The sequence below is a fragment of the Rhinolophus hipposideros genome (genome assembly GCF_964194185.1).
Source record: "Rhinolophus hipposideros genome assembly, chromosome: 22".
NCBI lineage: Eukaryota > Metazoa > Chordata > Mammalia > Chiroptera > Rhinolophidae > Rhinolophus > Rhinolophus hipposideros.
The window spans coordinates 5,032,954-5,100,287 of NC_138068.1; the positions used below are offsets into that span (position 1 = coordinate 5,032,954).

The window sequence follows — 67,334 nt, forward strand, 5'->3', positions numbered from 1 at the left end:
TTACACAAATGGGCAACTTTTGCAAATGTGTAGCTGTTGGAGAACTGGGGAGAACATAACATTTTAAAAAGATGTTTTATTAAAAAAAAATATTTGCCACTAAACCAGAAACATGGCTCCCCCGCGCTTGTCACACTGGAAGATCTCCTCACCACTTCCATCCTCCTGATTTTAACTTAATTGAGGTCAAGCTGTTACCACCATCACTGATACCAGCATAACACCCACTGTTTCCTCTTCCTACCTTGAGAGGAAACAGTACAGAATCCTGGGCACTGACGAAAAACATTGAACAAAAAGATGCCAAAAGCTAAAACAAATGTGATTTTATGCTCCTATTAAATTTTTTTCAGAAGTAATGATGCTATTGAATTCATCAGTGAAACTCACCCCATAACTGCTGTTTTTCAAAAAGAAAAAAAAAAGGAAGGAAACACATTTAGCTAAGAGCAGCAGTTTTCATTATTTTAAACCCAATGGTTTTGTACTTGGTCATCAAAGGTCGTTGGTTTGAACTTATTTCAAAGATAGATAGAGATAGATAGATAGATAGATCTCAACATGTACATCTATATCATTTGTCTGTGCACCTACCTACATATATAATATTCTGAATCCTACAGGGACACATTCATTACCTATTAGAGACGACGTCACTTAAGAAGCACTAAATGAGTTCAAACATCTCAGGCATTATTAGAACAGTGTCTGGATTGTATTAGTCACTTACTACACATGCGTCATCACTATTATTGTGTAAGAGATAATTTGCCCGCTGGAGCAAACACTTATTGGTGCCTGCCTGCAGCAACCCTCCTTCTTCTGTGACTTCCCTGGCTTTGCTAGGGTCTTCTGTTGGGACACAGTTCTCCATGGTTCTCTCATGGTCCTTCACGTCTTCTGAGCGGGGGCATTGGTGGCATTTTCTTCTGAACCATCATTTCAAGGATGTCTGCAGCAAGCACCGCGGGAAGACAGAGACCATGTCTCCCTCCAGAGCAGAGGGCAGGTTTGTAATCAAGATGCCATCTTCCTCTGAGGCAAAGCTTGGTCAGCTTTGCACACAGCCCGTTGAAAAAGGTGGGGGTTTCCTACGCTCAGGGCTCTCTGGCTTTGACACAAACCCACTGTGTGCCCACATGTGCCCACCTTTGTATTGCCCATGGGATTTGGGGGCCGTGAGGAAATGTAAATATGAAGCATAAGCTCTGTGATGCTGGAAGAAAGTCCTTTGTCTCTCTGCACAAGAGTTGACGCAGCAGTCCTGACTGAGACCCTTAGAACGATATTGGGACATTAGGAGGTCCTTGCAAGGTTGGCCTTCGCTTGTTGTAGAGGAGCTCAGATCTGGGAGGGTCCCTACCACCGCCAGAGTTGGTAAGAATGGCTCAATGTGCCTAAACTATTTGTACAAACCACGACACTCGTGCTAAACGCCTGCTTTCCTTCTGAGAGTCTGGAATTTTGGTACACGCCCCAAAGGCTGCCCCAGTAAAAACCCTGGGTGTGGAGGCTGTGAGGCGCTCCCCTGGTTGGCAAGATTCCACACGCATTTCACAGTTTGTTATGGGGGGAAAGAAAGGGTGCTCTGTGGCCACTGGGCCAGGACTCGGCAGCCTGAGCCTGGTTCTGTCTGCACTCGCCCCACTGCCTTTCCCTCCGCTCTATCCTCCCCCTGGAGGGTCAGAGCCACGAGAACGACCATGTGCTGAGTCCTGTGAATCCTTCTGAGGGATCATTGGACTGGGGGTGGTCTTGGGGACCTCAGACATAGTCTCTGACCCCAGGGTCTCGTGTCTTCAGTCAACGTCCACAAAACCGTGGCAGGCTAACTTGAATTTGGAGTCGGGGAAAATCTCAGACTCTTCACAGTGCTTGGCGAAGCCATCTCTCAGGACACATAGGAGTGCGTGCGTGTGTGTGTGCGTGTGTGTGTGTGTGTGTGTGTGTGTGTGAATTCCAGGTCTACATGCACTTGGGTATCGCATGCCCCACACACCGCGGAGCTTTGAGCGTCACGTACCTGAGCTGAGCTAATCCAAGTAGAACCATCTCTTTCTTCTCCTCTGACCACAAACCAAGAAGAATTCAACGTGGGGGCATTCCTTGCAGTCACGAGAGTCAACCTAGAGAAAATCGGACTAAGACACTGGGCCTCAGGGATACTGTTGGAGCACCCCACACCAGCAGGCCTCGGTCAGTCTGCCCCTGGACTATTTTAAGATACTTGAGTCGATACATTTCCTTTATTGCTTAAGACAGATTAGATACGGTTTTTGATCATGTGTAACAGAAGGAATCCTAACTGATACGGATGACAGCTGTTCAGAGAATGTGGAAATCTCCATTGTAGCATAGAGAACCAAGTCTCACCAAGTCGGCTTCTTCTTCGGGAACCCTGAGACTAACAGTAAAAACAATCAGCCTTCCAGCAGCCAACAATTTAAAAGCACCTACTAAGTGCAGAGCAGCAGACAGGAACTGGAACCGGTACCACTTCAGGGGACTTCCAGCCTGGAGATGCTGTTTCCAGGCAAAGGTGTTTAGTGGCTAAGATACACATAGGATCATAGCCCTTCACTTTAAATGAAGTAGGGATGATGTAACCATAGCAACATGAGCTAAAGACCCAGCTGCCAGGAAAAGAGGAAGAGGTGGTTTGAAGAAGAGAGGAGCCCTGAGCCACTTCTAGATTTGTGCTCAGAGATGGGCATCCTGTCCACAGCACACTTCCTGGCTGTACCACGATGAGTGAGTGATGGCTTTGCTTTTCCCATACTAGCCTTGAGACCAAGAACATGGCCTCCACTGCATCTGCCCGCACACTTTGGGGAGCATTTGAATAACAAAAGTAAACATTGGAAGCTTTGCTTTGGTTCCAGAACTGGGATAACACAGATCAAAGACTTGCCAAAGAAAGGATTGTTGCAAAGGATGTGTGAATTCATGATTATATTTACATAATATTATAAATGATAACAGATTTGAGACTGTTGAGGTATAAACATTTGCTGATTGAGCATACTAAATTTATCAACACAGAATCCGTAATGTACAAAATAAATTAATAAGGAACTTAACAGAACATGTTATGTTGCAAATACAACATGCATCTTTAACTCGGTTAAAATAAAATAGCAAATACATATACGATACAACAGAAATGAATCATTTGAAAATAATTCTTTTCCCCCTCTCCTACTTTATTTTCTCCCTAGCACCCAATATGTTGTATATGCATTTCTCTATCACTTTATCGTGTGTCTTCCCACTAGATTGTAAGCTCCCTGAGGGCAAGATTTCTGTTTACTGCTATATGCCCAGCATCTAGAAGTTAACATATAGTAGGCGCGCAATACATAAATAAGTGTTGAATGAATGAATGTAAAATAGGACACATTTAACCAATGTCAAACCTGGTTTCTACAGTGTCACTTTATACATGATAAATACTTATTTAAGCAAGGTCCTTACTTAATACCTGACTCTCTTCCCTGAAGCTCTGTGGGAGAAGCCAATGTCCTGGGGTTGCCGGAGCACATGGTAATACTGGCTTTGGGCACCATGGCTATTTCCGTCCATCGGGGTATCCCAGGCTGGCCTTTCCAGTAGGACAGAGGTGCATAGGAGGGAAAGAGGGACGGAGGGAGGGTCATTCCAACGTTCCTCTGAATTGCCGTGTGTGGTGCTCCAGCCTCTGCGCCTCGGCCTGGAGGTGCCCCAGCGCAGTGGGGCTTGGGTACTTGAGCACAGCATGTTTGGTGGCCAGAGCTACGTTCTTGAGCAGGCTGCAAAGGTGGCTGCTGCGGCAAAGGACCTCATTGCGTGTGTCCCTGTCCTGGGTCTCCTTGCACAGCGTGTCCACCAGCTTCTGCCCCACCATGATAATCAGCTTGCTCTGGGCGATGAAGCTCTCCGGGGGCTGGCTGTGGCTAAGGCTGCTGTTAAAGACACTGATGGCTTTGAAGAGCGCCCCAAAGTAGAGCCGGCAGTGTTCCGAAAGGTGGATTTTCTTCTCAGGATCCTGGTGACTCCACGGGGGGTACGGAGGGGGGCTGGGATTCTAGGGAAGGGGAAGAAAACAGTAGATAAGAGGTGGAGCCCATCAACAGGCTGTGCTTGTCTCCCTCTTCCTGGTTTTGCTCAATTTGCTAGACTTTTTAGAAGAAAAAGGGCAGTTTTGTTTGGGAAGCCCCATAGTGCAACATTGGCCTAACAAATTCATGTTAATGTTTTAAAAGCATTTTAACCTTTAAAGCATATGTAACGTTTTAACTGTTACATAAAAAATATTGTCTATATATTGATATAATCTTATGTATATAATCTTATATATTTTATATACACATATAGTCTTATTTAATTCTCTCAACAAACCATTAGGAACCCATTCTAAGAAACACATTGACAACTGACACATTTACAACTTTCAAAACGCAGGAACACTTCATGGTGAGATGAAAACATGTGCTCGAAGCACAGATTTTAAAAACCCCTTTTCTTATAATTCCAGTATCAGAGGTCAACCCGAACTCCAAAAATTTCCAGAAGAAATCCAAATATGCTGACCTACCTGCCTTAATAGTGAAATATTTCTCTTGCTTGCCAATCCACTGTTTCATCTAGAATTTTGCTTTCCTGAATTCCATTTTTTGGAATACGGAACCAGTGTCACCCCAAAGCCTCTCTACTATTGAAAGATACTCAGCGTCTGACTTAGTGGCGACCACTCTAGGTAACAACTGAAAGCCCGATTGTTAGGTTACAGGTGAGGGGACCAAAGCTCCGCTGAAGAGAAGAGGCTGCGTAGGGTCGTTTGATGAGTAAAATAAAGATGTGGGGCTCTTTGCCAAGTCAGCCGGGGATGCAATTCTTATTCTTTCCATTAAATTGCACATTCTCTCAATCTATACATGATCGCAAAACGCACAGCCCAGAAGCGCTCAGACAGGGTTAGGATCTGACTGTGTCCCCCCAGAATCCATATGTTGAAACTCTACCATGTGACTGTATTAGGAGATGGGGTCTTTGGGAGGTGCCTAGGATTACATGAGGTCATGCCGATGGGGCCCCCATGGATGGGATTAGTGCCCTTACAGGAATCGTGTGAGAGCTTGCTTCCCATCTCTGCTCTCCGCCGTGTGAGAACACGGTGAGAAGCCAGCCTGCGACCTGGAAGAGAGCTGTCACCAGAGTCGGACCATACTGGCACCTGATCCTGGACTCCCAGCCTCCAGAACTGCGAGGATAAGTTTCTGACGTTTATGAGCCACCCCGTCTATGGTACTTTGCTATAGCAGCCCCAAAGGGACTAAAACGGACAGATAAAGTGAAGAAAAGATCATGGTGTTGCTTGAGATGGACTCTCTGGGGGCAGGAGGTATGAGAAGGATGAGCACAAGCAGGAAATGGGAAGCAAGAAGCTAGACATCGGAATGTCGGCATCTTAGCTTGAAAGAGTCAACTGTAGGCAAATAAAAAATGTGCGGGGATTCTCATCCTGGCATGTGGGACACGTGCGGAGATCTGTTTGGTTATCTCTCACATTGACTAGGAAGCAATGCAGGCAGTCAGAGGGCAGGGCCCAGGGTGCTGAATGTCCGTCCCACACACTAGAGCACTGTCCCCCAACATTCAGTGGTGTCCACCCCACCGAGACACACGGACAGTTGGAAGCAGCGGTTTTCCAAGTGTGGTGGGAACCGCTGGGAGTGGGGCCCAGCTCTCTGGGTGTTAGCAAGCCCTGTAGCGGACTGTGATACACTCTCCAGTTTGAGAAGCACGGGTTGAATACTTCATGTTGGACAAAATAACCTGACTTTCAGGAAATCTGGTAGGCCCAGATGTTGGTGTTTGAGATTTGGGGAACTGAGTATCAAGGGGTCGGAGATCCCAGCCTAGTTTGGCTCTGAGAAGACAAACGATCTTGTCCGCATGATTGGACATCTCTGTCCCGCCCTCTGCCACCCCAGTCCCCGGCCAGGGAGCTGAGTCGGTTCACTGCTTTCCAGGCTTCAGTTACTCAAAGCAAACTGTCACCAGTTCCACCCTTTCTGCCTTCCTCTTAACACCAACTTGTTTTATCTTTGTCTTTAAATAGATCCACTCCTTCACTTCTGTCAATGTAAAGGAAACTTAAAATTGGTAAATGGAAAACTACTGTCATTTGCCACCAAGAGAGGGTCACCAATAAAAATAAGGACAATGGTAACATCTTTGATTAAAAGGAAAGAAATAAAGAAAGAACATCAAGTGTCAAAAAGTGTTGAAGATACACAAGCCCCAAACCAAAAATGGCCTTTGGGTTGTAATCGGGAGCATTTAAAGTGAATGTCAAAGGGAACGTGAGGGAGTCCGTGCTGTTTGCTGCTGTGCCAGCACCACCCACGACTGCTTTGCAGGGCACCTAGGATTATTTCCCAAATGGTCCTACGATCACTGTCTACATCCTGGGGCTCACTGGACTTGTTCATCTCCAGGGTTCCTTCTACCATAAAAAGGAAAAACTATTACGAAACCCAAATCTGCTCCCGAGCAGGTCATGGCTATAATGTGGGCTTATTCGTAGCAGGAGACATCTCTAGGGACAAAGCATATGAAGCAGAAGTATTTGAGAGGGAGCAGGCTTTATTTGTGTTTCTAAGTCTTTGTTTTCATCCAATCCTTGTTCCAAGATGGGGTTTTCTTTCTCTCCTAGGTGAGTCAACTTCTGAAGAATACAATCCCTTTGAATTACCTCCCTGGGTGGTTTTCTACTGCTTTATAGATGTTTAAGCTCACTTTCAAACTTGAGCATTCCTCTTTATATTTTTGTTCTGCCTACTGATTGATGCCTTTTTTCAACGAAGGACACTTTGGCAGCCCAAGGACTGAATTTTGTCTACCAACATGGTCTCGTACAATGACACACAGTTTTGTGTGTGTGCGTTTTTAAAAATTATATATCATTTCATTGGGAAATGAAAAATACCTAAATTTCTAGCTTCTCTAGAATGTGTTAAAGTTCTTATACCCTCAGGCTTTTTAGCAGGATATCAAGACTGGGGCTGAAAGCGCCAAGTTACCTCCTGACACAGCCCCTAGATGCCCCGTGGGTCCTCGTGAGACAAGAACAAAAGGTTCTTTTTCTCTAGTGTCTGAACTCATGCAGCAAAATATTTCTAAGAGTAACTAGAATCTGGAGGATGCTATGACCACGTACAATTTGGAAGAGTGTTCATACTTCCTCTTCTGTTTCTAAGAAACACGTTGACAGTGACCAAATTTATACCTTTCAAAAGTGCAAGAAACCTTGACAGTGAGGTTAAGACATGTACTCAAAGAACGGATTTCAAAAGGCTTTTAAAATCCTGTCCAATCTTAGCATCAGAGGTAAACCGAAAACTCCCAAATTTCCGGAAGACATCTTATCTGCCTTAATATTAAAATATTTACCATACTTCTTACAAAGACTTCATCTAGAATTGTACTTTTTGAAAAATGAACCATTGTCTCAAAAAGCCTATACAGCTATTGAAAGATTTTCAGCATCTAACTTATGGGCCAACCACTCAAGATAAACACTGAAGCCCCTTTATATTATACCTCTCGGAACTCTGAACTCACCTGCTCACAGACATTTGTCCAATTTTTCTTTAAGACTTCAGGGGAGTGTTCACTTTCCGTTTGTTTAATAAAAGGAGCACTCCTTTGGCATGATTCAATTTCCCTTTGGGGAAGCTGGATGCATTTTGCAAGCTTACATTCTGCATTTACAGTTAATTGCATGGTCTCTTCCTTGTCACAATTCTGCTTGAAAAGGAGCTTCCCGTTGGCAATGACAATGGAAGCAAACCTCTTGATGTCTTCTGGAACCATCCGTGCCACCATGACAAATCTCTCAAGGTCATCAGGGCTGTCTTGGACTTTGTCTGTCACAAGGACATCCAGGGACCAACTGCAGCGGTCCAGGCTTTCCTTTGTTTCAAGTAGGATCTGGTAGGAGTTGGAGATTGTCTGTAGCTGATCCCTAATCCGGGCCTGAAGGTTACTGTTGGTGAGGTTACAGGCGGTGCCACAGACTCCACGGGCAAAATCCAGAAATTCTCTCAGAGATTCTTCTATGTGGTCGGTGGCCCTGTGAATCGCACCGAGGTTGGCCTCCAGCTGGTCTCTGGACCTCCAATTCCTATTGACAAAGAGCATCAGGCCTGAGATGGCACCGGCCACCTTGTGCTGCAGAGCTGTGACTGCCCCTCTGGCCAAGTCCAGGTCCAAGGACAGCTCCTTTGTGGCCTCCTCCGAACAGGAGCTGGACGAAGACTCAGTGGATGTGACGGAGCATGAGGAGACGACGCTGACTCTGCTGTCAGAACTGTGAACGGACAGTGTGTCCGGCTCCGGGGAGGCCGACGTCACTTGTGTGGAGAACCAGGAGGGATTACAGTCTGCGGAATGCTCGGAAGCTCCATCGGCTTTCCCCGGCTTTGTCACCGCCTGACGGGCCGCTGGCACGGCTTTAGGGATGTCATAAATGTTGGGTGTGGCATTCTGCTTTTCCACTCGGGGAATCAGAAAGCTTGAAGGAACCTTGTAGTCGACACCTTCGTCTCCAGGGGTCGGGAAGCTATAAGAAGGGATTTCTGGAAGGCTGAGTTTTTTCTGCATGGGCACATTTTCCTGCAGATGTGGAGTTGGGGACCTTGCTGTGCTCTTCGGAGGACTGTGGAAACTGGACATATACCCGGGGGGGTGATGGGGCACTGAGGCTTCCAGAAAGCTGGTGAGACAGGCATTTCTTACATCCGCTTTTTCTGCAGACACTGGAGTGTCATAAATCCATTCTGATTTCTGAGGGTTTGGTAGTGTGTTGTAGCAGGCTCTTCGTAAGGCGACTGTTGACATCATGGGAACACTCTGCCTCTGGGAAGAACCACACAAAGTCACCCAGTTTAGTCAAAAAGAGGTGTGAGCAACTCGTTTGACAAATGTGTATTATACCGAGGACTTACTCAGTGCTGGGCGTGTGCTTCTTGGCCCCTCTTTGGTAAGGCCTTCCCTGATGACCTTGGGCATACATATACTTATTGTATACATGTGACAGAGTCCAAGGCTAAACACAGACTACACAGATTTCAACTTAAGGCATTTCTCCTATGTGCAGACAGAAACCTACTCTAACACAGCATGTCTCTGAGGTCTGTACTAATAAGAAGCGTTCATCTAAGGTCTTGCTCTGTGCCAAGCACTGCACTGTGCCCTCTGCAGAGACTACGTGAAAACTTGCAGTAAATGTGTAATAGAAACAGAGACACGGTGAAGTGAGAGAAATTCTGCAAACCACGCAGCTCGTCCTGCTCCTGAACTCCACTTCAGTGAGGGGACTCCCATGAAATAAGGTCTGCTACCAGGAGCTGGCAGTCCTCACTGTGACCAAGCTATTAAATGTCCTCGAGGATGTTCAGGGTTTGTCATAGCCTCGAATTTCAGCATCTGCTTATACTTACACTTGGTTGGCTGCCGGAGGCACCGTGTCCTGCCTTTCGGGGGCTGGTGGGTATGTCATATAACTGCTGCTTCACTGGCTCCTGGAGAAAGACCACAAAGAAGGACAATGTGGACATTTCCTTCCTGATGGCGACCCATCACAAACTCTCCCCCACCAGTGATTTTCCCAAGTGAAACCACAAATCACTGAAGGATTGGGGGCTTTCGATCATGATGTTCTCTGGTGGAAGTTTATGGGCTGCTGTGGGTAGATTTTCAACAGTGGACTTTGTACATTAAAAAGATGTCTTTCAACAGAACTTGGGACAAACTGTGGAGAGAATGTGCTACAGTTGCCTGAGTTAAACATGGTAGTTCTCTGCCTTCCGTAAGTTAGTCTTGTGATTGAATTACAGAAGAATAAATGAGACGGGGACTTCATACGTCCTCTGCCTTTGTTTGTTTTTCTCAGTAGAATTTTTCCTGGGCTTATTACTTGTGTATTCATCCTGCAAATACTTACTGAGTACCTACTAAACACTAAGCCAAATGACATGTATATACGCCCAGTAATGAGCAAAAGACAAGGTGCCTGAACAGATAATATACGTTTTTTGTGCCTTAATCAGAAAATAAATGGATTGGGATGTGAAAGATAGGTTCCATGTTGCGAAGCGAAATGAGAGAACACCAAGACAGGTTTTGCAAAGAGAGGAAAAGATGGAATGTGGAGAGGGGGTTTCTTTGGAGAGAGTGGGCTGTGAGTTTTCTACTGACCCCTTCTCAGGTGGGGAACATGGCTGTGCTTTTCACTAATCCTCAAGCAAAGTGGGAAGGGCTCCAATGGGAGTGTCCACGGCTTGAGCTGTGCCACCTGAGCTTGGGGTCACAGTGCAGTTAGTTTCTCAAGCTAACGCTGGCTTGAGAAAAGTTAAGGGTGAGAATCTGATGGCAAAGCTGGCTGGGAAGGGCCTGTTCTCAGGGCCAGGATGACTGTGAGGTAAGTGCCGCCTTGGTCACAACATGTAAGGGGGCACATAAAAAGGAAGTAATCAAGGTAAAAAATGTTGTCATGCAGTGTTTTCAAAAGTCACAATTCATGTGAAACAAAATCATGATGAACCATATGTCAGCATTTGAAATAAAAATGGGATCCACAGTGCCAGGAGGAGGTGGAGGTAGGAGAGGTGAGTCCTGCAACTATGTCTTCACGTAAAACTCTGGGGCCCAAATGAGGCCTTACTTGCTTCACGTAGTCCCAGCCCAGGCTGTGCCCCTGGAATCTATCCCAGCAAAAGGAGTGTGTGCGTTTTCCATGGACCAGACATGGATCACAGGCGAGGTGGAGCAAGAGCCGGGCTGGAATGGGGAGAGAACCTCAGGAGGATGAGGCCGGAGATGGCTGGCCCGCCTGGGGAGCTAACGGAGAAGCCTTCAGCCACCCGCCAGAGATGGAACTTGCAGGAATACGTCAGAAGACAAAGGATCAGCTTACAATACTCGCTACTTGCACAGAGTACCACTGTAACATGTCCCAACAGAACCCAGCAAGCAGGGTATTTCTCCCTGTGGCTGCCCTCTGTCTCCGTGCCTGCCTCCTTCAGCCCGGCAGGAACCTGAGACCAGCCGGGCGGGGAGAGGAGTAGAAACCCAGCCTGGGGAGCTAGCACAGCATGCAGCCAATCCCTGTGCCCGCTGCAGGAGCCTGGGCCGGCCAACAAGCCAGGAAAGCAGGAGCTTTCGCTTTAGATGAAGTAGGAAGTCGGATTCTGGCCTGGCCTCGACATTTAAATTTCTCCACTGAGACTGAGGAGGTGAAAGTGACTTCTTATTACTCGTGAGTGACCAGTAAGTCACAGAGCTGGCCGGAAGTTTCATTTAGACTCTAGCCGTGGCTCTCGGCCCTGGCTGCACTGCAGAATCACCTGGGAGCTGTAGTCTTTCTTCCTGCTGGCTGGCCCAGTACAGACCTCAAACAAGAGTCTGTGGGGGTGGGACCGGGCAGCAGGCGTGGTCAGAACTCCTGACGGTTCCCTGTGCATGGATGGGGCTCAGGAAAAGGCGGCACAGAGCAGTTTCAATGTAAGAACTGAGTGAAGTTGTTTTCTGGTTACATGAAGCATGTCTTACACATTTGATGCACCTATCACTCACGAATAAGTTAAAAAAGACCAAATAGTTCACCTCTCAGGGATAACCAATGACTGACTATCCTGTGAAGCACAGCTTTCAAAATATTATTTTTTAAAAATTCACATATATGAGTATATGAATATACAGAGGGGGCCAAAAAAATGTCTGCACATTGTAAGAAAGGAAAAAACTGTATTAAAATTGTAATACTTAATATATACCGATAACAAAAGATGACTACAAGTCACGTTTGACTTCTGCAGTGACAAGAGGTGCTCAAAGGGGTTCCCATCAGCGTCCAGACACTTCTGATTGTGATGAACTACTGCTTGACCCATGTTGACCAAAGTGTCCACTTGTGTACATTTTTGGCACCCCCGTGTGTGTGTGTGTGTGTATAGATATAAAATATCTATTACAAAAGAAAAGCAAAAGTTTAAAAGAATATTCAGCACTCAAATAGTCCTAATGTTCTCCTGAGCAGGTCTGGGCTCCCTGGGCACAAAGCTGGGAGCTAGGAGCGGACAGACACTCGCTCCCCAAGTCCTCTGTGGGTGAAGCTGAAATGGACCGTCCGTCCGCGTGACGCTGAGAACCCCACAGTCTGGGTGGAGAGACTGGGGAGCAGGCCTGGACAAGGCTCACCTTAATGGCTGGGGGCCCGCGGCTGTGGACCGGCACGTCGTACAGCTGGGAGGACGGCGCTGGCAAGGAGGCCTGAGCAGGTCTGGGAATCATGAACAGGGCCTTGGGGAGACAAAACCGAGAGAGAGGAGGCGTCACCGCTGAGTTCACGGACCATGTCCAACGTCGCCCCTCAGACAGAAAGTCAGCTGCGACCCTCTTGAGGCGCTCCCCCACCTGCCCTCACCGGCAGCCTTGCTCCGAGCCTGGGAACAGCAGGATGCTGGTGGGGAGCATCTGTGGTGGAGGGTGGTCACCCTCACTGTGCCGGTATCAGCCTCATCTGGGAAGCAGGTTAAAATGCAGACTCCTGCACTCCACGTCAGTTAGAGCAATGGGAGGGCCTGGGAACGGGCAATGTTACAGGGCAGTGGATGCTGTCTGCCAGGGGCTTACCGTCTACAGGGGAAAAAGGACGTGGGGACATCCAAGGCCCAGGTTGGGAAGTGGGACAGGGCTCGAGGAAAGGGAAAGGCCAAGTCCAGAGCCTCCAGCTGAGGGAGACTGTATTTCCCATCAGGCACCAGAAGCCATCACTGAAAGGTTGGATTTACTATGTGGAGATGAGGGCAGAGAGCAGCGTATGAGAACAAGATCACTTTGTTCAGGACGTGACCCAGCTCTGTGCCTGGCAGGAGGTAAGTGCTAGCCTCTATTTATTTGTTTGTTTTTGGTCAAAGAATGTGTACTGCTTGAAACAGCAGGCAGCAGATGAGTGGGGCCCACGGTGCACCAGTCTAATAACAGGAGCAGATAAAGCAGCTGCAAAGCAAACAGGACAAACCCTTCTCCCCAGGTCACATTCAGCTGTCAAGTGTCCAAACAACCTCCCTCTCAGTGACGACGGTTTTCTTACTCATGGAGGAACATGGTTCTCTAAAATCCTAGGCTCTTGGAAGCACTGCTCCCTGAAACTCTATTAGCAAGAAGGAAGCATCCCACTCTTACCAGAGAAGTAGCCTCGATTCCCACCCTCACGCGGAGGCTTGGATGAGGGGTGTCGGACAGACATTCCACATCCAACTCAACTTCGCAGTTCCGGGGTGGGAGCAGCCTGCGTCCACTTTGCAGTCTGGGGTGACATGGACCCCTTTACTCACTGCCCTGCTTTGCATGGAGCCCATGCAGACACAGCTTCACTTACACCTCACCTAAGCCCCACTTTTCCGACAACCCCGTAAGTACGCTATCTCTTAGAGACGCCTGTGGTTCCTCTGCTCTGTGACCCGCTCACTGCGGTGGGTCAGTAAACCTGACTTGGTCACTGCAGGTCTTAGGCTGACTGGTGTAGGACAAACGTGTCAATGGTGCCCCATTGTACTCCGAATTAAACCCAAGCTCCTAACAGGGGAAGTGCCGTCCAACCCTGGCCACCATGTATGGTGTGGCCCTGGCCATCGGCCATCAGCTCCACTCTTCCTCCCTCTCTGCCTCCACTTTGAACACAGCACTCTCTCTTCCACCTCTGAGCGCCCCAAATGCTGTTCCATCGACTATTACTCCGCTAGGATCCCAGGCCTATTTGATGTATGCAGCTGACTCTGGGGTCAGGAACACCTACAGAGAGCAAAGGGACTTTCCTGTGTGTGGAATTTCAGGTGGAAGGAAGTCAGTTCAAAAATGCCCAGTGTTTCTTGGAAAACGTAGGTTCAAGATGACCATCCAGTAAGGAACACTTGTTAGGAACATGGTTTCGAAAGGTTTGCGGGTGGGAGGCAGAAGGAAACGCCAGTTCAGGAATCAGTGGGTCCTAGAGCAGTTTCATCAGGAAATCTGAGACCCTTTTCACTTGAAATACTAAAGAGTCCCCTCTCTGAATTGAAAGCAAAATCAAATATGTTTTCTAGATGGTGATTTTTGTGTGCTTTTTTAAAGTCAGGCCAGCATATTGTATCAAGGAAGTTGGAATAAAAAGTAAAACAAACTCAAGATTGTGGTTACCGGGGGGAAGTGGTTGGGAGAAGGCTCCAGGGGCTACTGGGGTGCTAGTTTTATTCTGTTCTGTTTCTTGATCTGGATATTGGTGACGGAGCTATACCCTTAGGATTATACCCGCAGGTTAAGTTTCAATAAATAGTACATGGAAAGGGTAGTTAGAGTCAGGCAAATGAAGATCAAGGGCGTGTGAGGGGCTGTCGGCAGTCTAGAGATGCAGACAGTCAGATACAAGAAGGTTTAGTGTCTGGTTGTTACCAGCCGTGTGATGCCGGACGGCCGTCCTCACCTCCCTAGGAATCAAGTTCCTCATTCGTAATATGAAGGGTTGTTCTAATCTGAAGACCCACAGATGTCTCTTTCAACTGCAGAGACATCTGAGGCTGACACGTAGACGCCCCTTGGAGGACAATTTGAGCAAAGTGACATGTTTCCACCTTCTTGGTTTTTCATTTTTGCTAACTTAATCTAGAGATAGTCAACTCAGGTGTAAAGGGCATCTGTGAAATGGGTCTCCTGGCTTGTGTTGGAAAACAGCTCAAAGCCAGTGTGTTCGTTCTACTGATGACCGCTTCTGCTCAGGGTGTATTTCTTGGGCAGCCTCAGACTCAGGTCTAACCACCAGATTACACAAGCAGGGAGGACATGTCTGCCTGTTCAGTGGATTGGAAGATTCCTGATTATCATCTTCCGTTTGTTTCTTCTAGCTCCTTCCTTCTTGTAGTAGAAGCAGCAGTGAAATTATTTAGAGTCACCAAACGGTCCAACTGAAGGTGACCTTAGAGGTGATCGGGTCCACCCCTCTCATGATACAGAGAAAGAAAGAGAACGTCTCTAATCGCCCAGTGTAGCCATGGCTGCCCCAGAAGCCAAATGAACCAGGACTCCTGATTTCTAAGCCACAGATGGCATCTCTTGCTCTAAGAGACCCCTCCCCGACCAAGCATGGAGAAGGCAATAAAAAAATGGGGGTTGGGTGGAGGAAGCAAAAATGCAGCCATAGAGGGAGGGGACTTCAGCAGGAAGAAAAGGCAGAAAAGTTCCCCGGGTATTTTACTGGAGCCACTTCAGGAACCTACTGGAGTGAAAAGAGCCCCCGGTTTCTGAATTCCCCCTCGGTTGGTTGGTAGCTGTGGTTTGTGTGTCACTGCCACAGCCTGCAGAGGCGAGGTTTCCAATCCCTGACACACTTCATGTCAAGGGCAACTCTATTAGTTAATGCCTGACCCTTTTCTGTTAACACACTAGACTCCCCTTTTCTTTTATGCCAGTGTCAGTCTAGACGTTGAAGTCCATGGTTACGAAGACTTAAATGTTGTATCTGGTCACGCCATTCATTCAGCAAACATTAAAAGTGTTGGGTGTTTGGGATACCTGGCAAACAGTGGACATTGCCTCTGTTTTCCTTTTAGGAAGGGTGGGGGTGGGGGAATGGCCTTTGTTTTTTTTGTTTTCTTTAGTGGCTTTGAAAAGAAACTCAAATTAACTTCAGCAAAAGCCACCGGTTGCTCCTGGAGGAACCCCACCGAGGCCCTGCTCTGAGCCAGCTCTCAGACAGCAGCTGAGCGTGCCAGGCCTAGGGGTGGGCCAGCTGTTCCAAAAGAGCGATGGAGGGTCCACCTTATGGACTGTTGCAGAAGGCACAACCAGCTTCCTTCTGGTGTCTGTCGCCAGTGCCTGAGTAGCAGCTGTTCTGTGTAACAACTGTCTGGTTCTCTGCCCGGCAGCCCAGAGAGTTAGAAAATCTGAAATATTCCAAATCTTTGGAGGGAATCACCACACCTTCCCATCTGAAGGTGGTGGAAGCTGGTCTGGAGGAGGCCTGCGTAGTTAGTCAGCAGGACATTCCTGGAGCCCCCAGCACATATATTAGGGGGAGCGGACTTCCCTGGACACAGACCTTGCCAGGACCTCTGCTCAGAGCTGTCACCAGGTGGAATGTGTCATTTGAGCTCAAAGCAAAGTGTATGGTGATGGCAGGAAATGCTCTCAGAGACTGAAGACCATGCTCATCTGTTCTGCATTCTTAACACGTCCCCAAGGCCAGGGCTGGGGGATGCTGGGACATCATTTTTTCCCCTTTCTTTCTTAAATTCCTTTCCTTAAAAAAAAAAAATTCATTCTGCATTTACTAGTGCTTCTTTTCCTTTTTTTATTTAATTGCTATTTTTAAAAATTGCAGATGTAATACATGCTCTATACTTCCTAATCTCTTAGTTCAGCAAATATTGGAAACCACCCCATTCCAGGCACAGTCCTGGAGGCTGGGGACATAAAATAGAAGTCCCTGCCTAATGCTGTCTTTCACTTTCTCCTTAACCCATTCCACTTCCTAAGGGTAACCACCAATGGTGTGTGTTCTTTTCAGCGTGTGTGCATGCGTGCACATAGACAAACACGGGGATTTTATTTAAGTTTTTGTTTGTTTGTCTGCTTGGTTTTTATTTAAGTGGTTTTTTATTCCCCATATAAATATTTCATAGAACTACTTCATCATTTTTCACAACCGCACAGTAGCTCATTGTAGGAGTATGCCAAAATTTACGTAACGAACTGCCCCATTAACAAACATTTAGGCATCTTCAATTTTTCTGTATAACAAATAGTGTTAAAAAGGCTATGGCTTCCCCATCCAGGTATAGGTTTGCCTACTTGTGTATTTCTGGAGCAATTCTGGAAGTAAAGTTTCTGGGTTGAAGGGAATATACATTTTTTTTTAACTTTTACTTATTTAAGTGTGTTTTTCCAGGACCCATCAGCTCCAAGTCAAATAGTTGTCTCAATCTAATTGTGGAGGGCACAGCTCACAGTGGCCCATGTGGGGATTGAACTGACAACTTTGTTGTTAACCAACTGAGCTAACCATCTGCTCCAAATATTTTAAATCTGAGTAATTTCTTGCCTTTGAGCCCATGGAAATTCAACACCTCCATTTATCATTAGCAGTCCTACTATTCCTTCCCAGGGTAAGAGAAGACCACTGTGAACATCTGTAATGCTTTCAGCACAGCTGGACTAAGCATTCAGTTTCCCACAAAGCATGGGCTCCTGGAGAGCTGGGGAATCACAGGGGGACCAAGAGAATGAATGACAACTGACCCGGGGCCAAATCTAAGCTCGCCCGACCATGCCAATGGTCTGGTTCCCGTTCTGCCCATTGGATATACTGCACAGCGGTGATTCAAGGGCTGGGTAAGCCCCTGGGTGTTACATACCACTTGTCCTACCTCTTCCATTTGGCAACATGCTTACCTGTCCTGGGATGCTCACAGTCTTCTCACAGACGATTCTGGCACAGGCAGGCAGGTCAGGGAATTCGTAGACTTGGATTGTGGGTGGGAGGGGTCCCTCCACCCAGCTCTTCATCTGCTCATAGATGGGGCCTGAAGGTGGGGCGTTGAGCAGGGTGGGCATGTGGGTGTCCTCGGAGCTGGCGAGAGCTTCTTCCAGGCCTCTCAGCAAAGGGGGACAGGGCCTGTCTGCGGGGGCCTCCGTGAGGATTTGGAGGCGGTTGGCAGGGGCCAGGCCTTGCCTCCCGTGGAGCAAACACTTCCACCAGCCCTCACTTTCCGGCACGTTTTGTTCCAGAATGGTCAGGATGTCTCCTCTAGAGAAAGCCAGCTCTTCGGAGCAGTCAGCGCGATTGTCATAAAGTGCCCTGGCCAAGAGTGTCTGGGGGTGGGAGGGGAGGAAGACGCCATGGTTATTGCCAGTGCCAACACCACTGCACCAACACCACTCACCTGGGGACATTGGAGCATGTGCACAGCTGGACCTATGTCCTTTCCTCCACGCCAGAGATTCTTAGCCCTGCTGTTTCCCTGATTCATTCCTACCTGTCTTTGGGGGCTCAGGTTACATGTCACATCCTCAGGGAAGTCTTACCTGCACCCTGAAGCCAGGTCCAGTCTCCCTAATACGCTCTCATGACCCTGACTTAACTTGTCCTGACCTTGACCCTCATCCTTATGTAGTTGAGGGCAGCGTAGCGCATAGTTGGGTTGAAACGCTGGCTCTGTGATTTCCGAGCTATGTGCAAATTATCTACTCTCTTTAGGCCTCAGTTTCCTTGTCTGTAAAATGGGAATATTGCTAATATCTGATGGAGTTATTGTGAGAATTAAATGGGTTGCTATGTATATACAACTTGTTGAACAGCACCTGGCACTTAGTAAGTGCTCAGTAAAGGTTGGCTGTTACTGTCATAATTATTATATTGCACCTTATCTCGTTCTTGTTATTTTTCTCCCGAATTGGATGGGAAGTTTCATGACTGCTGGGACCCTATCTTGCTTATTTGCTACTCTGTTTCCAGCATCAAGGATGGACTCAGGTGGTTGGGAGATGCTCAGTAAATGTTCATTAATGCACAGGCCATGAAACAAAGGCACAGGGGTTTAGTGACTTATGTATGGTCCCACAGCCAGGATCAAAACCCAGTCGGCCTCCCTAATTCTCAGACCCCTGCTCTTTCCGTCTGCTACACGGTTCTCTCATGTGAACCCTCTGCCCACCCTCAGAAGGGCCCAGAATATCATCGGCTCAGCTAGTGCGTTTGCCTATTGTGAAGGGCAGGGATGTTTTTCCAGAGAACAGTGGGCTCGTAGGGTCATCTACCCAGTGGGCATCCACCAAGATGGACAGCAGTAGTCTTACCCTGGAGACATACATGGCTTCCTTTGTACTTCTGGCCTACTTTGTACAGTGCCGTAGCCCATACCTTAAAGGAAGGAAGCTCCCAGCAAAGGAAAACCCTAAATACGTTGCTATAACATGGTTCTCATCGGTACGGTATTTTGTTATAATTGGCATGGGCTGTGTGCATACCTCATGCAAGCAATTAATGTCTCTGCCCACCGCTCCTCCTGTAACTTCCCTCCAGCCACGCTGTTTTCTTACTTTTCTCGGACGTGCTAAGCCTGTTTCCACCTCAGCACCTTGACCCTTGCTATTGCTTCTGCCCAGAACACTCTTTCATGGGATCTTTGCGTGACTGGCTCCTCTTCCTTCAGATCTCAGCTCAAGTCACCACCTGCAGAGGCTGTCCCTGACCCCCAGGGGCTAGGCTCCGCCCACAGTGTGGGGAGAACAGGAAGCAGCCCCAGCCGCCGATATCCTGCACCTCTGTTCCTGGCACTGTACAGGCCTCCGTCTAGATAACGCATGGGAGCAATTGACAAGCCTCGTCAAAGGAACCTAGTAACAATTGCAATCATCACGGAGGCCACTCACAGGGCATTTTTACAAATAGGGTGTTCATTTGGAAACGTGTGTGTAGATATTAAGAAATGGAAACGGATGTATGTTTATATTTTTGTTCCCTGTGGCACGCAAGCAGTTGGATTCTGGGTTCGATGGAAGAAAGCTTCTTTACCAACTTCCAGAAAGGGCATTGCCCCCAAATGCCCATCTTTGTACAACAGCTGGGAGAGGGGAAAGGAGAATGAATAAGGATTTGGACGGAAGAAGGGGAAGGAGCTTAGGAAAACAAAGGCAAAGAAAAAGACACTCCCTGTTTCACGGTGATGGCAACCTCTCTGGGGACCGTCACACAACTGCCAGGTGCCATGTGCTAGTCTAAATGGAATCAGCAATAAGCCATGGGCATCACCAGCTACAATTGGAGGAGTCTGGGAGGCCATTCATCATTCATTCATTCACCAATACTGTATTGAACCTCCACTATGTGCCCAATGCTCTGCTGGAAATACAGCGCTGAACAGAACAGTTCCCGATCTCATGCCAATGCACGTTCCAGGGGACGAGACAAACGCCAATCAAATCAGAAATAAATACAGTTGACCCGTGAACAATGTGGAGGTTAGGGGCGCCGACCCCCTACACAGTTAAAAATCTACCTATAACTTTCACCCCTGCTCCCAAGCATAACTACTAGTGGCTTACTGTTGACAGGAAGCCTTACCAATTCCATAGTCGATTAACACATATTTCGTATGTTGTATGTATTATATACTGTATTCTTACAATAAAGTAAGCTAGAGAAAAGAAAGTGTGATTGAGAAGGAAAATACATTTACAGTATTTATTGAAACAAATAGGCGTATATTTCAAACGCCTGTTGTTCAAAGTCATCTCTAGAGAGTGTTACTTCAGAGCCATGAAGAAGACACAGGGAGCTATGGGAGATTCTGGGTGCAGCTGGGCAGGGGTGGTTGGATGAGGGCTCAGGAAACGTTCCCCTGGGAGTGGGGCTGTGGAGGTTGTGACCTGGGGGTGAGTAGGAGTGAGTCAGATCACAAGCAGGGCAGAGGTGATGTGGGCAGAGGAAATGTGTGAGGGCTGGAGGGAAGGATGGAGAGTGTGTGTGAAGTGAGTGGGGTGTTGAAGGATCTGAAAAGTGACCAGGCTGCCTGGAGAGAAGTTCACAAAAGATGTGGGGCTTGATTTGTTTATTGGCTGCTGTTTATATCTGGTTGCTGGGTGGAAAAGGCATCGGAGGGAGCCCGTGTGGAGCCCAAGAGGCTAATCAGAGCCAGTCGCCCAGCCAAGGTGAGATGCTCACAGCTCAGCTGAGGGTGAAGGATGGATTTAGGGCAGCTGTAGGGAGGAGGTGGTGGAAATTTGCATGCAACCTTTGAGCTGAGTCTTGAGAGAAAGGCAGGATTATAAGAAAGGAGGACAAATGCACTGTGGACCAGAAAAAGTAGGAAGCAGAGGGAGAACGGCCCCACGTTCTTCGTCTCCTGCATAAAGAGCCAGCAGCAGCTCCTGATATCATGTCATGGCCAAGTCCGTATGTGAGGGGCTCATGTCTGGGGCTCTGTCTACCCTCTCCTGCTCCTTCCCTCTTTCCCCTCACAGGGCTCAGATCAGCATCGTGTCATCCCTCTTCCTCCTCCTTTCACGAGCGCCCCTCCCCCTCCTCCTAAAATTAAATGAGTTAGTGGCCAGGGGATAGACGCATGGAGATCCTGAGATGGTTTCCATCAAAGTAGCCAGAATATCATCATTTCCTGGGGAAGGTCAACCAGACCACAAGGTCACCAGCTCACGGCAGGATGTAGTAGATGAGCAAGTGCCCCAAACCAGAGATGGAGATTGTAAAGTGGGAGGAACCCTGAGTGGCAAGTGTTCACTGGGCCCCTGTCCGACACGTCATGGAACCCCACTATTAGCAACATGGACGTTTTCCTTCTATTAAAATCCTTTGAAAAAAGGTCTGTGTTTGGCATTTTACCTCCTGTCTCACTGATTCCGTGACTTCCTTCCAGGAATTCCTAGTTCGTTTTAGAGGATGGTGGTGGAAGTGTTCATACTTCCCCTATGAGGGGCCATGACAGAATAATTAGTTGTATATTAACCACAACCTTCTTAAATATTTCAAATCCTTTGCTGTCTGGGAAATGCAAATCCCTCAAGCTCACTAGGGCTTCCCTGGGACATCAGGACATCGTAGCTTTTACTTTGAGGTCAGTGAAATAGTCTCTTATGTCTCTCTCTCTCTCTCTCTCTCTCTCTCTCTCTCTCTCTATATATATATATATATATATATATATATATATATATATAATTTTTTTTAAGGAGGGCACAGCTCACAGCTGCCCATGTGGGGATCGAACTGGCAACCTTGGTGATATTAGCACCACGCTCCAATCAACTGAACTAACCGGCTGCCCCTTATCCTTATGTGCCTTTCTTTATGGGGAGGCGGCTGAGCCCAGGCTCAGAACAACAGGACTCCATGCAAAAGGGAGAAAGCTCTTTGATTGTCTTTAAAGACAGCCTTCTCCCCTTGAATGTACTTGGAAGTAGTTCATGTTATGTAAATACACAGATTAAAGCAGAGAGAGTGGTGCAATCTGCTGGCTTGTGAATGTTTATTTTCCATCATTTTTAAAAGCTCATTATGTAAAGTAAAAAAAAAAAGGGAAGAAAGAAGCATTTCCAAGCGTGTAAGACAAATCCCCTCACCGTCTTCATTTTCCCATCCACACTCTCCAAAAGAGGAAAGAAAGACAGAGGAAGCACAACCCCCCAGGAAGAAACGGAGTATCTACACGACACTTCTTTTGATGGGTGCCAACATTCTGTGAGACAACTTCTGGAAAGTTGAGAGAACGGCAGAAACGTTTTAAGGGGTCACAGCAAAGAGCTGGAAGGATCTCCACTTTGCAAACCCCACATAACCTGCAGACTTCTTCCTCACTAATGTGGCAGCTAGTATAAATTCATCAGAGAGAAAAAAATGCTCTTTGATGTTTTGTATGTCTATTCAATCAGGTACCTTTGTACTTGGATTGTTTACCATTTATCCAGTGCTTCATTAATAAGGACAGTTCACAGGTTTTCAACTCAGCCGGGCATCACATAGTAACGTGATGTAAGTAATTAGCATTGAAAATCTCACTTGAGGTTCACCATCCCATGAAGCAGATGCCATTATCCTATTTAAGAGATGAGAAAGCTGAGGCACAGAGAGGATGAGTCAGTACCCCAAAGTTGCTCAGTGAGCAGGAAACAGAACCAAAGTCGGAACCCAGGCAGTTCTGACTCCCGAGTCCACCCTGTTAGCCTATAAATTGGAGTGTTTCGCACAGACTGCATTACCAGATGGCATGTGTGTTTCTGTAAGTGAGTGAACGACAAAGTGTGCCTCTGGAGAAAGGGATGGGAAGCTGATACAAACATTTTAAATTGGTTGGGTAAGTGGTGTGGTTATTTACCAGAATTAGATTCTGCACTAAGAATTTGGGAAATAACTTAAATGTAATCACTGGTAAATAACAATACATTCGTGTAGCCGAATAGTATACAGCCACCAAAAAGAACAAGGTAGAGTTTACATGAACTGAAATGGAACAATCTCCAAAATATGGTATTAAATTTTTTAAAAGGAAAGATGAGAAACTGTGCAAATGGTATGTGTCCATTTGTGCATTTTCCTGGAAGATTTAGATAAATTGTTGGGGCTCCCCCTCTGGCCGGGGTAACTAGAGCCCAGGAAACTACAGAGATTTGGGATTTTAAAAAACAAACATGCTTTCAGTCTGTGTTCATTGGAACTGTTTGAATCTTTAAGCCATGCATACATGTTCTGCTTTTTCAATATAAAAACTTAGTTTTAAAAAAAGGGTTCTGCTCTATTGGAAGAAAATGACTTCTGTGTTGGTGAACATAAGCTCCTGCCTGTTGTGACCCATTCAGCCCCGTCTCCTCTCAGACTCCACAGAAGGGAACCTTGACTCCCAGTTAGTCTTTGTCTTGGCTGAAAGCAGTTTGGGCACAAAAGCATCTCGTATCCCGGAAACCCTCTGTGAACTTCCGGACAACTCACACGGTGGACACAACTGCCATAGCCCCACCCTCAGAGGGCCTGTGCCATGTACAGCATGCAAGATGCTGAAGAGCGCTCCAGGGGTTTCTGAGAAGCAGCCGATTCCATCAGTGCATCGAGATCTCTCGCCAGCTCGCTGAGAGCAGAGCCTCAGCTCTCAGGAAGGCATACAGAGCACGCCACACAGCCATTCCATTCAACAGGGTCTGGCTGCAGGGCATCCAGAAGCACAGTTTAGGCTGGAAGAAGCTTTAACGGGTTTTCTGTTCTGGCACCCCCGCAAGTTAGAGAGGCAGCAAGTGAGTCTGCAGGAAGATGGGGGAGCCTTCTTGTCCCCCCATCACTGCGCAACCTGTCTTTTTGGTCCGCAGCAGAATGTTGTTGGGCCTGTGCACAAACAGTAGACCAGACAGGACGGCCTCCCATGAGGGGACCTGCCACCAACATCGGACATTAGGAGAGTAGTCACAGGACACCTCAGCTGTGTCTTGCATGCGTGTGACACTGGGGAAGGCAGTGAGAATAACCCTTTGCTACTTTCCTTGCGCGTGGAGTGGCGCTATAAGGTCTGCACTTGAGAAGGAACACCAGACAACCCGCCCATCTCCTCCTCCTTTTCTTTCCTCATCGATCATTTCCTCTCTTTCCCTCCCTCATTTCCCTGTCTTCTGTTTGTCCCTTCATCTTCCTCGCCTCCTCGGTAATCATCTCCCTCGGAAATAGTTTCCAGGAAGCTGTTACCTTAACTTTTTATTTTTTCCTTGTGAGTTTCAGTAGCTTTCCTTAGTAACATTTACATTTAAAAGGAAAACTCCACAAGTTAGAGAGAACTGAGAGTCACTTAAGAGAGTAAAGCAGTGTGTTCCATCCTCAGAATTTGCCCTGAGACTTGCGACCATATTAAAGTGATTTCCCTTTAATGTGTCATGGCTGATGTACCGAGGGAATTAGTTTGCAGTATTGCACAGCTGAGACACTAATCTGCATTTCATTCTCAGACATATTTAGAATTTTTTAAAGGAGGTGACAGCTAAGTAATTTCTTGCATCGTCTTAACAACATAAAGAAGAGTTGTTCTCTTGGAGCTGTTTCTAAAAAAAAAATTAGCGAAGTCGTTAAATGAGAGATGCTGAGAGAAAACTCTTTTTTGTGGTTAATACTGATTTGCCAGATAGGCTAGCAAAATACCCGAGCTTCTACTTCAGCTCCCCTTTTGCAAAAGTTGAAAAGTTTTTCCATGAGAGGCTCCAGACTGTGTAGAAAATGATCTGAAGTCGTTTAACTGAAATTCCATTTTCCCAATTACTTTGATATTCAAAGTAACTTTTAAGCTCTTAAAAAAAAAAAAACTTCACTGAGTAGAACATAGCTTTTTAAACAAAATATAAATTCTTTTTTGTTTCAAAACCTGGCCCATAAAACAACTTCCAACTATTTCCAGTGGCATGATAGTTATTTGGGAAACAACCTACTTCCTTAACTCAAGGGTAAAAAACATTGAAACAAGTAATCGACCTCTTTACACTGTTAACTCAGAGTCCCAAGCAATTCCAAAGGTACAGGAAAGGGATGCCAGAGGAGAGAGGCTCAGGTACTCACATTAGCCTTCATCTTCATCCTTTAAAGAAATTATTTTTAAAGGAGATTATTCCACACTCTTGGAAACACCGACAGAAACTGCTTTGGAAGGAAAACCTTCTGTACTAGTTGGTACTGGAATGCTGTGAGGTTTGGGGTCTGCAACACTTGTGCCCAAACAGCGCTCTTTCTGCAGCTGTCCTTGTCAGGCGATCTGGGCTGAGAACAACGGCCCTTGGGGGGTGGGGGGGCGAGGCCGGTTACATAATACATGTCCTGTGGCTCCCTCCCATCCATCCGGATACAAATAACATCATGGAGGATTTATCGGGAGGCAATGGAGCACAGAAGGGAATAAACCTGGTGACCTTGAAAATGACAGGTGATTGAGAGAAAAAGAAAAACTTATATAAAAGAGGGATTCCTTGTTTCCCTAACACCTGTTAAAACGAGCCTGGGTGATGGCATATTCTGTGAATGAGCATGAACCCTAACTGATTTCTCTGTGATAACGTTGAACTCTGATCCCTCCATCTTTGAATTCCTCCTGATGGTTCAGATGAAAAGGCCACTCATTACAGGGACTTCCGTAGCCACAGAAGGCACTGCTGACTAAAGGGACTTTGAGGAAGAGGTTGTGGCCAGAAAAAAATTCCTAAGCTGCCCAGTGGAAATGAAACATTTTCTTCCCTGATGGCTCCACGCTGTGGTTTTCCAATCGGTTTGGGGTTTGAGCAGATAAGCTTGTTTGAATATACTACTCATGGGAATTTTGCTAACTGAACTGGTAGTGCTTCATTGATTCGACAGTTACTTATTAAGCACCTGCTGTATGTCTGACAACCCGTGCTGGGGGGGAGTGAGGTGAACCAGGTCCTTTGATCTAAGCTCAGGATTGAATGCAACAGTAGAGATCTCCCAGGCCTTCCAGTAATCGATGTTTTTGGATATGGCCCAAGATGGTCCACGTTCTACCAAACTGTCTCGGTAGCCTGAAGAGCCTGGAGGTCCAGAGCCGTCTCCCCCACCTTTACCCCACCCCCTTCAAGTCCACTCCTTGCTAGCCTAGGCCCGGATTTATTAAGACATTTAGTTTGGAAAAAAAAGAGCAGTTCCAAGCAATACTGCCTGAGGGGAGTGGTTGAGGATTCAGCCCTTGCTGGTGAGAAACTCATGGAGGGAGCAGGGCAAGTAACTGAGAATGTCTAGGTCCTCAGTTTCCTCCTCTGAAACAGAGGGGGTTTTTAGGGTTCCCACCCATCCAGCTGCAGCGCCGATATTTTGCATGGCTTCCTTTCTTACTCTTATCTCTTAGTTCATGAAAACCATAGCAAGATGAAAGAAAATAACAGGTAGGTTCTTTTCCTTTCTCATTTCCTTTCTTTTGGGGGGAGGTGGGGCAGGTGGGCACGGAAAGAAAAAGCATGGAGACAAAAGAAGGTGTTGTGTGTTATTTGATTGGTCATAAGCAGTTGTTCCAACTCCAATTAGGAAGTTTTGTCAAACACTGTTTTTTCAACTTTGTGTGTCAGCTACATGTTCCTGTCACATCCATGAGCCATCTGTACATTTTTTTACATAAAGTAAAACATGAAACCAAGCCAATTAAAAACAACACACTCTCCCGAAGCAATACTACCTATCAAATGACAAGTTTGATGAGCTAGTTTTAGTTTTTCCTAATGCACATTCAAATACATAACTAGCCTTAAAAACATGCTCTATCTGTATACTGCGCCTAAAATCATCTCGTGTGCCAGGGCTCAAGGTCCCTGCGGGGTGTGATGTTTCTGATTGATTAGGAAGAATTCAAAGCTATTTAATGGATCCCAGAGAAAGGAGTAAAGGTTCACCGAATTCTCCATTTCCCGGGGTCATTTTTAGGCGTTAGGCAAGCAAGGGGCCACCCTGTTATTTAAGCTCTTTTTCTCACATTCTGTTGGTGTGCGTTTATTCCAGCTCTCTGGGTTTATTTGTTGTCCATACTGGGCTACAGATAAACCCATCGCAAGCCTTATTTGGGACCCCACAGCGAAGGTTAGGGAGAAGGTGTGTATCGGGCCCGATTGCTTTCTGAGGGCTTGTTGATCTCCGCACTTTGGGGAACATCATGTAGGAAAGAAGCAACTTTGAAGTACTTGCTACTAGCAAGCGACTCTTGCCTTTTCAACCTGGGGCGAATTTAAATCCTGAGCCCAAAGCACTTTTTACGTTTTGTTAACCAGGGAGCAAACCATCCAAGGCAGAGGGACCCTACAGATCTCTTTTTCCAAAGCGCCGCTCCTCCCAGCCCACCACAATGACTGACTGTCTGGTCAGGTCTTAACAAAAGCTGCTCTTGATTCTAAGGAGAAGCAACAGTTTAAAGAAAAAGAGCAACACTTTACATTCACCAACTTATAAACGTTTGGAGAAATTCTCTCTGGAGGCAGCAGCGGGATGAGGAGCCCAGACTCGCCCAGGAGTCACTTTTCAGTGGTTTGGAGGCATTTTAAGAGGCGGCAAAGCCTCAATGCAGAGCCAGGAGATACTGTCCACAGTAGCTGGATACTCTGTTCTCGGGTGCTTACACAGGGGTCCTCTTTCATTCCAATCAACAAAGGCTTATGAGGAACAACTTGGAAATGATCCCTAAAATAGTAATTTCCCCTTTTTGCAACTCATGTTGGAGCATTTGAATATCAGTCTCAGCGGCATCTTTTTTACCAGGCTCCCACCTTCCTTCTTTGAAGTTATTTCCTCTCCAGGCACTTGTCATTTCCTCCCTTAGTCATCACAGTTCCAAAACGACCACGCTACATTCCTATGGTCACTTCCCCATTTCATTATCGTGTAGGCCACTTGCCTTTGAATAGTTTTGTAGCAGACTTTTAAACTCTTGGGGATTTGGTATTCTGTTTAGCTTTCTTTGCTTTTGTTTTTTGTTTATTTTTAGTGAGATCTAGAGCACAGATGTTAAGCGATTAAAGGTTATTAAGCTACTAAGCAGGGGAAAGAATAATGTAATGTTACAGATGTTTTATTAACTATAATGACAATGTTTCAAGTATTGAGAAAGAAGACTAGACACTTGTTCTTTGTGGCATTTAGAACAGTGGCTGAAATGGAGGAGGCACTCCATAATCTGCTCACTGAACGAAAGGTTTTGTTTGTCGCAACAGAAAATGGAAGTAAGTAAGGTTGGTGGGAAAAAAAAGTTTCAAATAAAAAATAAAAAGGTATATAGCACTTGTAGTTGAATACAAGTATTCACAACATTTACTACTCTTTCTGCTCACATCCCTGGACAGTCTCAAACATCAAATGTTTTGTTTTGTTCAAAAGACGGAGCCAGCAATCCTTCTCAGTGTCCACTGAGAATAGCATGGCACCGTCCGAAATGGAAAACGAAGCCGCCTGCCTTGTCTCCTAATTCCTATCCTGCTTCTGTTGTTTCCTACTCACAGTCCACTCACTGCATAGCAGCTTCAAAACATAAATCAGACGACGTCACCTCATGCTTTAAATAGGCCAGTGGCTTCGTTGCCAATTAGGAGGCACTTCTAAGTTCTTACAGGGCCCCCTGGCTTACCTTTGAGCTCTCACTTCCGACTACCCTCTCCCCTTGTCTACTCTGGTGCAACCACAATGGTTTTTTCATGGATACTTTACTCTGCTGAATCCATTCCTACTGCAGGGCCTCTGCACTTGCTGTCCCTTCTGCCTGCAGTGCGTTTCCCATCTCTCAGGCCTCCAGACAGGCCCTTTCTGTCCATCTGCTCTACCAGGTCACCTTGATTTCTTCTCTTTATGGCGGTTATCACCACCCAAAATCACTGTGTCCATTTACTCATTAACTGACCTTTGGAACCTCCAGAGCCCAGTAACTGTGTTGGGTGAATGGCTGAACAATGAACAGTGAGTCGTATTTTCAAGCTGGGTGTTATGTGTGGGCTGTTTTGCCTCGTGAGGTGGGTGAAGGGATGAAGCTTCTGGACGAGGTCAGAGGGCAGCCACAGGTCCGTGGGACCTTGACTTGAACTGCAAAGGCTCAGACCTAAGACAGCATCTGACTATGGCAGAAGGAATGGGCCAAGTCTCAAGAATCCAGGCTGAATGTCGGACAGGCTGGGGCCAGGTCGGGGTCAGAGAGCTGCGAGCCAGGGCCAGCCGCTGCTTCCAGACATCTGACAACTAGGAAGTGCCGTTCCTGTCCCCTGGGCAGGGCTGTGTCACCCGGGTTGCATTTGCACTTCCTGTAACCTCCCATCCATCCCCACGAAGCACTTATTGGGCATCTACTACGCGCAGGCCCTGCTCTAGGCAGAGATGCTAAACAGGAAAGCTGGTTCGCCCTTCACAGAGCTGACTTTGCAGACGGGGAGACAAAGGCAAGACAATTCCAGATCTTGACAAGTGAAGACGAGACAGACGATGAGAGTGACGGGCTGTGTATGGGAGGGGAGGTGATTTAGACAGGGTGGTTTAGAGAGGCCCCAGGGAGGGGGAGGTGCTGGAGTGCAGGACCCACGCTATCCGGCCTCCGTGAGACAGGAGCACTCCACGGAGGCAACTGAGGGGAGAAGGGAAAGGCACGGAGGCAGGGGAGCTGGCAGGAGTGGGATCAGGCGAGGCCTGGGGCCACGGTGAGTTCTCCACACGCGATCACACGTGATCCCACTTACCCTTCTTCGACAAAGACTGAGTATAAAATGCCTTGCTGGCCATCTCAGAGCTGCTCGAGGTACAAGGGGAGCCTGAAACTGCTCCCCACTCAGAAACAAAGTGACTCAGTAAGCCTCCTTCACTTCCTGGGCATTTGCCCCAGTGAGACCAGATGTCTATGCACCAGGAAGCTAATTTCAAGATCACCTCTACTGGTGTGTGCACGCAGACACACACACACACACACACACACACACACACTCAGAAGTAAACCCAATTTGCCACAAACAGGACTGAATCACTAACATTTATGCACACTCCATATTCACAAACAAGGCACTTTTCGAACTACTAAAAATCCAAAGCAAGGACTTACATATGATGAAACCACATATTCTTACATATGATGAAACCACATGAAACCACCTTGTCTTCTAGACCTAATTTCATAGCATTTCTTGAGTGGCGCCATACATGGAGTCAACCAGCGACAGTCCAGTGACCCCATGAAAGAGTTAGGTGTTAGATTCACCACTCTGCACAGTGATTTCTACCGTTGTTGCAATTGTACTATTTGAGGCCAGCGTTTCCTATCACTAATACCATGATGTTTGTTTTTCAGTTTTCTCCTTGTTGTATAAAACAATTAGGGAAAATCATAATGGAAGCCAGACGAATTCCACAAAATCTGCCATGCACAAAGGTGAAAGCTCCACGAACCTGGAACTTTTGGTCCGCCAACAACAACACTAGGGCATGGCTGGGAAGGGCAGTCAGTGCCCACCATCCAGTGAACACAGGCCAACTTCAGGGTCTGTAAGGTGACCTGGGTGCCCCGACTGAAAGTCTTGTAAAGCCAGAGTCACCTAAGCTGAGAAGCACCTATGCGGTATGACCCCGAAAAGCATTGCGTTACTATTTGAAAAGCAATCGAACAACGACGTAGGCATTAAAAATAAAGAGGTAGAGCGACGGTGCTAAAATGAATAGAATGGAAATATGTGCTTTTCATTGTAAAACGCCAGAAGCTCAACCATCATTCAGTTACTGTTCCTATTTGTGTAAAGCCTTTTAAAAGTATAGTATCGCCTGTGTGTTCTGACAGTTCGGGAGGGATACCCAAGAAACCATGAGCTGAGGTTGCCCCTGGACTGGGAATTGAAGACTTGGCTTCTTGCCCTGGTATGTATGTCATTACTGGGCGGACTTAGCCTATATGAGCTGAGCCGCCATTCAAGGAAGACGTGGGCTGTCCACTATGGCCTATGGACCAAATCTGGATGACCCAATCAGAGGGTTAAGAATGACTTTATATTTTTAAAGCGTTGTATAAACAAACAAGAATGTGCAACAGAGATCGTAAGCGGCCCTCAAAGCATAAAACACGATCTGGGTCTTTAGGAGTTTGCTGGCCCCTGGTCTAAGGGTCAGAATATAGTGAGCTGGTTAAGAGCTGGGGCTCTGGGTTCAGTCTGCCTACGCTACACGCTCTACTCACTAGCGGGTGACCCTGGCAAGTTAAGGAATCCTACTTCCCTTGCCTGTAAAATGGCGTAAGAATAACACCTCTATGTCATGGAGACATGAGGGTACAATGGAAAATGCAAGTAAGAGTACTGAGCACTGGGCCTGGCAGGTAGATAGCCAGCACGTGCCAGCTATTCTTATCTGTATAACATTGATAATAGGACTTCATGGGAATATCAACTATAAGTTACATGCATATGTTCATATTAATTACAAATTGTAAAGTGCTATGGAAATTAGTTAGGCAGAATAAGTGGCACATAAATGAAAATAAGTCGGGACCATAAAAACATCTGGGATGCTCAGAAAAAAAAAATCAACGTTATGAAAGACAAAGCGTGGTAGATTGTTCTAGATGAAGGACGACAGAGACCTTGCAAACAATGCAATGTGTAACCCTGGAATGAATCCTGGATTGAAAAAACAAACACCCAAATAACAACAGCCAACAAAATAGCTGGAGGGGAGAGTTTTGGAAAATGGGAATGTGGGCTGAATATCAGAATGGCATGATTAATTCAATGGTAAATTTTCTCGGGTGTGATGATATTGGAGTTGTGTAGGAGAATGTCCTTGTTTTTAGGAGCCGTGTTGACATATTTAGGGGTGAAGTATCATTACAGCGGCAGTTTGTTTTCAAATAGTTTGACAAGATCGACAACAGCCAAGTGTGTGCCTGTGACTAAATATATACAAACAAACAGACACATGTGACAAAGTGCCAGGAATCAGTGAGGCTCGGTAAAGGACACACAGGGGTTTACTCAATTATTTGTTTTTCATTTTCCTAATGGCTAAGAAATTTTCAAAGAAAATAGCTGGGTGCAATATTCTAGCTAAGATATACGCTCACAATCTGTATAGGAGAGGGTGTCCCGGGTGACTGAGCTATAAATTTCACTAATGGCACCTATAATTACCACGGTAATAATAACTAACACATATTTAATTCATATAAGCAGGCTCCCCATTTAGTCATTGTCTCATTCCTTGTTTCCTGTTCTACTTACATTTTTAGAAGGGGGAGCCAGATAATCCTCGAGCTTCACTTTCCTTGTGCCTGAGCAGTTTTTTTTGTTTTTTTTTGGTAGCCATTTTAACTTTCTAAATAGTGACTCCTTTGGATTCACGTCACAGACTTGAGCTCTGCTCACACACATCAGTACAAAAGTTAACGTGACAATAGCATGGAGCACGCCCGCTGTGTACTCAGCATGGGAGGCTGGAGCCCTGTCTGGGGAAGAGCACAGAATCCATCAGGACACTGGGAGTGCCACTGGGTGATTCCAGCCTCTAGAGAAAAGAGAGCTCAGGGTGGGCTGAGTCTCACTTGAGAAGTTTCTTAGAAGATGAATGGACACAAAGAGATAGGCTGTGTTCTCATTCCCAAAAGCTGGTTTCTGCTAGAAAGTCATTTCCATCCACCTCTGAATCAAACCGGTAAGGGGCTTTACAGCACATACATTTGCACACTTCAACTTCCATCCAACCCTCCCATCTCCAACTTACACCTGACTAGTATTCACCCTTTGATTCCATTAGGAACTCAGAACAAAAACAGGTGACTGTCCTTAACTATAACAGGTTGTTTGCCCCCCCCCCCCCCCCCCCGCCCATTCACACAGCCCCCAGCACTCACCTTGGGTGCGCCGTCCTTGAGGCTCGCTCCCTTCATGTTGGTGTGAACTAGGTCCCCTGAGCTCCACGACTGATATCTCCAGCTTCAGAGGCGGGTTACGCAATGTCACTGCATGCTTCTGGCTGCTTCTCAGAAACTGAATTCTATGGAGCTATCTGACGGCATGGGAAATTGTCAAGAAGAGTCTCCCAACAGGCAGACTTTCTGGAAAGCAGGATCAGAGTACAACGCAAGGGGTGAAGGAGGGGAGACCAGAAATCCAGGCCACGCTCCAGTGCATGATGGTCTCACTTCATTTATAAGTAGGGACTGTCACACATTTGCTGTGTGAAACCACAAAAGAAGAAAAAAAACCACCACTCTTCTGCTTTAATGGGTTCAGTTCCTACTTTGCAAAGCTCAGTGTATGGAATGCGTAGCATCTTTGTCCCCCGAACACTGTGGAACAACTCCCACCAAACACACCAAGCTGAGGCCACTAGCCTAGATTCCTGATCGCGGTCAGTGTTCCATCCTTCCTGCTCCCTAAAACTTGCCCTGCAACAGCCAGGAGAAAACAAGCCAAGGGGACTGCCTTCAAGGACCTCGGCACACCAGACCTTCCCCGCTCAGGGCCACCCTTCTCCCTGCTCTGACCCCCATACCCCCTTCTGGTCTTTGCTCCCAACACTTAATGGTGACCATTTCCTGAGTGCTGACTCTGCACGGGGGACTAGGCTGAGCACTTATCAATACAGTTATATTTATCTCTTAATCTCGCCAACCCACTGTCTGTACTTGAAACCACACTAGCGTATGCAATGTTCAGTGTTACTTGCTAAGTCTTTTTGCTTTCCCTAAATTCAGACTCAGCATCCAGAGAGGACCTGCAGGGGAGCAGACTCCTTGACAGGCACGTTCGCAGTTTTATTTCATTGAGACAAACTAGTACCCAGCCTTCCTAGCCAGGCTCACGGTCTGTCTCCAACAAGCTGTCTCACCACTTGCTCCTTTCCTGCGATGACAGCACTTACGGTCCAGTCTGCTGGTTATCCGTATGTAATTCCTAAAAGTCTGGGCACTGGGATTTACCGATAGAAAGAGCTGGCTGACTTCTGGCTGAGATAATCCGTATTTTAAACTGCTATCATTGTTGGAAGTTACAATGGCACCAAGTTCCTTCTGGGACCAAGTAAGTGACGTGTTGCTGATGGGAACAGATAACAGGGAACAGGGACCACCGCAGAATGCACACAGACTGAGTATGCAACAAGTTGAAAGTGGAGATGGATAGAGAGGGCAGAGGTGGGAGAAGTGGGACGAACTGCTTCCTGAGGAAGGTAAAGTGTGAGAAGCTGGGGCAGATCGCTGTAGAGGCAGAGCTGGGACACCAGGAATATGCAAAAAAAAAAAGAAAAGGATGGAATTAGCAAGTTCCATTTAAGGAAAACAAGCACTGGTATGAAAGAGCAATGAGTCATAAAGGCTGAGGTTATAAATGGCAGCCTGGACTAGTGGAAGTATTTTTTTGTGTTAGTCGTTACAGACTAGACACATCATTAAAACGGTACTACTGCAACGCACAGTGACATCGGACGGCCAAGGGCCCTACAAAGCAGCAGGTGACTTCTGGTTTAAAGGTCGGTGCGCTTCTTTGCCCCTGCATTCTGGCTCTACCAGATCCTCTGTGCTGGTGGGCATGGAACACATAGCATCTCAGGGGAGGAAGGTGACGCTGTACTGCCGAGCTGAGGCTGAGGTTTACGTTTTCCAGGGCAGGAATCTATAAACCCAGATTCGACACTTCCATATATATATATACACATATATATATACATACACATATATATATGTACATACACATATATATACATACACATATATATAAATATACATACACATACACATATACATACACATATATATATAAATGTGTATATATATATATATATATATACACACACACACACATACCCATGGAGAAAAATTCCAAAATAGGATGTTCAGCCCATGCTTTTTCTTCATTATTTTCTAAAAATCACATATCCCTAATATTTGGGGGGAGAGAGAGGGAGAGCTTAATTTGGTCATACAACCAAACTACATAGTTCCTTCAATAAATAAACTGCGAAGGGGGGAAAAAGACAGAGGTGGAATCTAAAGAGTACAAGAAATCTAAGAGACTCATCAAATCACAAGGTATGGGCCTCATATGGATTCTAATTCAAAACAAATCATGGATTAGGAAATTTGAACACTGACTCGAGATGTGATAATATTAAGTAATTGATGTTCCTGTTTTAAGGTACACTGATGTTAGATTGTTTTAAAAAGTCCTTATCTGAGATCTATCCTGAGATACTTATAGATAAAATATACCTGAAATTCATTTCAAAACAATTCAAGACAAGGGAAGTGGATAGAGGTGTAACAAGATCGGCCATGAGCTTAAAATTGGGGAGTCTGAGTGATGGCTACATAGGGATTCACTGTCTTGTACCATCGACACTCAATTAAAAAAAGAAGTTTTATTAAGATACAATTCACATACTACAAAGTTCACCCTTTTAAAGAGTACAATCCTTTATTTTTTCAGTATATTCAGAGTTGTGCCACCAACACCACTCGCCAATTTCAGAACGTCACCCCAAAAAGAAACCTCATATCCATTAGCTGTCACTCTTCATTCCCCTCTCCCTGAGCTCCTGGTAGCCTTTTATATACATTTGGGAAAAAGTAAAAAGGAAGGATAGACACACTTGCTCAAGGTCACCCAGTGAAATGACAGACAAAATGTGAACCCAAGTCTTTTTTCTAAAAAAAGACTTCAACCAACTCAGGTTTGGACGAGTCCGGTCACCTTGTCAAACTCCGGACAGTGATTCTTCCTGATACTGAAGGGCCAGCCCGAAGCTGACAGTACAGATCAGAATGCTGTTAATTTTTTGCATGTCTTTTCTTAGGAAAAACAGCCTTGACCAAAATCCAAAACCAAGACACAACGGTAATAGGATTTGGCCCTGAAATTAAACAGACTAACTCCTACATAGAAACTAGTGTAGTTTTTGTGAATACAACCACCTTGACTTCTCGTCTGGTATTTGGTCCCACTATGATTTTTCTGAATGAAAGGCCTTAGACATTTTGTTGCAATCCATTTGTATTTACTTGTTGAGGCAAATGAGTCTCCTACGTGTGCACACACATGCTGCACGAGTTCATTCTAGGAAAGTGGCTGGCTTTCGTAACATCCCGTTGACCCAGAGCTGAAACCGCTGGAGTTCAAAGGAACTAAGTTAGGGAGACGCTCATGAGGTAATTATCTCCCCTCTCCTGACAAATCGGCTACTGAGAACAGTATTTTGGATTAATTTCCATTTCCAAACTTCGTGAGTCTGATCATCACTGTACTTCAATGAGCTCCTAATACTGCATGTGCAGAAGACTGCTTTTGTGTACTGGTTTCTGTCCACTTTTCTAGTTTCCACGTGGCCTTCCAGCTCTCAGGCTCCTGGAGTGGCGGCAAACACCGAGCACTCGATAGCTGACTTATAAAGTACAGCTGATCACCAGCCTTAGAAGGTCCAACGCATTACAGGCTTGGCAGGAAATTGCAGACCGCACTGCTTTAAAATCATCTGATTATTTGGCAGATTTTCACCTCACGAAGATCACTCAAACATAGCTGTTTTGGTCAAAGGAGAATTTCATCAGTTGCCAACAAATTCATCTACATACCCTACTGTAGGGACAACAGAGGGAGGACTGCTGTCTTGCAGCAACCATAATTAGTGGTGATAACTCAGCCTGAAAGCCTGAAATTTGATCCCAAAGTGGAGAGGGTAAAGGATGTGGAAACACTACGGGTGTGGAGGGGCATGAAGCTGGAGGAAAAGGCTGACAGGAGGAGGGGGAACAAAAGGCAGGAGGGCTGCCAAGGCACACCGTTACTACGGGATGAGCAGAGTGTGAAGAGTCAATTCGCCAAAAGGTGACGGGAAAAGGATTCAGAGATGAAGCACTCAGGGAGGAGGAAGGCCAAGGGTAAAAGTTCCAGAGAAAGGACAAAAACAGGAAGCCGAAAAGCTATAGAAAAGTTGAATGTTTTCTGGAAGTTTTCTTTGTTGTTGTTTAAATCTACTTGATGACATTTGGAGTCTCTTGATCCTCGGTCCCTTTTTAGTTTTTCACAGACTTACACATTGAGCATCTGGTAATTCCTGTCTTTCCAAATCTGACGCTTGTGTCCTGTTTCTACTGATTCTCATCATGGTGGCCGTCGCTTCCCATATTTGATCGTGAATCTGTGATTCTCAGAGCTTCATCTGGGAGCCCTGAGGCCTGGGGCTAAGATATGTTCTTCGAGAGAACTAGTGCTGCCTTGGGTCAGGCCCTCAGGCCCACTAGCACCCCCAGCGGCCTTGGACTCTCAGCTTGCTTTTCTCCCAGCCGCATAGGCGGTCGTCAGTCTTTCCAGGTTCTCTGAGGAGCAAAAAGCTTGTGGATGGGATTCTTAGAGAAGACGCTCCCCCATGCCACCACTCCCCCAGCCCCTCCCTGCAAACCCGAGCCAAGCCCCCAGTCAGTTACCCTTCCTCTGAGGAAGGGTTTTTGTCAAATTCTCCCTCTCACTGAGGGCACCTTTTGGGTTCTAGACTTTCTGGGTTTTGATCAAAGTTCCCACTGTGAAGGCTCAAAGCAGAGAAATTAGGCCACGAAGGATTAAGAGATGTCCTTGGTATAACTGGCTGGTGGCTGTCACTCCATGACCCTCTGGATTTGTGCTTTCTGGTTGTTTTTGCCTCTCAGGAAGACCCTCACTTTCTTGCTAGGTTGGCTAGAGTTAAAACGGAAATTCTATCCAGGCCTGTCCTGAAAGGATTCTGAGTATCTAGTCTGCCGTGTTTTCTCAAAGAAAAGTTTCCCTTAAAAGTAAACTTCTCCAAAACTGTTTACATCATGATGTGTTTTGAAACAAAAAGAGCCTCACTGATTGAAGTGCATGTTGAGGATGGTTTTGACCAAGCTCTTTCATCACAGAAAAGGACGCTGTTGCTCAGAGGCATGACTCGCCTTCCTACTCAACAAGGCAGTGATGGAGCTGAAACCGGACCCTCCCCACAGCATCGCCCTTCCAGAGAAACCAAAGCTTGAGGCCAAACACAGGTTTTCTGCGTGAGCTGAAGCAAGGGAATGGTACTCGAGTTCTTCAATTTGTAGAGCAGTGGAGCAAAGATGCTCAGCTAAAGGTGATTCAACTACAAAGCTCTGACTTCCGGAACGAAGCACTAAAGAAACTGAAAAGTACCAGATGAAAGTCCTAACTGCTGTTCGAGAACTTATGTTCAAACATGGAAACATTCAAAGCAAGCTCCAAAAAATGAACTAGCATTAAGTTATATAAAAAAAGGTTTATTTTAGAAATCACATACCTTTAAAAAGTAACAGATATTATTCACCATTTGAATGCTGGGTGCTATGTGGTACAATTGATGGTGTGTGGATACCAAGTCCGTTTAACATTCCTGGCATTTACACCAGTTCAAAACCTTACTGTTCATTTTAAAAAGAAAAAAAAAATTAAAAGTTCATTTTGGAAACACAAAAATATCTTAATCTTGTAAATAGACGTCCTGAAACTAGAGATCCATTGCTGAGACTATCCTAAAAACTGGAAAAAGTAGGAATTATCATTTTAATTCAGGAAGAGTTAAAAAGATCCAGTGGAACTTACGAGGAGCTGTGTGGTCGTTCTAGGGCACGTGCCAGAAGGACACAGAAAGTTAAAGCTCTCCTTTACAGTTGGACAGGTTGAAAGCAAAAGAAAAGTGACAAAAAGTGGGAGGTTTTGTTTGGTAATTTTTTTGGTAGGATTGGTTATCCTTGTTCCGACTCAGGTTTCTCTTCCTCTGACAAAAGCAGCAGCACCCACAGACGGCCAAGTTCAAATACTAGGGAATGAGGACACAAAATGAAAACAAACGTATTCACTATGGACTAAAAAATGTAGCTCTTTGTAAATCTGAACCACAACTCTGTGATTTAACATGTTAAGAATGCTTAAAATGGTTTTATAGACCAAAGGGCTAAAGTGATCCTTGATGATGATGACTAAAGTAGAATTTTTACGCAGCAAACTTCAGAGGACTTTACAATTCCTGCTAACACAAAACGATTATACTTTAATCTATTTACTATTTTGATCAAATGATCCCAGATTCTATTTCTAGGTACTCCTACACAGATCACGAGGTATTTGTATTTGGGGATAAAGATAAACCTAAGTTATCCCTGGGAGGGGAAATTCAGGGTTTTCTGACCTAGCTAGAGCCAAATCCAGAGAACTAATGTCACCTCCTGAAAAGTTCCAAAAAAGGAAAAGTTGTATCAGTTTTATTATAAAAAATCTTCTGAGAACACGTTGCCCTGGGCAACCAAGATGAGTAGTGATAGTTCAGGCTGAAAAATAAGATTTAAAATTACATAAGAACAAAGTCAATCGACATTAATCATTTGGGAAGATAAGCAACACCTGAGAGCAGCAGTGGGATCACCTGATTTCGATCAGACTGGACCAATTTCCAAAATTATGTTTCCCATCAAGTGGTAATAATCTTAGCAGAAACACGTTTACTGAAGATAAGCATTGAGGTAATGAGAGCATAATGTGGGAAGGAGGATGAAAGATGTGTCCTGTAACTTTTTCAGGAACACTGGCCATTAATTTTATTGAAGTGAAAAATGTGTAACACTAAAGTTGCAGATCTGAGCTTTATTTTCAGAATGATGTCATTTTAGAATAGAACTGATAAGAGTCTCTAAAATGGTTTTACGATGGTACAAAACTCTTGATTCTCAGAGTGGTATGCCTACTTTATCCGCTAAAACGTCTTATGAAAGGAAACAGACACAGAGGAAGTGGAACAGGCACCAAAGATGACAAAGAACCCAATGAAAATTCCTCCCGACAGATCCACTTGAGATCTAGAAAGAGAAATGGCAAGTCCTGTATTTACAACACCGATGAAAATCACACTGTAATAATCAGTGAATGCAGAGCTGCGCAGATCTGCGATTCCCGCTTTTTCCACCATGATTCTACATCAAGGTAAAAAAAGATTCTTTTGTACAAATCCAGGAGGTGGCGGCCCAACTGCCAGAGATGGTTCGATGACTCACTACTGAGGCTGGTGACGGGACCCAGGGGGGAGGAGGGGCAGAGTCCGCAAGAGCAGAGCCCTCTGTGAGGGGGGCAGCGCTAGTCCGTAGTTGACCGCCGGTACCAGAACCTGGCTCTGAAGTCGTCGCTGCAGGTCATGAAGCCGGGGTTGGTGGGCGAGTGCACTATGCAGCGCACGATATTGTTGTGGCCCAGCGACAGCAGGTTGCGGCGCTCGGCCGTGCGCGAGTCCCAGCAGCACAGGCTGATGGTCCTTTCGTCAGGCAGCAGCACGTAGTCCTCCGTGTGGTTGAAGACGGCCTGCGTGCGGTGCACCTGCCGCCCGCTCAAGCCGGCGCCTGCGCAGAGAGCGAGAGGTTAAGGGCCTGGCAGCAGGCAGCTAGCAGCTCTCCGAGTTCACGGCTCGGACTCCCAGACTGTCCTACTTCTGTTATTACACTGTCCATGGAAATCGGCATTTTAAAATTGTTGAAGTAATACACATTTATTGTGCAATTTTGGAAATTCTCAAAAAGTATGAAAAAAAATCACCGCGGGGCCCGTTATCTAAGGCAGCTCTATTAACATTTACTTCTAGGTATAAAAATCTGTAAAAAAAAAAAAATACAAAACCGGTGCCACATTATATGTTATATGTCTTTCCTATCATACTTTAAACCAACTTTCTGTTGGGTACAACCTCCCATCTTTTTCACCTGCTACAAAGTATACCACTGTTTGGAAACACCATTACTTGTTTTCCTGCGAGGCATTTAGTTTGTATTCAATTGTAAGTAACGTTGTGATAAACATTCTTTGTATAGAACACATTTTTTCCTTAGGATTAAACTCCTACCAAGGGAATTACTCGGATGTAGGAACATCTGCTCTCCAAAAGGAAGCTTTATGCTTTTTTATGACCATAAAAAAGTATATTTTATGTTTAAAGTATTCCATAAAGCATAAAAAATGTAAACTGCCTGATAATTGTACACCAAGTCAATTAGTTTGGTGACTATCCTTTCCAAATAGCTCGGTGCTGTCCACTCACGTGTAAAGTACATAAATCAGAGCATACACCATATACTGTTTCTTTTCAATACTATGTAGTGGAGCTCTATGGAGAGGGAATATGGTTTCATGGATAAAAATACAAACTTATGGTGTCACATCTCGATTCAACACACTAGTGATGTGACCCGGGACAAATTACTTAACACCCCGAAGCCTTGATTTTCTCCTCTGTTCGGTGGGGACAATTACAATGCCTACGCACAAGGCTGCTGTGGGGATTACATGAGGTACAATGCACATGGAGCTCTGCTGTGTAGGTGTTCAACAAATGTTACTATGAATACTTTTAAAGGCTGCAAGCCACAAAAAAATGCGTAACGCTCAGTGCTTCTTGGTGGACATTTGTTATCTACCCTCCACTGCTCCAGACACCGTTGGGATGGACACTTGTATGTGTGCATGTGCATGCCAGCCCAAGAATCGTTTTACATTGAATTTCTAAGAGTGGACATAGGGAGTCAAAAATACATGTATTTAAAAATTTGATGTATGACACCAAACTGCCCTTCAGAAATAGTTTACTAATTGACACCCCTGATTTCCTGAAGTGTTTATCAATAGTAGATAATGTCAATCTTTCAAATTCCTGAAATCTGATGAGCACAAAATGATACTTCCCTTCTCATTTCTTAGGTTTCCAGTGCGGTCGGTCATGTATCTTTTCTTGTGGTCACTGAACAGTACCTGACATGTGTCTGGTATATATGCTATGGATATTCCACCCCCAGTGCAGCATTTTAATTTGTTTATACTGTTTAAAATTAACTTTTAACATCAAACTTTATACTGTTTACTGGGTAGTTCTTCCTGTTTCCTCATTATTTCAAGAGCCCTTTGGAGTCTGACCAAACACGAAAGCTGGAAATACAGATCTAAATGTGCTGGCGCAGAGGGGACTTAACGTTGAAACAGAAAAAAGCACTTTGCATATAAATTCAGTATGATGTCATTTTAGAATCAAATCCCAATTCCACACCAAGACCAAGCAAGCCATCACATACAACCATGAAACATCCCAAACACTCAATAAAAAAACCAAACCAAATACAGCGAATTCTCTCCAGCAGTCTGGTGTACCCTTCCGCATACGTCACACTCTTAACAGTGCTTGTTACGTCTAAAGAGGGAGGCGGCCCATTTTTACTTCACTCACCTTTGTATCCTTTTTGCAACAAGCAGTCTTTGCACAGTAACACTTACTTTTCAAAATAGCTTTATACAAAAGTAAGTATTTCAATGAGGTCACCAAGAATTATGATAAAAATGACTCTTCCCCAAACTTGCTAGCTGTACTATCTGCGTACTCCAGAAGCCAGAGCTAAGCAGGAAGCAAACCTCGGTTTCAACGCGCCAAATCTAAGGTAGGTCATGCTGCACCCTAGTGGCTCAGATGTCACCAACTCTTCAATTTTTCTTTCCTAAAATGCTAATTTAAAACAACACCACAGCAGAGCCCCTTTCAATAGTGTTTTCTTGTGAGTTTTTAAGTGACAGTCATGACGATTTTAGCATGACACAAACATCTCACAACAGAGGAAACGAGCTGAAGTTGCTGGGAAAATTTTCTACCAAATAACAGCCTTTGTTTCTACCAGGAACAGGAGGCACAATATTTTAACATTCACTATAAATAGACTTGAACAGACTATTACGATAGGGTACATTCAAATCTCATCATAAACAAGGAGCTCATAGGCACCACTGTTACCAGTTAGAGACCTACATGAATAATGGGAGAATCAGATCAACTTAATTTTGTTTTCCTGTCTGAAGGGCCCACTTTACATCTAGATTCAGAAGACTTGTGGTTTCATTTGGGGGCTACCTCTGCTCGCTTAGGAATGAGGCAAGATCTTCCCTCTCTGTCCGTCTGTCCCTCATGCACACACTTACTGGGGCTCTTCTCTGGATTGCTTTCATGTGTTTGTGGAAAAGGGGAGGCCATCAGTCTACAGATGGGCCACCAGGTTTTCAAATGTTACCGGCACTGAATCAGATCTAGTTTAAGCTGCAATGCATTGAGCAAAGGAAAGGAACCGTGGTTCTATTTCCAGCTCTGCCTCTTAGTAACTGTCGCCTTGGCTGAACTATTTAACCTCTAAGCCTTGTTTTCCTCTTATCTGAGAGTTCTGGAAACTGTAAAACGCTACACAAACACTTCGCAGTATCAATTTCTCACATACCCGTGTATCTGACCAGCGTTCGTCCTGTTGATATTTCCCAGAGCTTAGCTACAGAGTCTTTTCCACTTGAAAGAATGTATTTAGAATTTTTGGAAAAAATGGCAGAACAGACTTCAGCGCCGTCATGTGCTTTCTCAAAAGTTGTGATGCATCGATTTGAAACCCCATCCCATAGCTTGATACAGCCGTCCTTGCTACCGGTCACATACATATTGGCACTGGGATTGTAATTGACGGAACAGATGGCATCAGTGTGCTGGTCTTGGGGATTGCAGGAGACAAAACACTGAAATGTGTTGATGTCATAAAGCCGAAGAGTCGGATGCTGAGTCCCAACAAGTATAAAGTCTCCAGAAGGGTGAAAGGAGATGGAGCGCAACATTTCGGCTTCCTGTTAGGACAGAGACAGTGACATTAAGTGACCAACTGGTGAGCAATTATATCCAGAGGAAATGTGGAAAATATCTGGCTGAAGCAAAGAATCCATGAAACAATGATCAGAGATCCCACAGCTACAAGAGAAGGAACAAAGTTCTTTCTGGAATACATGAAAATGTCTTTTGAACAGAGATTTCCAAAACTATTTACTGGTGAGATTATGCCAAACACCGCAGAGCTTCATTATTTGCAAATGAATCCCGAGTGCGCAGAATGGAATAGTATCCACCTAGGATACATTCACACACGATTAACAAAGGAAGAGAAATGTAACTTGTACACAAGGAGAGCTTCTTTCATTTGTCCCCGGGCTCCAAATATTGAGTAAAAAATTAAGTTAGATTATTAAAAGGTGGAAGCCATCGCTACAACAGTATTCCCGAACTGCATATTCAAAATAAGGTACCAAATGTCACTTTTTCAGGAAAACACCTGATATTAGGTCGGTGCAAAAGTCATTGCGGTTTCAAAGGCTAAAAACAATTGCAAAAACCGCAATGACTTTTGCACCAACCTAATAACTTCAACTGAGTAGTGTTTTATTGCCACGTTATACTTTAGCGAAGCCGGTGGTGTTGTCTTTACACGGGAATCTGCAACCTTTAAAGTGATACGGACTCTGAACCCTTGTTGCATGAACTATGACCAGCAGCGGTCCTGAATGGCCAGAGGAAGTGGGCGCATGACGGCACAAAAACTATGTGCAACGGAAACTGATCCACATGCCACCTGTGGCGTACGTCCGACTGTACTTGTTTCTAGGATGACCACTGAAAGACCACTTTACAAAGAAGAGAACAGTCATACAATAACTCATTGTATTTAAGAAAAAAATGCAAAGCTTCTTCTTAAACATTCCTAACCTGAATGTATTTGAAGGCTCTTTTTGCAGATGGTTTGGAATAATCAAATAATTTAAGCGTGTAATCCCTTGAACCAGAGGCGAGGATCTGTTCTGTTGGGTGGAAGGCGAGACATGTGACCTCATCCACGTGGTCGTAAAGAGTCCGAATCACGGGGTGGTTTTCCATATTCTGTTGCGCAGTCTCATTCATCATCACCTAGGCCAACAAGGAGATGTGCAAAATATGAAACCTGACTCCCAGCACACAATCTACAACTCCGCTCGGTGAAAGCCGGGTTAGACTATTCTCTCATTTCCCATGAATAAACAACAAAAGGCAACCAGTAAGCGTGGCGCAGGGATTTTACCTCTATGGGCATGGCACTTTTGGCCAGCATTCTTTCGGTGTCCAGGATCTTTATGGAAGCGTCAGCGGACCCAGTGGCTATTAACTGTCCGTCTCTACTATAGGTAGCTACACGGCACGGCCCTTTATGGGATGTGACATAGCAGGTTTCGTACTCTGAAGCCTCTGGGGACATAGTCTGGACATCGGCATCAAATTCCAGGTCAATTCCTGTGCCCGGGGCAACCGTATCCGAACGACCAATTGCATACTGCACTGCAGTATCATCATTTTCCATTCCTGAAAGGAATAAAAATTCAGGGCATGAAAAATGTTATTTTAAAAGGCCAAGACAAAGTTCTGGGTCTAAAATCGGGCAAGATGTTTGCCAACTCACTATGTTGTGGAGGTACCTGACTTAATACTTTACAAAACAAGGTATACCAACCAGATCGCATGCATGGAGACATCACTGTAAGGCAATGCACGTTAGGCTTCAACACGCAAAGTCACCGCCCCCCCAATTTGTGCCTCCAAAATTCTCTACCTTAACTACAACTACAGAAACTCAAAAAAGCATTCGGTAGTTAAATTGTCCATTTTTGCCCATTCCGGGTTTTAATATTTTTAGTGCTGAGATGTTAGCAGCTATGATGCTCATTACGTCAGAGGTATTATTAGCATTAACAACAGTGAAACATATTTGAAAGAAGGCTGCTACTTTATCAACATGCATTTTTAATTTTAAAAATAATTCACGTATCATATAAACAATGTTTCCTAGCATAGGAAAATATCCATAGGAAGGAAAAAAAAAAGACCTTATATCGCCCAATGATAATTACTGTTAACATGGCAGTATGAATTCTTCTGGACCTTTCCCCCTGCACAAAGTTGTTTCACTTCTTAAAAACAGAAGAACCACACTATATAACTTGTTCACTTATTCATACAGAATAAACATCTAGCCAGTGTAATAAATGTTCATCTACGTCATATTGTTGGATCCAATTGTATGGCTATCAGAACATTTATAACTGATGACACACGTTGTGCATTTCAGTTGTATTCATTGTATTTCCTCAGGACAAATTCTCACAATTGGCCCTGCCAAGTCAAAGGGTATAAGCATGTTTGGTAATTCTCTGTTTTACTGAGTGTTTTCCGTGACCCAGGCAAGCAGCAGGATACACTGTCGAACAAGACAAGGTCCTTATCTTGCGCTTGCGCTTTTTTTGAAGGAGGAGGTACTGATTGTGTGGAAAACCCAGAGCAATAAAGAACGTTTCAGACAGTAATTCTGCTAGGAAGGAAACGGGACTGTTGTTTTGGAGAAACTGGGGAAGATGGTGGGGTTATTCTAGAAGAGGAGAAGAGGACTCAGAGATGACAATCTGAGTTGAGACTTGAAAAAATAACACATGACAGAATGCTCCAGATAATTCGCATAAAGATCCTGAGGCTGGAACCAGCTCAAAGTCTTCATAATTTGGACTATCCTTACTCCTTCAGTAGCTAGCACTGTATTTGACACATACTAGGCACTAAAATTAAGTGGAAATGTCTTGAAAAATTCTGATGTGTGAAAACATCTGAAACCTCGTCATGGGATCAATCAACTTGCACTCCCAAGCTACCGAGTTTGATGAGATGCAGGAGCTGCTCTGAGGGCGCACAGACGGACTGCGGCTTGATCTCGTTGATGAGGCCGTTGGCAATGCTGATGTAGCCATCATACAGCAGCTGGCTAATGATCAGCTTGTAGAGCTGCTGGCGGTCCTTCAAGCCCACTTTGGTTCTGTACATCGTGAAGACAGGGCAGACAATTTCCCTGTCGGCTGCAAGAGAAAACGAGTGGCTGATGAGGGGGAGGGGCACTGGCCAATCACAGAAGCAACCAAGAAAACGGGTCAGATTTGCGGCTCATCAGTCTCAGCTCTACCACCTGCATTATCTTTGCCCAGCGACCTCGTTTCTCAATCAGTTTCCTCAGCTGTTAAGTAAGTTAGTGAAGGTTAAACAAGATAGTGTAGTAGGGCATTTCTTCTCTGCTAAACTACCCACCTGTGATTTTAATTTTCTTGCTATCCCAGAATTTCCATTCCTTCTGTTAATAAAACACTGACTGGTGTTTGCAACAGGTAAGATAGCTGTTACTATTGGATGTCAAGACACTACTGTTTCCACCAGCTGAGCTGTATGCTTACTAATGTCAGTTATATTCATTCTTAAAATGTTTTAAAGCAACTGAGGTTGTTAAATTATATAATTTAATTAAACAGTAAATAAAATATGAAGGCAAAAAAGCTACTGTGCTATGAAAACTAAGTCAAGTTGAATGCTTTGAAAAAGATTCAAAGGTGAATTGTTTAATAAAATATGAACAAATAGCATATGGACAAAACAACAATAATAAATGGAAAAAATGTAAAACTGTGAAAGACTGTACACTTAGATTCATTTATAAGTGTCTGAGTTCTCCCTCAGTCTTAGAAAGTGAAGAGAAAATGGTAGTGATGGTTTCTGGTTCATGCAAGAAAAAAAAGGACTCTAATTGGTGGACATGATTAGACAATATGATTATCAAAAGTCAATGTGTGTGGGGCCCGCCCGGTGGCTCAGGCGGTTGGAGCTCCGTGCTCCTAACTCCGAAGGCTGCCGGTTCGATTCCCACATGGGCCAGTGGGCTCTCAACCACAAGGTTGCCAGTTCAATTCCTAGACTCCCGCAAGGGATGGTGGGCAGCGCCCCCTGCAAGGCAACTGGACCTGGAGCTGAGCTGCGCCCTCCACAACTAAGACTGAAAAGACAACAACTTAACTTGGATAAAAGTCCTGGAAGTACACACTGTTCCCCAATAAAGTCCTTTCCCCCTCTCCAATAAACAATAAAATCTTTAAAAAAAAAAAAAAGTCAATGTGTGTATGTATGTGTACATGTGAACAGATATCAGAAGGCTGAAGGAGCCTGGGGACAGCAAAGCAATAAATAAAAGTCCCATGAAGTTATGGTAGAGAAGAAAACTGGAAGGAGAGCATGGGAGAGAGATGAATAAGAGGGAGGGGAGTGAGTGAACAGTAACACTAGCACTCCTGGTATTGCTGTGCTCTACCAGCAATAAAGGGTAAATCTGGAAGGGGGGTGTTATAAGAAACGGGTGGGAAACCATGTTTTCTAACTACACAATTACTGCGGCTCCAGGTCATAAGAGCTAACATCTGCCAAGTGCTTACCATGTTTTAGCTCACGTATTCCTCAACACCATCCTATAAGGGAGGCCCTATAACCTTGTTTACAGAGGAGGAGGGGAGATAACTTGCCCCGGGTCTCACAACTAGTGCCCGGAGGAACCAGGACTAGAACAGAAGCGGTTTGAGTCTGCAGAGACCGTTACTCCTAACCACTTCTTGCAGTGCTCCTTAAAAACTTAGCCTTAAACTAGCTAAAATGTACCGGCCACTCAGTACAGCACGTAACACGTCTTGTAAGCAACTAATATGCATTGCCTCATTCAATCCTCATCGAATCCTATTTTAGAGCTGGGCAACCTGAGGCCCAGACAGATTTAACTCAAACAGCTTGTAAATGGCAGCGCCTGGACCCTAACCCGGACTACCCGACCCCACAGCCCGAGTTTTCACTGTGCTGAACTGATGGGCGTTAATGACGACAGCTGACATCTACGAAGCACTTGCCAGACACCGTGCTAACTAAGCACTTTCTAAGCGTTAGCTCCTCGCGTAACATCATTCAATGTGTTTAAGTGCAAGTAGAAGCGAACGGATACGAATCTACGCTTGTGTAGACCCACAAGGGACGACGACACTGGATCAAAGGGGTTGAGCGACCCACTGAAAGTAACACGTGGCCGAGGAACTCGTCCAAGGTGCCGGTGGCCGCCGCCCAGAACGGAATCGCTGTCTATCCCGTCCCTCCACGCAGGCCAAGAGCGTCACGTGCACAGAGAGACTGAAAACACGTAGAGAGAGGCCGGGCCGCGCGTCTCGCTCCCACCGCGCGTCCGTCCGCTGCGCTGGGAGGCGCCCGATCACCACCCCGCTCCGCGGGCGAGAACGCACACCGCTCACGGCTCAGCGCTCCGCCGCCGTCCCGGCACAGACGCAGACCCAGGCTGGAGCGAGGGTGGGAGCCAGGCCTGCGTGCGGCGGGGGGTGCAGGCCCGACCTGGCACCTCAGGGCGCACGCCTCCTCGCTGTCTGCCGGCCCTTCCCGCCTCGCCCCAGTCCTTCCCACGGTCCCCGGAAGGCCCCCGCCATCGGCACCAGCCACTCCCCACGTATCCGGGGCCCTCGTACCCGCGTTGTCCGGTTCTCACCGTCTCCTGCTCTCCGCTAGAAAAATGGAGGCGCCAATCCTGCCCGATGGATCACTCCGGGCGCACCTTCATTGCGCACGCGCACAGGACGGCGCACCGAGCGCCGCGCTATCGATCGGCCCACTCTCGCCGGTCCTTCTCGCCATCTTACTTACTGGCGCCTGGAAGGGGTCCGTCCGTTCACCTCCTCCGACTTTATCCCCCCGCGAGACAACCCTGAAGCCAAGGCGCTTTTGTCTCCGACAAAAGTCGCGCCTTGGAGAACACGCGGGCGCTACCACAGCGACAGGCCTGCAGGGCCGTTGGCACCAGCACTTCCGGGCCCTAACGCGCCAGGACGCCTGCGCGCCGTGTCTGCCTCCCTTGGACGTGACTCAAGCCGGAGAGCTGCCTGCGAACCAATGAGAATGCAGCGCCTCCCCGGCCCTGGCCAATCAGCGTTTGGAGGAGAGAGTTTAACTCCTATTTAAAATGACTCTTTGAATCCCAACGGCTGGGCTCTCGGGAAGACTCGGCGGCTTTGGGTCGGAGGCGAGAGCCAACAGGTGCCTAGGCCTTGGTGCCCCGCTGAGAGGTGGGCAGGCAAAGGCGGCCGGGCTGGGGGGCCTTCTGAGCGGGCGGCGGGCCGGGTGGGAGGGAAGCGAGTCCCGGGACGGGAGAGTCGGGGTGAGAAGGCCTCCCTCGGTCCCCCGTCCTCCGTCCGACGCTTGTCCCCCCTCGGTCCTCTCTGTCCCCCGTCTCCCCCGCGCTCCGCAGACGCTCTCCCGTCCGTCTGCGCTGGGTCCCCAGGCCCCGTGCGAGATGCCGCGTAGCGTTGGCTGAAGACCTGGAGTGAATGGGGTTGTGGGGGGCGCCTTCTGTGGGCGCTCCTGGCCAGGGGGCGCCGAGCAAGAACACAACGCGGGCTTCCGCTCTAGTGGGGGTGCGGAGACGGACGACGGACGGGCCAGGGTCGCTTGCAACAGTGGTGAGTGGGAGGAAAGAGAAAGCAGTGTGTGTGCGGTTTGCCGGGGGCGACTTTGGACGCAAGAGCCAGGAACGGCCCCGGCCCCGGCCACATGGGTGAGCGGGTGAGTCCGTGACCGTCGAAGCCTTCCTGGGCTTTTCGAACCTTAGCCCGCCTGCATCGAAGTTCCTTGGGCGGTCTCCTTAAGCACATAGACCCACGCAGTGAATCAAGAGGCGCTTGGGCACAGGACTCAGGTGTCTGTTTTTATCAAGCTCCCCCCCCCCCCCCCGCCCCCCAGGTGGTACTGATGTTGGACCACTAGTGAGCTAGACCGGCACACCTGGGAATGTTGTTCAAGTGCAGGATCTCATTTGTTAGGCCTGGGTTGGGCCTGAAAGTCGCCCTTTCTAACTGTCCTTGGGATGTAGATGTCGCGACTGCTCGTGACTTCTAACGTCTCCTCCTCCCCAGCTCTGCTTGTTTGGATTAAATCCCCTTCAGCAATGTACCTCATTTCGGTTCCTCTCCACCCCTCTTCATTTATGCAGATGTTAGTAGGTTGCAGGAAGGAAGGACGAGCCCAAGCCCACGGTGCTATCCAACAGTGTTCCCGTCTAGAGTACCAGGACCTCTGGTTGGAACTGCGGGGATCTTGTGAAGGTCATCTGGTCATGTGACTCCTGAACTTGGCTCCAGACCAGAATCACCTGAGAAGCAGTCTTCCGGGTGCTCGCTCCAGGATTTCTGGATTAAACTCTTATTCCTTGTGCTTATTGTTATTAATCTTCCTGAGAAGGATATTAAATTGGAGCCAATGTCTGCAGTTTCTGTGGAAGAATGGTGAACAGGTGTCCTTTAGGTCTACGTGATTTCCTTAGTCTGCTGCTTATAATTAATTGTTAGGGAGAGTAAAGAAAGCAGTAGGGTGTGTGATGTTAAGGTTTGTATCACATGGGCATGTATTTGCTTCTCCTTTTTAGCTGTTGTTTCTCCCACCCACTGTTTGATAGAAGGATGCTAACGTTTTTAGCCCCGGTCCCATCTTCAAGGTGCAGTGATTTGCATCTACGTGAAGTGGATGTGAAAGCCTAGGGTGGGAATGCTTTCTAATTGGATTCTAGAATTCGGAGAGCATCTGGGTGAGAAAAACAGGGAAAGATTTCTGCTTATTGACGATCTACTTACTTGATAGGTTGGTGCCTGATTCACAGTATGGGCTTACCAAGTGTTGTAAACTACTTTTATGCTTGATTTGCTTTGTTAATGGATTAATTTGTTCCCTATACATTGGCATACGTGCCACATGCCAGGCGTGTTCTGGGTTCTGGGGGAGATAGTGAAAAAAATGGAACTGATTCCTTGTTCTCCTGGAGCTTACTTTCTTTGGAGATGCTGAACAGGTAGCTGGAGTCTGCGGAGACAGGAAGCAAGTACAAGTAATGTTATGTAAGTAAAATGTTAAGTAAGGGATATGAAGAAAAATGAAGGAGAGGTGGTCTGAAAGGGGACATCTGAGCATAGACTGAAATGAAGGAGCAAGCCGCACTTCCATTGGGGGAAAAACCCTATAGGTAGAGGGAATAGGAAGTGCAAAGGCCCTGTGGCAGGGAACTCCTTTGAGGAAAGAAAGGAACCCTGTATGGCTGGTGTGCAGTAGACAAGAGATAAGATTGGAGAGGTGGTCAGGGTCTAGGTTCTGAGACTTCATAGGCCTAAGTCTAAGCTAAGTGAAGAAAGGAGTGGAAAAGGAGCTTGTCATGCTGCCTAGAATGCAAGTAAGATGGAGGCGGAGAATTGACTTTTGGTTTTGGATAGTGGGGGTCAGTCAGAAAGTTGACTAATGGGAATGGGCTCAAGGGAGGGTGTGAGAAAGAGCAGGTAGTAGAGATGACCGTGTGGACCGTTGCAGAGTTTTGCTGTTGAAAGGGGAGGTGAGAGATGTGGTCATATCTTGAGTCCATTCTGGGGTAGAGGACTTTTTTTTTTTTTAAAAAGGGCTCTAGGTATGGGAGCAGGCTTATATACTGATGGAAGTGATTCATTAGAGAGAAGATGATGGAGTAGGACGAGTCAGTTCAGGAGTGAAGTCTCAGTACTGGGGAGGGGACGGGATGTAGTGTATGGGGGAAGGTTGGTCTTATGGGGAAAAGCCCACAGCTGTACATCACATGAGAAAGTATTACTCCCTAATCAGCTTCTTGTGGACAAGGAAAAAGTGTAAAATTCTGTGTTGTTGAGGCTTTTTCCAGGCGCTATCACCCTGATGTAGCGTAACAATACTTTGAAGCAGGTGGGTTTGTATAAATTAAAAGTTCTTCTTTATTCTTTTCAGACACCATGGACAAACCTAAGGAAAACTGCATTTCAGGGCCTGTTAAGGTAAATAATCTGTAGTGTCAGTCCCATTTATAAAACCCAAATGGAGATCGGTCCTCTATCTGGAATTTTTTTCACCTTCACTTTAGATTTGTAACTTTAGATCCCCCTACCACATTCCTGGGTATGAATTAATCATTTTTCTCAGCATTCAGTAACACTTTCTTGATTCTCTCACCATCTTTTTTGCTCTGCTTTGCCTTTTAATTAGCTGTTTAAGTCTTTATTCCTCCACTGTATGCGGGATAATCATGCACATAGTAGACGCCTAATACTTGCCTGTATTGTTTGCTTGCCAGAAATGAATGTCTGCCATCGTTGGTTCTGGTCTCGATTCAGGGAGTAGTAAGCTCAGTGCTGAGCGGCGTGTTAGGGGACTTTTCTGGGACCCCATTTAGAGCCAGTCTCTGGGTCAGATGTGGGATGACAGTGGCGACAACACATGGTTTTTGACTTGGAGGAACTTAGAGCCCCGTTGGGGAGGCGTGTGAGCCAATACCACGCCTTCTGGTACATTTGCAGGACCCGAGTAATTCCGGGGAGGGCGCTCAGTTGGGCGGGTTGCAATCCGGGAAGGCTTCACTGAGGAAGGATCTCTGGTTCTTGGCATTGAATGAATATTTGTGGAGCAGTTGGGGTGAATGAATCCCATATAAAGATCCTTTAATGTAAGGAATCCTCAGATATTTTCCTTTTAGGAAATCAGCATAAGAATATAGATAGGACTTGAGTCTTTTGGGGGTGGGGTTTGTTTTTAGATGTCTTCATCGCCAAATAAATGGATACTAACCCTTTTTTACTGGCCGAAGGTATACAATGACCAATCAGGAAAAGGTTAACCTGAGTCACTGTATTTGATCCTCAGTTCCTATGATAAAGATCATTTTTAAAAATTGCTCTTTTTAAAATGTTTCTTTAATTGTCACTGCCTGAGTGCCTCCTGTGTAGTGGATACTGCTTATTTCAGAAGTAATTGACTTTTTATTTAGAAAACCTCTTTTGTAAAACACTCATGCCAATGAGCTGGTGATGGCCTCCGGGGCTTCCCTTTCCAGCACTGTTTCCTCACTTATTAGGAAATTTCCTCTGTTGAAGCTAGAGGAAGCCCTCCGCCCCATTTTAGCTTGATTAGCTCGGGGTCTTAGAATTAACTATTTTTTAAGCTTATGATATCCTACTTACAGGCATGTAAATAATAGATTTTGGTAATAACTTTTTGAAGAAGCTATGTTTGTTTCCTTTTTGCCAAAGTTCTTTTGGCTCAGATTCATTTTGTTAAGTAGTACATGGAAAATGAAACCTTAGTAAATAATCAATAGTTAGAAGCTTTTTGTGGGAAACCTAGCAAATACGAAAATTCAGACGGTCTTTCAAAACTTCTTCACTCGAAGATCACCACTGTGGAACATTTTGATGTATTTCTTTCATTCCTTCTTCCAAACATATTGTCAAAGAAATTTCAGTGTAATTGGGATTTTGGTATAAAGTTGCTGTATTGCAGCTTTCTGCTAAATGGTAATTCCCGAGTCATTGAGAATTCCTGGTATTTGTCTTCCTCTTTAAATGGAAGTTTAGTTAATGAGCGTTTGTTTATGGGAGCATGGTCTGTAGACCAGGGCATTGGGGAGGGCTTAGGAGGTATCATTCAGGCATTCCTTTCAGGCACACACTAACCACATCCTGTGGAAGCGCTGATTAGATACCTTGCCCTGATCCCAGTGTCATCAATGACAGTCATGATTTTATTAAACTAGAAAACAAAGTGTGTGAAATTCTCAGGGTATTCAGCTTTTGTTCCTGAAGACCATCAAGTTTCTTTTATTTTCTCTCCCAACCTAGACTACAGTGCCAACTGGTGTTGGTCCAAAACGTGTTCCCGTGATGCAGCAATTTCCTTGTCAGCATCCGTTATCTGCGAACAGCGGCCAGGCTCAGCGGGTCTTGTGTCCTTCCAACTCCTCCCAGCGAGTTCCTTCACAAGCACAAAAGCTTGTCTCCAGCCATAAACCGGGTCAGAGTCTGAAGCAGAAGCCATTGCAGGCAACCAGTGCCCCTCGTCCTGTCTCCAGGCCACTGACTAACACCCCAAAGAGTGAGCAGCCCCAGCCAACAGCCCCTGGTAAATCAGCATTTTGAGACTTAACTAAACAGTCATTCTTTCTAGTTGCCAAAAAAAAACCAAAACACCAACCCAAAAAATGAGTGTATAGACTTGTGTTGAGTGAGCTGTGGTGCCCTAGCTTTTACATCATTTCTTCCCGGGGTGGGGGAAAGTCTGATGTCAGGTCGAAGTAACAATGTCTCCTGTGGGCCAGGCCTGTGCTAAGAATGCAGACCTGATTCCTAGCCTCGTGGTACCTTTGAGGCTGAAAAGTTCCAGGTCCTGGAGCGTGGAGGGAAATCGGGAAAGTGGCTGGACTGAGGCAGGTGGGGCGGGGTCACGGCGGCACTGTGGGCGCAGCCGGCCGAGTTGAGTGGGGCTTCGTGCCCTGGCTGGAAGGCTTCTAGGTAGAAGAGGGACTGACTTGCCTTTGAGAAAGCTTCCTCAGGACATGTGGAATGAATTGGAGAGGAGCAGTGCTGGACCCAGGGGGCCAGAAGGAAGGCCACTGTGGTTTAGGTCCGAGAAGGCAGGGACCGGGGGGGGGGGGGGGGGGGCAGGGTGCACATTAATGGTTACTCCTTACCACCTGTTGCTTGCTCACACACAGTAGGCTCTGGGATAAGTGCTCTCTTCATCCACGTTGCCTCATTCAGTCCTTGTAACGGCTCTAGGAAGGGAGTCAGAATTAGTAACTCAGTTTCGTGAAGGAAGAAGCTGAGTCTCAGAAGCTTTCACTCCCCCAAAGCCAACAGGATACAGAGGTGAAGGAAGTTGAGGTGCTCTCTTTGATGCAGACTGGCTAGAACTGCTGGGTGTAGGGATGGTGGTCGAACTGGCGGCATAACAGATGCTAGTGAACCACGGCAGGAAAAACCAGTTCGGCCCCGCATTCAAAGATCTGAGCAGACCATGCTGTGCTACTGTGGAATTTGATGTGTCAGAGAGAGTCCAGAGGAAATGTTATATATATGTGTATTTTCTCTGGATAATAAAATAGTGATTGTATCGCCCTGTTTGTACAATTGGTTTATTTCACATTTTGCTAAATTGATGGCTTCTATTTCTATATATTCTTCTTGACAATGAATATTGTGGAAGGAAGGTGGCTGGCTTAGGTTTTGTTGCACATTGTTGATATTTGTATGTAGTGTGTGGACAGTTGGCTGGCCCACCTAGTGGGGAAAAGGTGATGAGGTGGGAGCTTGTCACGGAGGGGAAGACTGGTAATTCTGCCTTAGAAGCTCTTAATTTGGGGGAGAAGCTGCATAATCTTGAGTTTTCAAATTCCCAGAAGGCCAAACTGTATACATATCTGCTTATCTTTACTCTAGAAATCTGTAGACTTCATAAGGTGGCAGTCAGGTTAGGTTGTGGTAGGTTATTTTTGGCTTTTCTTTAAAGATAACTAAAAATGACCCAGATGTACAGTTCTGGACATACCATTAATATTTTGGTGACCATTCTTTGATTCATTTCTGTTCACAGGTTTTTAATTTATTCTGTATAGTTATTCTAAAAACAGATTTTTTAACTTATTCTTTGTAGGAAATAATTCTGAAAAAGAATTGGCATCAAAACAGAAAAACGAAGAATCAAAAAAGTAAGTTTTATCTTATTTACAAAATTCTGTGCTATCAATCTATTAGAATAACCATTTAATTGCAAATTTAATTTTGAGAACTCTTTAAAAAATAAAAAGGTCTTGAAAATATAAATGTTTCCAAATTTCTAATCTTTATTAAAAACAGATGGAAATTTAATGATGAATGTTTACTTAGGGCCTCAAGTTTTTATGACTGCTTTTCAACTTTAGAAAAAGCTTGCATGAATCTGTTATAGAAATGTGTAAAATAAAAGTGCCTCTCTACCCTCAGAAGTAACCACATATGGTTTATGTTTCTATGCTTTTTCTATTCTTCTATAGAAGTGCAAGGTTGTTAAAAAATGGGGTCATGTTGCAGAGTTGTCTACACACATGGCAGTAAGAGTATTTTGACAGTATGAATAGAATTACTGTATTCTTTATAATAAAGGTTGTCTATAATATCTTCCCCAGATATTTTCTCAAAGCCTGCTTTCAATCTGTGAACTGTCTAGACTTTAGAACACAGTAGCAGGGGCCAGGAATGAACCCAGACTTCTTTGCTTTCGCTGCCTCATCGAGACTTTCGGAGGATCTAAATCCATAGTTCTTGCCCCACCGGCCTGTGGGATCCGTCCTGCTTGCTTTCCCAGAGTGGGTCTCCAACCCAGGGAGTGTTAGCATCTTGGGTTTGGAGGAGAGGAGGCTGGTTTATAAGAGGCCCACAGAGGGTTCTGAAGGCATCCTCCCTTCTCCACCTTCTTACCGAATCCTTTATGGCCTTTGGGTGTAATAGGTCTGTACTTCTGAGCCTTGGGACTCTCCCTGGGGGTGCTTCAGCTCTGCAAGTCCAGAATGTTCCTGGTCACTGACTCACAGCCAGTGGAAATAGGTGGGGGCATGGGGGTTTAATGTCTGGTGACGCATTAATCGTGGTTATTGGCTTGGTTCTTGCAGAGGGTACATAGTGAATACAGTAAATGTAAAATTATAGGGTATGTCTACGACTTGTTAGAAAAGATGTGTTTTTCTGTACATTTTAAAATGATCAAATTCTTTCCTAGAAGGCAATGGGCTTTGGAAGATTTTGAAATTGGTCGCCCGCTGGGTAAAGGAAAGTTTGGTAATGTTTATTTGGCGAGAGAAAAACAAAGCAAGTTTATCCTGGCTCTGAAAGTGTTATTTAAAGCTCAGCTGGAGAAAGCAGGAGTTGAGCATCAGCTGAGACGAGAAGTAGAAATTCAGTCCCACCTTAGGTAAGTTTGCAGGTTAATATTCAAGAACTTAAATATAGAACTTAAGTTACTAAGTGGTAAATGATTATAAACTTCTTTTTAGAAGACCTGTTTCATAGTCCTTCCGGCAAAGAGTGATTAAATTTATCCTTTTTCAAAGATTTGTCTAGACCTAAGTGCTGTGGTCTTAGAAAATCACTTGAAGGTGTATATTAATGGAGTGATTTACATGAGCATTTTTTGGGGGGGAGGGGTGGAGAATTAAGGGGAATGATGCTCTCCTTTTATTCTGATTTCTAAACAGAGGTTGCAGGTTAGCTTTGGCCAGTGGGTCTTGTTTTCTTTTGGCTTTCAGTGTTTTTTCAAACTTGAATCAGTTGCTAATACTTAAACATCTGTCTGTGTCATGCCTGTATCTCTAGAGCTGGTGGCTTCGATGGGCTGTTGCTCAACTGCCCGACGTCCTCGGCAGCACGTCTGCCGTTCTTTTCACCACTTTTCAGTTGTCTGTCTCACGCGTTTGGGTCTCCAGCTACCAGGGGAATGCCTGTCTCTTTTTTTCATTTGCAGGGAATTAACATTTAGCTGCATTTTTCCCACTAAGAGTAAAGATGGCTTAAAGGAAGGAAATAATAGTTTTCACTAAACCCGAGGTCCATTAATACCTTGAAATGCATGTAAACTGATACGCAGATGTATGTGTTTTTCTTCGAGTGGGCCTGTAGTTTCCGATTCTCAAGTGGGGGGGGGGTGGGGAGGGTCACGTGATCAGAACCAGCTGTCACCACTGCTGCTTACATGCTGGTTTGTTTGGTTTTTAGTACAAATTCTTAGAGCTGCTTTCACATCAGGTGTCAGAGTGTTTACCCTTTGTTGCAGGCATCCAAATATTCTCAGGCTGTATGGTTATTTCCATGATGCCACCAGAGTTTACCTAATTTTAGAATATGCACCTCTTGGAGCTGTCTATAGAGAACTTCAGAAACTGTCCAGGTTTGACGAGCAGAGAACTGCGACTGTAAGTTTCATTTATTGTCCACACTAACTCCATTTCCTCTGTTCCTGTCCCACATGGTGGTGTTCCTTTCATTGTAGTAGAATGGGTTTTGTTTTATGCAGAGATAGCTTAGTAGGATCGAATATTTGAGGTAGAAAAATCAAAACAGCTTAATTGTACCATATATACAGATAAAATCACGTACCAGGTGGAAGATTGTGGCTGGTTTGTTTTCACAGCTGTTTTTCTGTGGAAATGTATATAAACAGTTGCCCACTTTAAAAAAAGAAAAAATTATTATAGAGTAGTTTTAGATTTACAGAGTAGTTGTGAAGATAGTATGAATCTATTTTCTCCTATTAACATACAATTTGTCCTATTAACGTCTTACATTAGTCTGGTATAATACATTTGTCATAACTAATGACCAAATATTGATGCATAACTATTAACTGAAGTTCATACTTTATTCAGATTTCCTCAGCTTTTTGCTTGTTTTCATGATTAGACTAGTGTCAATGGGCTTTGGAGAGGGAGATCACAGAGATGAAATGCGTTCTCATCACATATCAAGGGTGCATACTAGGAACGGGACTTATCACTGTGGGTGTTGACCTTGATCGCCTGGCTGAGGTCGTGTTGGTCACGTTGGTCCACTGTAGTTTTGCTTTCTCCCTTTCCACACTGTGCTCCTTCAAAGGAAGTTACTATACACTCCTTAGATACACTTAAGGAGTGTATCTACGTCAATTTGGAATTCTGTACCAGAGATTCATCTGTTCTCCCTAAGCTATTTTTTTAAATACTTTTAAAAAAATTTTTATTGGGGAATATTGAGGAGCAGTGTGTTTCTCCAGGGCCCATCAGCTCCAAGTCGTTGTCCTTCAATCTAGTTGTGGAGGGCGCAGCTCAGCTCCAAGTCCAGTCGCCGATTTCAGTCTTTAGTTGTAGGGGGCGCAGCCCACCATCCCATGCAGGAATTGAACCAGCAACCTTGTTGGTGAGAGCTCGCGCTCTAACCAACTGGGCCATCCGTCCGTCCCTCTCCCCGAGCTATTTGCTCAGTCATTTATTAATAGGGACTCATCAATATTTTATACTTTGAGTTACAATCTTATACTACTTTCTTTTGTTGCTCAGATTGTTCTTTTTTGTCCCGTGGGTGTTCTTTGACATGGTTCCTGGTTTTTTTTGACAAGCCCCCATCATTGTGGGTGTGTAGTGGTGGTTTTTGTGTTTTCTAAAGCACTGTCTTGCTTTCTTTTCTAAAGATGATGCTTTGGCCTCATCTCGTGTATTTCCTGCCCCAGTCCTAGAATCCGCCATTTCTCCAAGGAGCCTTGGTTCCTTTTATTGGGAAATGTTATTAGAAACCAAGATCTGGGCACTAGATGTGCTCATTGCTACTGGAGTGTCATTACTTGTAGACTCTCAGCTGACAGAGAACAAGGAAATAGGTGTGTATACTAACCCGTGTATCTATCAACATTTCTATATTTATCCACCTGTATCTATAGTAAGCAAAGTGGGAGTCCATTACTGCGTGGATCATTCTACCCGCCTCCCCTTGCTTTTCTGTAACCTCTCAGTCCAGCATAGAGAAACCTGGATTCCATCTTCCAAGCCTTTATTTATTTATTTCTTCAATGCTTGTGTTGTGTATAATGGTGTCAGAACCGTTAACCAGTCATCCCTGTGAGAGACACCGAGTATATGCATCTAAGATTCGTCTGTATCTCTTCAGGCGTTGATTTCTTTTTATTGCTGAATCCTATTTCATTGTACCTCAGTTTATGTCTTTACCTAATTAAAGGCATCTTGGTTACTTCCAGTTTTGGGTAATGCTGAATAAAGCTAAAAACATTTGCATGGGATTTTGTGGGACACACGTTTTCAAATCTGTTGGGTAAACACCAGGGGGTGCAATTGTTGGTTTGTATGGTAAGATTACGTGCAGCTTTGTAAGAAACTGTTAAACTGTTTTCCAAAGTGGACCTGCCATCTCTGCATTCCCACCGATGGAGGAGAGTTTCTGTTGCTCCTTGTTCTCACCAGCGATTGGTGTTGTCAGCTCTTGTGGATTTTAGTCATTCTAATGGGTATATAATAGCAGCTCAGTGCTCTAATTTACATTCTCTGATGACATGTGATGTTGACCATTATTTCATGGGCTTATTTGCCATCTTTACTATCTTTGAGGTGTCTATTCAGATCTTCTGCCCAGTTTTAATTTGTTTTTTTTTGGTCGTCTTATTGTTGAGTTTTAAGCGTTCTTGTACATTTTGGCTGCAAGTCCTTTATCACACGTGTTTTACAGGCGTTTTCGCCCAGTCTGTGGCTTGTCTTTTCATTCTCTTATGTGTGTCTTTCACAGGGCAGAAGTTTTTAATCTTAAAGTCCAACATATCAGGTTTCTGTTTTTTTTTGGGGGGTGGTGGTCTGTTTTTATCTTGTTCCTTTTTTTTTTCACAGATTGTATTTTTATTTGAATGAAACTACTTATTTGAAGAAGTCAAAGCCTCTTAATTTGGGCTGTTTTTTCTGGAATTGGCAGATGATGGGCCTGTTGAATGGTGGTTACTTCAAATTGTTCTGTTTCTCGGTGGTGATCTCTGGGTACTGTGTACACTAGTTTTGTTTCTTTTTGGCATTAATCTAAATGGAATTAAATTCTGGTGGTTTTACTTTTACCATCTGTAACCACAGTGCTTTTGGGGAATTGGCCCTATGGCCTTGTTTCTGCAGTGAGGACATACTGGGCTAAGTAGATGTAGGTCTATTTTATTTGCTTCTAAATGTTAGCTAACCAAGTTAGTTTCTTATTTAATTGGCAATTAACATTTATACTACTTCTCAGTTGTCTTCAATTCAGATGGAGTTTATTTTGGTGTAAGTAGGTAGCTGTTTGAAAGAAAATAAGAGATTGGTTCTAAGATTCTGTGGTAGTTAGGATGAATATGTATACAAACTCACACATGCGCACACGCATGCCTGTTTTCCTTTTCTGATGAATTCAGGTAAAACTAATTGTAGAAAAATGTTAGGGACCTTTGCACGTACCCACAATCTAATGTGCAGGAAGTGGTGCCGGAGAACTCTGGTTTGCTGACAGCTGCTTGACCTGACCTGAGCAGGGAAAACCGTGCTCTCTGGAATACTAATGTGGGCTCTTATCTTAAAGCATCAATTCACTTTGGTGTTAGAAGAGCTTTCTGACCTCACTTTCACTTTATTATGATCTACATTTTTGTCTCTGGCTTTCGGCTGACAAAGTGAAAGTCCTGTTTGATAATATTTGGCTTCTACCCACTTATGTAGTAAACTGTTTTGGTGTAAAATAATGTTCCGTCCTGTCTAGCAATTACTTTGGAAAACAAAGTCTTCTCAAACTTTAGAGCTAAATATGTCCTTTCAGTATATACTATATAACAATTCTTATCTGTATGTTAAAGCGAATTCTGGACTTGCTAGTTCTTTCTTTAGTTGAGAAGGAAACAAAAGGACTGACTTGCTTGTGTACCTCTAAGCTGATTGACTAATGGTATCCCCCCCCCAAATTTAACATGCTATTTAACGTGCCAGTGTACTGCCTCTTGTTTGTTTATTGACTATTCAGGATTATTTTTCCCCCCTGAGAATCTTAGTGTAAAGTTTTAGCTTCAAACACATCCTTTTGTAAATTGATCTTTGTTTTAAAAATGGGAATTGACTGTACTTAAAAGATTTTTTTTTTAATTGTGTGTTTTTTTAAAAAATTGTTTGTGTCTGACTCCCTAATGTGTACTGATTGTTCAGTATTGACTTAATTCATTGCTGCTGGGCCATAGGTATCATTTGGGATGTAGTTGTAGCCCATGGGTGTTTTTTTCTCTCTCAATATCCCATCTGCTGGATTAGCAAATAAGTAATGTAGCATTGAATACCTCGTACTTAATACTGAAACTAATTTGGTTCAATTGATTTTTTTTCTTGTCATCAGTTGGTTCTAGCATTTGCTTTAAAATCTACAAAACATATTAAAATCTTTCAGAAGAGATGTCTAAAATTAACTTGTTATATAAAATCTAAAACACAGACTTTCGACCCTTTCTTTTTAAATAGTACATCACAGAATTGGCCAATGCCCTGTCTTACTGCCATTCAAAGAGAGTTATTCACAGAGACATTAAACCCGAGAATTTGCTCCTTGGATCCGCCGGAGAGCTTAAGATTGCAGATTTTGGGTGGTCTGTACATGCCCCATCCTCCAGGTATGTAACTTTAGAGGTGGAACTTGTCTGGTTTAGCAAAAGTTCAGGGGGGCTAGTCATGAGCTAAACAGTAAAATACTTCCGTGTAGGTGTTGTGCTGAATTGGGGCAGGTAACTGACACAGTATGTCGGGGTACTTTAGGTCCGAAGTAAATTAACACCTCCAAGGACATTTTTATTCTGTAATCACTTGGGCTATATTGTGTCCTAGGCCTGGGGTTAAAGACGCTTCATGTCCTTAGAGGCTAATGAATGTGACAAATAAGTAAACAGGTATGACAAGTATCTGACAGAGGTGCAGTGCCGGGTGTGTACCGGCCCTAATGGCTGATGCAGTGGGGGGCGGGGACCCCAATGCTTCTTGGACCTGGAGGCAGGAGTTCCGGATGGCGGCCGGGGCGAAGCTCCAGAGCTCAGAGCGTGGTTCTACAGGGAACTTAAACCAAATTGGTTTGGATGGGACTTTCAGGGTGGTAGTGAAAGATTCTCTTTGGTCTGCGGTTGTCTGTGGAATGAATAGTCCTTGTCCCCACTGAAAGCTAAAGAAGCGAGATCGCCTAATGAAACAACTTCAGTCTTGTGAACTTTACAAAAAAGAGCTAAAACATTCTGTTTTAAATATAATTTGGGTTTAAATAGGCTTTTGAAACCACATGTGAGGTAGGGCAATTAAAAGCGTGCATCTAAAAGTTTGCTAACTGTGGGGTAGCATGTAAAATTATAACCAGATGACTTTGAGAAATAAAGCCAGTTTAAAAAGAAAAATCGTATAGCCTCGAATAGGTGCCATGGGGTAGGGACAGCTTTGTTTTTGTTACAGACGACTTCTAATGGTTTCTAGCAATGCACTAAATCTGCTTTGCTTTTCCCCTATTTTTAAAAATTTGCTTGTCACTAGTGGGCACTGTTGGCACCTGGTGAGGTGAGGAATTGTAAGCAACCATGGAGACTTGTAAACTTTGTGGCTTCACAGGCCTAAGGTGTCCCTTAACTGTCCAGTGGTGCCATCACGATGGGAAGGATAACACCCTTTTCTGAAAAGGACATTTATGTCAATGTCGATTGTCACTTCACCCCGCCTCCCAAACGTTAACTGTAAGAACTCAGGGCATCGTGTGCCGTCACTGGACGCTCCCTGACTCTGTCATCTCAGTGGTGGTAAGAGGAGCGAAATGTCTGGACGTATTGCACCAGGGGTGGCTCCTTCACCCCAGGTCACATCTGTGTGCTCCCTAGGCCTCAGGCGTGGTGAACGCGGCCCCAGTACAGACCCAGCATAATCTCCAAGGGCAAAGAGTAACTGCTACCAAGCAACAGAACCCGCGTGGGCTTTGCTCCTGGTTTGTCTGCCACCCCCGGCTCATTTGCAGCCTTTGTTATAAAAACTCAGACATATAGAAACGCCGAATTGGTACTTGGCGCTCGCTCACCTGACTTCCCAGTGCTGACATTTTGCCATATTGTCAACATTTTGCCATGTCGGCTGTGTCTACTTTGTGGCAAACCTTCACAAACCGGTTGCAGACATTCTGATGCTTTGTCCTTAGCATTTCAGAGAACTTCTAAAAATAAGGACATCGTTCTGTCTAATCCCAACCATTATCACTCTTAAGAAAATTAATAGCCTTGGAAATAGCTAATATTTAGTCCTCGTTCAAATTTCCTGCTATCCACAAGATTTTATAGCTGTTCTTTTAAATTAGAATCTAACCTAGGTCCATGCACTGTATTTGATTGTGACCAAAGATTTAGACCAAAGAGTTGGTCTAAATTTAGACCAGTCCCACAATTTAAAATGGATTCTTCTGATTGTGATGTCACTTTGTCCTTCATCCTCTGTATTTGCTGAAAACTGGAAATTGGATCTCAAACCTGAAGAATATTTTTGGCAAGAAGACTTCATAGGCCACCCCCAAAATGTCAGTATCTCTTTTGTGCCAGTGATGTCTCAGAGGACACCATGTTATCTATAACCTCAGACCTAGTGCTCTCACAGTGGGACAGTTTGTAGTTTCTTGTCATTATTGTCACCTGGCTCTCAAGCTTCGTAGCATATCTGGAATGTAAAAACAAACATGTAACACTGAATTACATGTTCAGTGTTATTATAAGTTCGTATAAGAACTTATAAGTTATATAATCTTAATTATAAATTCTTATAGAGAACTTATAGAGTACTTACAGAGAACTTTGCATGGTTGCTTTTATACAGTAGTGATACTTTAAATTTCTTATTTTTGGATCAGTTAAGGAGTTTCAGGACTTAGACAAATTTGGGGTGCAGCTTGGCTGCAAGCTGTGTGGTCTCGCATGTCTCAGTCTGTTTTCTATCTAAAAATGGGGACTCATCACAGTACCTACTTCGTGGCACAGGATCTGGCCTAGGAAACGCCCTGTGTCAGTGTGATTGTTAGTGATTTTAGCAGCTGTTGTGATCACAGAACCAAGAGCATGTCAAGCTGAGCCCCCTCGTTTCTAGGAGGACCACCCTGTGTGGGACGCTGGACTACCTGCCCCCGGAGATGATTGAAGGCCGGATGCACGATGAGAAGGTGGATCTCTGGAGCCTCGGGGTTCTTTGCTACGAATTTTTAGTGGGGAAGCCTCCTTTTGAGGCAAGCACATACCAAGAGACCTACAAAAGAATATCGCGGGTAAGACATAACCAGAAGGAATCCTTTCTGTCCTTATCGGCCTTACCTTCAGGCTGCGATCTGAAGATCTGTACTGTTCTAAACCATGTTTTGTGACTGTCACTTACTGTACTCCAGGTTGAATTCACATTCCCTGACTTTGTACCAGAGGGGGCCCGGGACCTCATCTCCAGACTGCTGAAGCATAACCCCAGCCAGAGGCCGACCTTGAAAGAAGTACTCGAACACCCCTGGATCACAGCGAATGCCTCAGAGCCATCAAGTGGCCCCAAAACCAAAGAAGCAACTGGCAAGCAGTCTTAACCCTGCTGCAGGGGGAGCAGTCCTTGGGGCAGGGCTGCTGGATAATGGGTCGGACACAGGCTCCTGACATTCTTACTGCTGCCTGCCTGCAATTGGAACGCTCCAGAAAATGTTTGTTTTTGTACCGAGCAGGCGGGACCTCGGCCACCTCATTCAGAAAGTCCCACTTCAGTAAACGTGACACTCTGAAGTGAAGTGGCCACATGAACCGTGCTGATTTCACTGGTTTTATAATCCCAAGGCAGGGTTCAAGTTCAGCCGCCCGGCAGCCTGTTGGAGTAAGGCGTCCTTGTGGGAGGTGAACCTGGAGTCAGAGTGGGCAGAACAGCCCTGACTTGATCGGTTCAAGAGGTGTGCAATAACCTTCCCAGCACATGGGTGTGTGTGTAACTTATTGGGTGGCCGTGCCTGGTGAAGCTGTCAGAATGAGTATGGTAAATGTTAAAATAAAGACACGTGTATGGACTTGTGATTTTACTTCCATGGCGTCCCTTCAGGAATGCTGTGTGTCTGTCCATCACCGCTCTTAAGCCTGTTTATCTCTTCCTCCTTAACCACTTCCCTCCTGTCTGGGACTTTTGTAAAATAGGAACACGTGCTCTCTGTATCGCAGGACTTGCCTGGGACACAGCTGGTTCTCACTGTGAAGGGCTTTTAAAAAATGTTTTCGATAGTTTATATATTGTTTTTGTGAATACATTAAGATTTACAAAATGATGACTTTAACGTTCTGTGTATGACCTTGAAATTATAATGCATTCCCCAGGAGCTCATAGTCTACCCTTTGAGAAATGCTGGGTGAAGGTTGGGACCAGATGGGAAGGCAGAGAGGCCCCTGGTGGTACTGTCAGGGCTGAGATTCTGGAGCCAACCTGACCAACCACACACATGCCCATCCATCCATCCATCCATCCCATCCAATCCATCCAGTCCATCCATCCCATCCAATCCATCCATCCATCCACACAAGTTGGTAGGACAGCCCTTTGGGGGAATTGTGATGGGGAGCTATGGCTGTGTGACGAGGTGGTGGAGGGTGTACCAAGAGTTGGGTGTGAGGACAGCCACCGCTCTCCCTTCATCCTGTAAGTTGTCCCATGTGCTCATGTTGGTCCCTCTTCGAGGCCATGGACATGCAGTGCAGTGCGTGACAGCCCAGCTCAGAGCTGGAGTCGGGGTTCTCATCCTGGGGACTCAACTGATAGTCAGCAGTGGAGTTCAGCATGTGTGTAAAATAAACAAACACATCTATCTGGAGTACATGGGTGACTATTCACCACCTGTTCACTAGTGGCCTGGAAATGAGTAGGTACCATGAGAAGCAGGTCCAGCCCACTTTTGGTCTCATGTTCTCTGTTGCTGATGTGCAAAGTTACAATTTGTTTCTAGCTGCCAAAGTCATCAACCAAAGACAGTGAACTTGAGAGTGATGAAGAGAACACTGAGACCTAGTAGAGAAATGCACTGGCCGACTTCCAATGCAAGGGACTAAATATCAGAAATGTCCTAAATATAAGAAAGTGGCCAACATCAACTCCCGTGTCAAGGGCCATGCAGTAGGGAAACTGCAAAACAACTGAGTAAAGCTGCAGTGTCGTTAGCCCACTGGGGACTTAGGAGCTGTT

The 67,334-nt window shown here is 45.3% G+C and overlaps 3 protein-coding genes across 13 annotated transcripts; 1 reads left to right on the forward strand and 2 right to left on the reverse strand.

Moving 5' to 3' along the window:
* Positions 1–2,233: 2,233 nt before the first annotated feature.
* CASS4 (Cas scaffold protein family member 4) lies at positions 2,234–33,330 on the reverse strand. 3 transcript variants are annotated; one of them, XM_081033991.1, is made up of 6 exons: positions 32,901–33,330; positions 17,470–17,889; positions 12,244–12,345; positions 9,486–9,566; positions 7,606–8,901; positions 2,234–4,063 (listed from the first exon to the last, which is right to left on the reverse strand). In XM_081033991.1, exons 1-6 carry the CDS (start codon positions 32,934–32,936, stop codon positions 3,653–3,655), a joined length of 2,346 nt encoding a protein of 781 aa, XP_080890117.1. In that variant the 5' UTR covers positions 32,937–33,330; the 3' UTR covers positions 2,234–3,652. The 3 variants fall into 3 exon arrangements, with proteins under 3 accessions (XP_080890117.1, XP_080890118.1, XP_080890119.1); XM_081033992.1 differs by lacking the exon at positions 32,901–33,330 and adding an exon at positions 25,112–25,306; XM_081033993.1 differs by lacking the exon at positions 32,901–33,330 and adding an exon at positions 25,112–25,284 and having other exon boundaries at positions 7,606–8,895.
* A 4,942-nt stretch (positions 33,331–38,272) lies between these two features.
* On the reverse strand, positions 38,273–50,829 carry CSTF1 (cleavage stimulation factor subunit 1). Of its 7 annotated transcripts, none has more exons than XM_081034133.1 (6): positions 50,718–50,829; positions 46,561–46,761; positions 44,946–45,223; positions 44,597–44,794; positions 43,296–43,686; positions 38,273–40,397 (listed from the first exon to the last, which is right to left on the reverse strand). In XM_081034133.1, the coding sequence occupies exons 2-6, from the start codon at positions 46,727–46,729 to the stop codon at positions 40,138–40,140; spliced, it is 1,296 nt and encodes a 431-aa protein (XP_080890259.1). In that variant the 5' UTR covers positions 46,730–46,761; positions 50,718–50,829; the 3' UTR covers positions 38,273–40,137. The 7 variants fall into 7 exon arrangements, with proteins under 7 accessions (XP_080890259.1, XP_080890263.1, XP_080890258.1 ...); XM_081034137.1 differs by having other exon boundaries at positions 46,523–46,761; positions 50,718–50,824; XM_081034132.1 differs by lacking the exon at positions 50,718–50,829 and adding an exon at positions 49,260–49,615.
* On the forward strand, positions 48,886–66,434 carry AURKA (aurora kinase A). 3 transcript variants are annotated; one of them, XM_081034139.1, is made up of 10 exons: positions 49,754–49,833; positions 50,016–50,226; positions 52,541–52,587; positions 54,424–54,703; positions 56,234–56,288; positions 57,335–57,526; positions 58,385–58,523; positions 62,604–62,752; positions 65,232–65,406; positions 65,524–66,434. In XM_081034139.1, the coding sequence occupies exons 3-10, from the start codon at positions 52,546–52,548 to the stop codon at positions 65,707–65,709; spliced, it is 1,218 nt and encodes a 405-aa protein (XP_080890265.1). In that variant the 5' UTR covers positions 49,754–49,833; positions 50,016–50,226; positions 52,541–52,545; the 3' UTR covers positions 65,710–66,434. The 3 variants fall into 3 exon arrangements, with proteins under 3 accessions (XP_080890264.1, XP_080890265.1, XP_080890266.1); XM_081034138.1 differs by lacking the exon at positions 50,016–50,226 and having other exon boundaries at positions 48,886–49,833; XM_081034140.1 differs by lacking the exons at positions 49,754–49,833; positions 50,016–50,226 and adding an exon at positions 50,757–51,148.
* The last annotated feature ends 900 nt before the right edge of the window (positions 66,435–67,334 follow it).

Coding starts and splice junctions, on each gene's coding strand:
- CASS4 (XM_081033991.1), bottom strand. CDS start 32,936: ATGAAGGGAGCGAGCCTCAAGGACGGCGCACCCAAG. Junction 8,902..9,485: donor CCTCCGGCAGCCAACCAAGT/GTAAGTATAAGC, acceptor GGTTCTTCCCAG/AGGCAGAGTGTTCCCATGAT. Junction 4,064..7,605: donor GGACAAATGTCTGTGAGCAG/GTGAGTTCAGAG, acceptor CCCCTTCCCTAG/AATCCCAGCCCCCCTCCGTA.
- CSTF1 (XM_081034133.1), bottom strand. CDS start 46,729: ATGTACAGAACCAAAGTGGGCTTGAAGGACCGCCAGCAGCTCTACAAG. Junction 45,224..46,560: donor CCTGCATCTCATCAAACTCG/GTAGCTTGGGAG, acceptor TATTCCTTTCAG/GAATGGAAAATGATGATACT. Junction 44,795..44,945: donor AAAGTGCCATGCCCATAGAG/GTAAAATCCCTG, acceptor TTGTTGGCCTAG/GTGATGATGAATGAGACTGC.
- AURKA (XM_081034138.1), top strand. CDS start 52,546: ATGGACAAACCTAAGGAAAACTGCATTTCAGGGCCTGTTAAG. Junction 58,524..62,603: donor ACGAGCAGAGAACTGCGACT/GTAAGTTTCATT, acceptor CTTTTTAAATAG/TACATCACAGAATTGGCCAA. Junction 62,753..65,231: donor GTACATGCCCCATCCTCCAG/GTATGTAACTTT, acceptor CCTCGTTTCTAG/GAGGACCACCCTGTGTGGGA.